Source organism: Arvicanthis niloticus, chromosome 16 (assembly GCF_011762505.2).
Source record: "Arvicanthis niloticus isolate mArvNil1 chromosome 16, mArvNil1.pat.X, whole genome shotgun sequence".
Taxonomy (NCBI): domain Eukaryota; kingdom Metazoa; phylum Chordata; class Mammalia; order Rodentia; family Muridae; genus Arvicanthis; species Arvicanthis niloticus.
In genome coordinates, this window is record NC_047673.1 from 38,226,777 (window position 1) to 38,298,410 (window position 71,634).

The following is a 71,634-nucleotide window of genomic DNA, read 5'->3' on the forward strand; positions in this document are numbered from 1 at the left end:
GAGGTGGCACAGAGTCAACAATACAGTCTCTGGGAGCAGTTGAGAAGCACTGCTGCAGGCTCCTTTAATACCCTCCACCTATGGCCCATTGAAAGAAAGCCTGTCTTCTAAACAGCAGTTCCTGATTGGCTGACATTTCCTGCGCCAGCAATCCTTGGTCTCTCAGGCAGTCCTCAATTAGATCCTCCTACAGGAGAAGCTTTTGAGGCTGAGAGCACTCCCCCCCCCCACATTTACATAAAGGTGGCCCCCATCTTTCCTGCTACACTGCTCTCTTAATTACCTTTCTATTTCTGTAATTAGAGACTATAATGTGATGGTTTGTATATGCTTAGCCCAGGGAGTGGCACTATTAGGAGGTGTGGCCTTGTTGGAGTAGATATGTCACTGTGGATGTGAGCTTTAAGATCCTTATCCTAGCTGCCCGGAAACCAGTCTTCTGTTTGTCTTCCGAACAAGATATAGAAGTCTCAGCTCCTCCTGCACCATGCCTGCCAGGACACTGCCATGCTCCTGCCTTGATGACAATGAACTGAACCTCTGAACCTGTAAGCCAGCCCAATTAAATGTTGTCATTTATAAGACTTGTCTTGGTCATGATGTCTGTTCACAGCAGTAAAAGCCTAACTAAGACACATGACTAAGGCAACTTATAGAACAAAAAGATAATTGAGGGCTTACAGTTTCAGAGAATTAGAGTCCATGACTGTCATGGCAGGGGCATGATGCTGAAGCAGTAGCTGAGATCTTACGTCTTGATCTACAAGCAGGAGGCAGAGGGAGCTAATGGAGCCGGCTTTAGAAACCTCTAACAAGGCCACACCTCCTCATTCTTCCCAAACAATTCCACCAACCTGGGACCAAGCATTCAAACGGATGATCCTCTGGGGTCATTCTCATTCAAGCCACCACACCTGCTGAAGGGAATTCACCTGGTCTGTTTTTGTCACCCAATGCCTGCCAGATGCTGTGTGGTTATCAGGTATTTAGTAGGCATCATTAGAATGTTATTGAGGAAAATGTAATTTCTCCAACAGTCTTCCTGTCCCCACTTATATATGAACACCCCTCTGGGTGTGGGGAAAATCACATTTTTTTTTCACAGATAAATCTAGATCTGGGGACTTTGGACAATCAGGAGAAAAGCCCAGAGAATCAAGGAGAAAGCAGGTCTTTAGCTTTAAAAGTTAAGATCTTAGCTTGAATGACAAACAACGAAGAAAACACAAAAGTAAACTAATGTGTTATCACTCTGTTGAAAACAAAACAGAAACACAAGTGGGCAAGAACTTTATGTCAAGGGAGAAATTGAGAAACAGGGAACAGGAAACAATTGTTCTGTGAGTTTGTTCTTTATGTTTATGCCCAGATAAGCAAGAAATGAGGACAGGAAGCTAGATTGTTGTGCTTAGAGCCAACACAGGGGCCATATAGCAGCAGAGCTCAGGAGCTGCTTACTGTAGCTACACTGAGGGCTGAGCCACTGAGTGGCAGGACCAGACAACAGGGACATCCAGTAGCTCAAAGGAGGGAAGTTCCTGGTGGCTAGAGGTCCCATTCCATCTTAGTAGGTCTTGATGTCTTCAACTGGAGAGACAAAGAGGCCATGTACCTGTGTGGAGGACCAAACCTCTTTGAGAATACTCTTTCCACTCTGAAACTCTCTCTCTCTCTCTCTCTCTCTCTCTCTCTCTCTCTCTCTCTCTCTCTCTCTCTCTGTGTGTGTGTGTTTCTTTTTCTGGATAGAACTAATTTCAACCCAAAGGACATTTTTTCCCCTTTAAATTGCCGAAGAACTCCAAGGAGAAGTTAGTGTAAGTTCTAGAAAAGTAAGAGAATTTACTTTCTTGTCCACTTACCTGCATTCTGTGGCTTACCACTTCTGCCCAGACCGCAAAGGAATGAGTGCCTGACACTTCTAAAAGCAAGAGCCCTGGCTTCTTAGAGGTCCAGCTCCAACAAGCAACTCCTAGTACATGGATTCTCCCACTGTTAAAGGTGATTGGATGAATACCTGTGAGGGAGATGTGTATGTGTATGTATGTGTGTATATGTGTATGTGTATGTGTATTTTTCCCATGAATTTCTAATATGTTCACCATATGGCATTGAGCCCCTGTCTCCTTCATAAACATTGCAGTCTTACACTGTGCTTTTCCTAGAACCCTCACTGGACATAGTTTCAATGGCTTTTCTCGTCCCTTTCTGTCACTGACTTACTTTCCTACAGAATGTTCTTTCTTGCTATCTTCCTTTTCCGTTTGGCTTTTTGAGACAGAGTCGCATGTCATCCACATGGCCTCAAACACAGTATGCAGCTCTGGATAACCTGGAAGTCTGCTTCCCCCCGCAGCCACCTCTTGAGTGTTTATATCATAGGTACTATTATTTTACATTATTGATAATTATGTTGTATGTATGTGTATATATAAGTGGGGCATGCATGTGTCATGATGCATGCATAGAGGTCAGGAGATAACTTTATTCAATCAGCATTTTCTTTCCACTTTACACATGTTTGTGTAATTCAAATGGTGATTTCTGTGCCCCCCCCCCCCCCCGTGTCTGGTTGCAGCCCTTATTCTAAGTATCTCTGGCCTCCATGTTGTATAAGCATTGCTTCCCATTTAGTTTCTGATTTGTCAGTAAAAGCTGAGCAGCCAATGACTGCAGGGGAGAGAATAGGGCAGGACTTCCGGCAGCCAGGGGAGGGGGCAGGAGGGAGAGGAAGTAGGAATTAGCCAAGGGAATTAGCCATGGTGGGGGCAGAAGGGGTGTCCTGGACAGCATGAGAAAAATAGTTCTAGCAGATGAAGCCATAGAATGCAAGCATCTGAGGGATTTTTGCTGGGAGGGAGCCAGATTAGCACAGAGGATTAAAATAGAGTAATAACTGCTCAGTTACTGTGCCTTTAAAACATGCTAAGTAAATATAATGGTCCAGTCTCAATTATTTGGGAGCTAGCTGGGTAAGAGGAAAACTGTAACACACGTATTTAAAAGCCACTAACATTCAACCTTTCTGTGAGTCTCAGGAATCTGTTGCACACTGTCAAGATAACATGATAAACACTTTTAACTCACTGAGCTGTTGCAGCGATTCAAGGATTATAGATTAAGCCTGGTCTGTCTGTCTGTCTGTCTTCCTTCCTTTCTTTCTCTTTCTCTCTCTCTCTCCCTTCCTTTCTTTCTTTCTCTCTCTCTCTCTTTCTTTCTTTCTCTCTCTCTCTCTTTCTTTTCTGTTCACAAAAAAATAATTAATGTAGCTGGCAGTTTCAGATCTGTTGCCCCTAATGGCGTATCAGTCACGGGTAGACAGGTTGCACTGTCTCTGTCTTTGTGTTTGTCACTGTACAGTCAGATGGAGTCATTTATGATAAATTAAAGTTCTTTGGCTTATGGTTATGAAGCTGGGAAGCTCAGGATTGAATGGGTGCATGTGGTGAGGTCATTCCCATTAGTGGAGCTCTACAGCATATCGAGGGAGCTCAGGGGATTTCATGGTGATACAGGAAGCCTGTGTCTCTTCCCATTTCATAAAGTTATTCATGCCCCACACTCATGGCCTCATCCAATGGAGATTTAATTACCTCCCTAAGGCCACACCTCCAAATGCCATTGACAAAACTTTGAGGACTAAACTTTGTTTCTTTATTTCCTTTCTGGTTTAGTGCTGGGGATTGAGCTTGGGTTTCATCCATCTTAGGTCAGTACTTTATTGCTGAACTGTCTCCCCAGCCCTCTCTCTTATTCTGGGGCAAGGTTTTACTAAATTACTAGAGATCCTCCTGCATCAACTTCCTCCACAGAGATTGTAGAGCTGTGCCATAGAGACATGTTTGAGGATGAAATTTCAACATACATTTTGGAGGGAACAAATACCTGGGCCAAAGCAGTTACCCAGGTCACCACTTATGGGCTTTGGGGCTCAGATTTGCTTTGCTTACCATAGGATTTTAGCAAACTATGGCTTATGGCCAGCAAAGCCACTTTAAAAAACGACTGGCTGGATGGTGGTGGCACACACCTTTAATTCCAGCACTCTGAAGGCAGAGGCAGGAGGATCCAGGCCAGCCTAGTCTACAAAGAGAGTTCAGGATAGCCAGAGCTAGTTACACTGTGAAACTTTGTCTCAAAAAAAAAACAAAAACAAAAACAAAAAACAAATATAGATAGATAGATAGATAGAATAGATGATAGACAGATAGATGATAGATAGATAGATAGATAGATAGATAGGGAACATGTCTCAGTGGCCAAGAGCACTTGCTCTTCCAACATGAGCCCCATTACCAGTGTAAGAAGCTGGGCATGCCCGTGTGCACCTATAACCTCAGCACTGGGGGTGGGAGGGCGCAGGTGGATCCTGGGAACTCACCAGCTAGTCGTCCTAGCAAAAGACCCTGCTTTACTTAAAGATGCTGTGTCCAGGCAATAAGGTAGAGAGAACAATAGAGAAAAACATTTTATTCCCTGCTATGGCCTCTGCGAGTACTTGCACGGGCACCCACGAGTTCCCCCCTCCCCCACCACCACACACACTGACCAAAATGTGAGCCTCATATAGAATTTGTATCCATGAATAAGTTCTCCTGGGCAGATCGTTTGTTTCCCTTTACTGCTTTTCTGTGACACTGGCAGGACTGACACACACCTGACGTTTATTTGGCTCTCCACCTGTTACCTTCTGGGATGTCTCCCTGGCCCTCCACCTGCAGTTTATCAACTCTTGCCTTAAGGTGGGAGTTGTAGGTTCTGGAAACGATTCCTACAACAGGGTTTCTATAAGGGTTAAATAAAACACTAGAAAAAGAGTGTGGAACACTGCCTGGAACATAACTGGTGCTGTGGGCCGTGAACTTTCTCACATTTCCTAGAGGCATTTCAGAGCACAGCACCAAGAGATGACAAAGCTAAATGGACGGACTTCGTGCTCTACGAGGATTGCCTTGCGCCAATGAGCCTTCCGGCAACGTCCCTGATATGCAGTACGGAACAGCTGAGTCTGGTAACTGATGGATGGCATCCACATCCTCGGAAACCCCCGAGTTTACTCATCAATGAATCCCACGGATCCGGACGGAGGAAAGAACAACTAGAATTCCGAAGCCTCCCCTGAAGTGACTCCTGTACCTAAGATCATTCTGTGTTCATCTGGCCGCTAGAGAGCACTTTGAGACTAACAAAGCTTAGGCTGTGTGCCCAGGCCTCCTTTTGAACCCTGCTGTCCTTGTGATGGGGGCGGGAGGGGGGGGGGCGGTGTGGAAGCGTGGGGGCGTATTTCCTCGCTGCGCTGCGCCACCTAGCTACCAGCAGTGGCTCACAAATGGCCATCAAGGCTGATGGATGCATTTTGTGAAGCTTAGGGGCCCCGTGGTAGATGATAATGAAGTATTCTGATGTTCAGATACATTTTATTCTGTCACTGTGGCTTTCTGCTTCTGGTGACATCACGTAATTTGTCCTGCTTTACGGTGTCTTTGGAAGGCAAGCATTTTCACCAGGGTCCCAGTTTCCTTATTGCTCCGATTCTTTTCTGTCAGATTGAATTTCTCTCAAAGAGAAAATATTGCTTGATATTGATTCCAGCGCACGAGATAATTTCAGGTTCTCGCTCGGCAGTTCAGCCAAAGCCCTGTTTAAAATCTCGAAGAGGTTTTCGAAGGCTAAGAGGCACAGTTCAAAAGAACAGTTCTTAAATGTGTTTAAAAGACCCTTGGCTACATTCTCTGATGGTTTCATCAGCAGTTTGCACTGATACGCTCTCCATTGTTATCACAAGTGAACCGTATCACAGGGAGTTGTACCAGCAAGACCATCAAGTTTTCTCAAAAAGCTATAAAGCTTTGATGTTTTCTGGCCTATTTCTTACTGTGCTCTTAAAATGTTTAGCTTCTGCTGAGCCAAATGTGTACTTGCAAAGGCAAACGCAGTGAAAAACTCTTGAAGCATCCTGGGTACTGCTGTAATATCAAGATGTACAGGGGGAGGATGAGCCTCTGCTAGCATGAGGCCAGGGGGGCAGCTCTTTGTGCTATGCATTGGGAATGACTAATATTGACCTTCAGCTGGGCTTTGGCTCATCAGTGCTGGAGTCTAGCTGTGGACGCACATGAAGAATCTGCTTTGCTGACAGTGTTTATGTACATATATATCCCAAAGTCATTCCGTCATGGCGTCTGTGTTTGAATCAAAGAGAAATCAAAGACATCAGTTCTAACCACTACTCCTCCACAGATGGAGGCATTTAGAAGGATGGGTTTTCAAGGGGTTTCTTTGACTTTCAGAAAATAAAAAAATAAAAAAAATAAAAAATTTTTTCCTTTTTTTGAAAGACACTTGACTCTCAAAGAAAAGAATATTTCTGCATGTGAAATGTCAGCTCTGTCTAATAATAACCCACTTAAAATATGCCACCAAAAATCACTCATAGAATTTCCCACCATTTTACAAAATGAAATTCTTCCCTCTGTACTGCTGCCTGGCTCATAGAAGCTTCTAGAATGGCAGCTATCGCAAACACAATGGTTTCTTCAAAATGAAATTGCACTCGAAGGTGTGAACTTGCTATCTCACCTGTTACCAGCGTGTGCCATTTGTGTTGTGACTGGAGACCAGCCAGGGGGTGAATAGGCAGATAGGTGACTAACTAAAGCTTTTGAGAAAAAAAAAAAAACAAAAAACACTCCACTGCATTCCTCTGGGAGCCACTAATATGAAAACATAGAGGGAGTGGAAGCTAAGATAACAGTTATTCCCTTATTGTAAAGACGTTCTTGGCTTGCAGCAGCCAGACTTAATTTTTAGCTACCAGTCTCTCAGCAAAAACAGCCACGTTCTTCTCCAATCCTGGAGGGTGGACTACTGTGTGTTCTTATTTCTTTAGTTCACCGGGTGTTTTTATGTGAGTGACAAGATAGTAGTCATTTATCTAAACATGATGTTAGCTCTGGCAGTTCAACATGGCTATATTGAGACAACACATGTGTATGTGTGTACCTGCATGCATGGATGCCAGGATTTCTGTGGCTCTTAGAAGCTGTGATTGTGTTGGACGATTATGGAAGTTTCCTCTTTAGAGAATGCAGGTCCTCATCTGAGTTTTGTTCCAGAAACAAAAACAGAAACCTTTTTTCCTGAGTCGTGCAGGAATACAGTAGGACAACTTTCTCTTTCAATTATTTTTATGTATCCTTTTTGCTTCTGAGACAAGAGCCTTTCTGTGTAACCTAGGCTGCCTTTAAATGAACTAAATAACCCAGGGTGGCTTTGAACTCATGATTCTCCTATCTCAGGCCAAATTATAGGTGTGTGCCATTACAGTTACAATGTATGTGGTCCTATACATCTTATTCTCTGTGTCTGATTTATTTTATGTCCTGTCCAGCAGGACATTAAACAGGGGTCCAGGGAGGTCACCTGGAAGAAAAGATGGGGGACAGGTGAACGCAAAGAATGAGAGGCTTGTAGGCTGATCAAACCGCAATTTTTACTTTTTCACACACGGGTTATATTCACAAAAGGCAGAATGTAGGGAAGGGGATGACGCAGGAGCATAGGTGTTCAGGGGTAGTACAGATGTCTTCCAGAACAGTGTGTCAGCTGGGCAAAGGTTCAGGGGACAGGCCACTATGACTCCGCCTATGATTCACTTGTCCTAATCTAAGTTGGTACTATCTACCAAGGCTACCCAAGGTCTATGACTAGAGCCTGGCAACTATCTACCAAAGCTGTTTGTTTACAATAGCTTCTAGTCATCTGTTCTAGTGTTTTTCCACAGAGACACAAAGCTTTGTTCTAGCAGGCATGCATGTTAGGCCTACCGATGTCTTCAGGCCTATGGCTGATTCCAGGCCTTCAGTGTATAGACAGAGATGCCCCTGATAATTTTATACATACTCCCTCCCCTCCAGTGAAGCTGGCCTATAAATTGGCTAGGAGAAGCAAGAATAAATGGAATACAGAGAGCCCTGCGCTCATAGCCTACTGATTGGATAGGCCTGAGGGGCGGGCTTGCTTGCTTTTTTTTTTTTTTTTTTTTTTTGACAGGGTTTCTCTGTATAGCCTTGGCTGTCCTGGAACTCACCTTGTAGACCAGGCTGGGCTCGAACTCAGAAATCTGCCTGCCTCTGCCTCCTAAGTGCTGGGATTAAGGGCTTGTGCCACCACTGCCCAGCGGGGCTTTCTTTTTTAAAGCAGCAGACACTCCAATCTCTTTGTAATCCTGGTCTTTTGGGGGAGAGCGCTTTCATTGTTGTTTTACATTGCTACTTAATCATTAATATTTTACACTCATAGTTTTCTCTTAGGCAAAGAGGGCAAAGGCTGATTTGACTTCCTGTTCCTGCCTCATGGTGCCTAACATAGAGGGCGTTTCCAGTGAAGGCCTGTGGTTTGTTAATTCATAGATTGATTCTATAAGAGTGTGGTAGGAGAAAAAAAAAATCTCACCAGGTCAGTTGTGTGGACCCGAGCAAGCCAAGGAGTCTTCCAGGGCCAGTATTTCCTCATCTGTAAAAGAAGGGGCTGGACTCAATGATTGCCAAGGTCACTTCCAGCTCTGTAAATTCTATGCTTTTAAAAAATGCTCAGCTTCTGAACGGAGACCATGGTCGGTTTCCGGACAATGGAGCCCAGGGTGTATTTATGTTTGACCTCCTACCACATTCTGACTTTCTCCTCTAATGAATCTGGGTTTATTCTTCACTGAAATGGCTCAGCTCCAGGAGCCCTTGGTGTGATTCTAACACTGTGTAGATATTGATTTTTCTTGCAGGATAGTGGTTACTGTAACCACCAAACTATTAAATTTCACTCGTTTTCTCGGGGATGATCCCACAAGTGCCTTGCCACTGCCTTAGGTTGATATTTAACTCTCAAATCTAGGGCTCATTTGGAGGCAGCGTTCCTGGGATGATAATTCCTTAAAGAGCTTCGTGGCTGACAGCTTTTCGCCTTCCATCTTCTTAGGGTTGTCTGTCAGACACTGCAGCAGTCAGAGGTGACCACACATAAGACCTGGTCTTTGTTGGCTATGCTCTCCCTCCTCTCCTGTGTCAAAGCATAACACCTCTTAACTATAAATAGGTTAAGCGGTTATTGAAATAGGACAGGCTCCCTTTATTATTTTGTTTGTGTATTAACACACACACACACACACACACACACACACAGGTTACCGACTGCCAGGGCAAAATCACAAATGTCCCCCTCAACACACACCTCTATGAGGAGCTATGACATTAAAATAAAATATTGATTTGACTCCTGCCTTTTTATTTGAGCCGTTTACCCCCAGTGTGGTCTCTCCAGTGACTTAAGAAAAGGCACACTGTGGCAAGAGGCGACCCTAGCCATGAACTTCTGTATACAGTTTAACAGGGCTTTCATTTAGAACAATTTTTAGGCACTCGCCTTGTTATTTCAGCGAAAACGTATATACAACAGTCACCTTGGCCTGTGGTGAGTGCCTTGTTTATAAGGAGTTTTATAACCAGGACCCTAACACCTCAGGCACTTCCATGGTGACCCCAGAGCTGAGGGTGTGTTTAATGAGATTGTTACTATTTCTATAAAACCAGCCATCTGAGCAATTCTCTTCAGGTAGGCACTTCCACAGACCCCGGCATAAGAGACTGTTCCACCGGAAGCATTATCTTCCCTTGTACAACAGTGAAAGCTTACATGCCGCTTGACAAATCTGAATTTTAAAAAGTGGAGTGATTGGCACTTGGATAACTTACACAGAAGTAGAAAGTGCTACAAGAAAATTGCCCATTTCTTTTAGATTTACATTTTCTGTAATTTTTTTTTCTTTTAAGAAGTGATAAGACATGTAATTTCCAGCAGCTTCAACCGGTTATGTATGAAAGAGGCTACAAGTTCAAGTCTACGGAGGAAAAGCAAGCCACAGGCAGAATCAGTATAATACACAAAAGCAGATGGCTGGCCCTGCTACCTTCAGTTCTGGGGTACAAATGGCCAGTTTGGGGCCAAGAGCAAAACTTCAGAGTTGAATGATTTTTTTTTTTGTCTTAAAAATAATTCTGTTTCCCCCTTGTTGCTTGACCCACCAGCCCAGAATCTTGCCTGTTTAATGTCCCTCCAGATGCCAAACTGTTTAAACTCAGAAAAAGGAGGGGGGAATGAATAACACTTGCAAAGTTTTCCTTTCTGTGTTGGAAACTACAAATGATCTGACATAAAGTGATTCTTTCCTACTGGTTATTTAGTTGGCCAATATTTAATGATTGATACATTTACACACACACACACACACACACACATACATGAAGGCAAACGCCTAAAAATTGTTGTAAATAGAAGCCCCTATTAAATTGTATTTAGAAGCTAATGGCTAGGGTCGCCTCTTGCCACATTGTGCCTTTCCTTAACTTACTAGTGACTTCACTAGGGTATATCATGTCATGTGTGTGTGTGTGCATGTATGTATGTATGTATGTATGTATGTATGTTATTGTCTTAGGGTTTTATTACTGTGAGCAGACACCATGACCAAGGCAACTCTTATAAAGAACAACATTTAATTGGGGCTGGCGTACAGGTTCAGAGGTTCAGTCCATTAACATCAAGGTGGGAGCATGGCAGCATCCAGGCAGGCATGATGCAGGCAGAGCTGAGAGTTCTACATCTTCATTTGAAGGCTCTATCAGAATACTGGCTTCCAGGCAGCTAGGATAAGGGTCTTATAGCCCACACCCACAGTGACACACCTACTCCAACAGGGCCACACCTTCTAATAGTACCACTTCCCTGGGCTAAGCATATAGAAACCATCACATGTATATATTTATATGTACCAAGAACAAAGCATCTGCACTTTAATATGCCAAGTTAACCTTTCTCTACTGATCTTCATTATAATTATGAAATAATAAAGGTTATTGACAATCTTTGAACTCATAACAATTTAAGAGTCCTGATTTTTATTTCTGATAGAAATATTCTGTTGTGCGAGTCTGTATTTTGTATAACTCTCATTGAACACATACATACAACAAACCTCATTCTTGAAAACATATTTTATATGTATGAGATCATATACTGAATTTCTTTTCTATATTATCATCAGCTTTTTTGTCATGCAGGAGATAATATAGTATAGTCTTCCCTTACTTAGGGTTTAAATGAGCTATTCTAATTTGGAGTTCAGCATAGAGACATAAAATAACCAGTCCTTTAAAAACAGCAACACTGGTGTTTCTAGGCACAACTGTTGAGTTATAAGAATAAACACTACTGTGGAACTGGAAATGTAAGTCAGTTGGTTGATTGCTTTCATGGTTACATACCTGTACTCCCAGCACCGGGAAGGGAGAGGCAGGAAGATCAGAGTTCAAAGTCATCTCAGCTATACAGTGAGTTATAGGCCTGGATACCCAAGACCCTAACCCTAAACCTAACCCTAACCCTAACCCTAACCCTAACCCTCTGAATAAATAGATACATGGTTGGATAGAGGTAGGTAGGTAGGTAGACAGACATACATGCAGATTCAAGTAAAATCAAGGTTATTTCAACAGGCTACTTAGAAACAGCATTTATATGTTAAATGGGCCAGCAGTAAAGTTCATTTATTCTTCATTTACTGGGTAGGAACAAGAACTGGTTTGCTCATTATGATTTTAAAGCACTAGTATATAGTAGAAAATTATTTTTAAAAGATCAATTAAATACATGTTGGTAATTTAACAGCTCCAAGTAGGTATTTTCTGAAGGTCACTAGGTTACTATAAAGTAACTCACAGTCTGTCCTGACTAAGTCTCTTTGTTCTGCCTTTCCTAACAAACTTATTAATTAAATCTTGGCCCAAGACTTCCCATCCTCTCACTGGGATACTATGCAGAACTGGAGGGCCCACCTGTGAGAGTGTGCTCTTCTCTACTTGGCTTGAAGTGGGTGACTCCACTTATAGTCTGGACCTTTGAGGTAGCAGGACACACCCCTGATCGGGATCTTGAGGTGTGAAGACACACCTTTAATCTGGGCCACAGCTTCTGCTAGAAGCCTACATAAGGACATGGAAGAAGGAATATGTTCTTTACCTGCTTGCCCTTGCCTTGCTAGCACATTCATTTCTTCACTGGCTTTGGAGTCTACTTCGAGATTCCAGCAGACACAGAAGACCAGCTGAGACACTCAGACGTGCGGAACTGAGCAAGTCCTAGATTCCTAGACTTTCTGTTCAGTTAGCCATTGTTGGATTAGCTGGACTGAAGCCTGTAAGTCAGTAAGCTCCCTTTATATGTGTGTATGTGTATAGTATATACTTATACTGTGTATTATATATGTGTGTATACATACATACAATGTATATTATATATCTCTATACATACATATGGTTATACATATATATATATATATAAGAGAGGGAAATTCATTACAGAATTTCTATAACTCTAGAGAACCCTGACTAGTATACTTCTGTTTCTTTGGTTAAAAATTTCCCTTCTTGGCAAACAAGAGAGGTGGGAGAATTATTAGGTGGTATCTTGGTAGGCGAAATATCAATGAATCCACCCAAATCCCCTCCTGGATAGCCTCAGAGGAATTTTACCTTGACTGGCCCTTTTAATCTGCCCCACCTGAATGTACTGAAATACATCCTAAGTAATGTAACAGTCGTAGATAAACCAAAGTTCTGTAAGCAGGGGAGTGGGCCCAAGTCTGAGTAGAACCCTTGCAAACTTGTTAATGCTGCCTGTCCCTTGAGACATCCCCTCACCTTGCCTAGGGCGGTAAAATCTAGCTATGGCTGCAAGTACAGCAACCCCCTGTCTCTGTTGTAGGTGAAGCCAAGAGCCTCCATTACAAGCCAAAATGAAAGGTATTAGCAGGAGATTTAACACGTACACTCACACTTGGAGTTACAAGGTGTTAATGAGCAAGACATGGGAAGGCATGCATTTTTCTCACTTGGCTGTCTGGTTTTACTGTTGGTGCAGAAAATCTGAAACCTCTGGTTGTGAAACCATGAATCAGGAGAGTTTCCTGTCTTGTGAACGATGCCATCTTTAAGGCAAGGAACTTTCAGTGAAATTCAGGGACAGTGAGGGCGACTGTTTGCAGCAAGCAGGGTCCTGGATTTACTGCAGAGGGGAATGTGTGAGCTGACCAAAATGGAGAACAATGAGAAGTAACTAAATTATGTTTGACAGTCTTTCCAAGGCAAAGGATGGAAGAGAGCTTAATGATGTTGTGGTTGAAGGACCAGCAGCAATTGGTGATATATTAGTTGGAGGTTGGTGAGCAGAGAAATGAATCCAACAAGACCCAAGGACTATAGATGAGGGTGACAAAGACCAAGCAGAGGGTGGGGGAGAGAAACTACTTGCTCAGGACATAATGAATTTTGGTGGTGACAAGATAGTCAACTAAAGTGACTAACTTGACATTAAAAATCATCACTTTAATCTATGTGGTTCTTTGAAGCCTGAGTTTTATCTAGGCAAAAAAAAAAAAAAAATCTATAGTTAACAATGAAATATTTCCCCTTTTGCTTTCCTGGCATCCACCAAGAGCAGTACATAATTTAATTACAGAATCTACAGTCCAGACCATGGACATGAAGAATGATGTGTCCACGCTAGTGAGAAATTAGGTAGAACCAACTGTTTATTTTCAACATTCTTCCTCCGTGGGGCTAAATTAATACAGTTAACAAGCCTTTGTTTGGATTAGCCGTTGAGACTGGGGATGTGTGGATTCGAAGTCATGACCATCACAGTAGCTTTTATTTATGGGGCAATGGCATGCAGTATGGGGGAGTAGCTGCAAGTGTACATAAGACAAACAGGGACACTTGTCATTTTGTGCTGGAATTTCCTCCAGATTTAGGGGTCAAACATCTGCGCCCAGTAAACGATGTTGAAGAAAATCAGATGTAGCTCCTTTGGGCATATGACCTCTATAAACTTTACCAGGGGACTGTCAAGTGAGCAAGTGTCCACCTTGAGTGGCCGGAGAAGGCATTGGCTTGCATCTCGGGTTCTTTCACAGGCTTGGAGAGTTAACTCTAAACCTGGTCAACCAAAAAACCAATGCAAATAAAGTTTCGAGGTACGGGCCCTCTGGGCACAGCTGCTCCAGCCAAACCCTTCTAGTATGAAGCTAAGAAGCAAATGCTGGCTAGATGATTCTAGAGATAGCTAGAGCACAGTCTGCAGAGCTTATTATAGAGGCCAGTCCCTTCATTCCCTGTCCTTTTCAGGTCCGCAGCAATTGGAGTCTTTGGGTCTTTTAAGTCACCTTTATGTATAAGGAAGTTGGTGATGGTTTCAGAGGATTGGGAGGGGCAACTAAAAAGCTCGAACTCTTAGGCCAAGCTCGGCCCCTCCTGGAGCCCACGCCTGCACCACTAGTGAAAAAAAAAATGTCCAGGAAAGGTCACCGCGACACTGAGGTCCCGCTGTGGGACAGACGCTGCCCCCCCCCCCCGACACCCCGCGTGCTGGGCAGACTGCAGATCCTCTCTACAATGGCCCGTGGCCACGAATGCCTGGGGTCGTGGCCACCCGGGGGTCGTAGCCAACCAGGGGTCGTGATCGCCTGGAGCTGCACGCCACGCTCGTCCCCACCGCCCCTTCCGCCGAGCGCCGGCCCCGCCTCCCTCCCGACTTCCTTCCCGCGCGCGGCAGCGGTGTGGGGAGGACGGTGCGAGCGTGGTCTGCACCCCGGCGGAGCGGACGGTGGGCGCATCCCCTCGCAGAGGACCCGGCTCGTGTGTGCTCAGCCTGCACGTTGGCTGCACCCGGCTCGCCTCGGTGGAGCGGGAGAGGGTGTTCCTGGAGTCTCTTCTGGCGCCCACGTGGTGGAGGGGAGAGAGAGACTTGAGAATCGGTTGCAGAGTTGGGGGAGCACTTGTTGGAGGTGGAGCAGTTTCTCCCTGCACTGGTGGCGCCCCTGCCTCAGTTTCCGGGTTCTGAAGTTGCTCGTGGGTGGGTACAGCGCCCCAGGGAGCTTTACAAAGGAAGCAACCGGTAGCCCCCGGGTGGAGAAATGTGTCCTCCCTCCTTAACCTCCCATCCCCCTCCAAACCTTAAAGCAGGCGGGAAGCCGGTCAAACCAGCGCGTCTCCCTGTTGAGCAGGGCTGCAGTGGTGACAGAGTCCTTGACTAATTGTGCTTCCTCATATCTGTTCACAATAGATGTTGCCCTGTACAGCAGCGTAAGTTTAATGTTTGTAGCCTGACGGGGAAGTTTGGAAAATCCCCACCTTAAGATTTCTCAGTAAATACGGTGACCCTGGTTAGCCTTCCTTCGATAGTTTATTTTTGAAAGGATTTTCTTACCTGAAGTTCTATAACTCTTCTACCACTTCTCAGCCACACACACACACACACACACACACACACACACACACACACACACACACACACACACACACTGTTGCAGAGACCATCATCTAAGGCCTGGCCTTGAAGCTCATTGTTACAGAACCTGGTTTTAAGTATAAGCGTTTCTCTCCCCCCCCCCCATTTGACTCATTCTTCATAGTTGATTCTTTGATTTATTTGGAGGAACGGAAGGAGGAAGGAAAAGGAGAAAAAGAAATCACCCGATTAGTTACTAAACTGGCCTGTTTGCAAATGTTGTTTGTTTGTTTGTTTATAGTACAGTACATTGGACTTGGAAGGCCAATTTCCTGAGTCCTCTGAGTTTGCGATGCTAATGCCTACTTTTGCTAAAAATGAAACTTGAAATATATATAAATATATATCTACATATATAAATTATATATCTACATATATAAAATATATATGCATATATATATATATATATATATATATATATATATATATATATGGAGAGAGAGAGATTGATTTAAGCAGTCTGGAATCCATTAGATGTTACACATTTTTCCTCCTCCCATGTTTATAAGGCAGGAAGTAAAGGATGGGGTACTTGGTAGGCAGTATATGTATATTGGAACTTAAGTTCTATAGGAAAGCAAGCAGTACGTGAGTTATCTGGAAACTTATCAGTGCCAAATCCAGACTTTTCAAATTATTTCTTAATGTTCTCTTAGGACTGGGATGCTTTCTCTTTAAGTCCAGGACTCGTGTTTTGCGATTCTGCTTAGTAAGTCCCGCTGAAGGTGCCCAGAGTTTAGGGCCGCTTGATGCGTTGTCTGGAAAGCAGATTGACAACTGTTCTTCTCAATGTTTAGTGGCATATGACTTCTACACCCAACATGAGTGACATTTCCTGCAAAAAACGGGATGACTATCTGGAGTGGCCAGAGTATTTCATGGCGGTAGCCTTCTTGTCGGCGCAAAGAAGCAAGGACCCAAGTTCCCAGGTAAACCGGGTTTGTAGGAGGATGTTCAAATACTTCCTGAGATATGCACAGAGAGGAGGTGAGGACCATGGACAATTTGGCAACTCAGAAAAAGTAAAGTAAATCTGCTGCAAGGTGTGGAGTGTCCCTCCTATGCTGATTCGTCTTTTCCATCCCCAGGGGCACACCAGCTGTTCATAGTTTACAATGTTTCTGTTTCTCTCCAGGTGGGAGCCTGCATTGTCAATACGGAAAACAAGATCGTTGGCATCGGGTACAATGGAATGCCAAATGGGTGCAGCGATGATCTGTTGCCTTGGAGGAGAACAGCAGAGAATAAGCTGGATACTAAGTATCCATATGGTAAGGCGCCTTCAGATTCCATCCTGCTTCCTGTGGTAGCGTTGAGTGTTTGATTGAAAAGGTCTTTCCTTTTAGTCAACGATGGAAACGGAAAAAGATTGTAATGAACTACCCTGTCTTCCTCTACCCCCCTGTAAATAATGCTTTAATTAATTCTTTGATAATTTTATCTAAGATTTATATATTTTCATTTATAGACACGTGTGTGCCTGCATGAGTTTATCTTACATGCACTACGTAGGTTCAAGTGACTCGATGCTAGAGGAGTGTGTCAGATCACTTATAACTGAAGTTTACTGGCGTTTGTGGGCCTGCTGTGGGTGCTGGAAAGTAAGCCTGGGTCTACCTCAGGAGCAGTGAGTACTGTTTAACCACTGAGGCATCCCTCTAGCTCCTCCTGTCCCCAGTTTCAAGGAGTGCCACTGGTGGTGGCATGGAAACCATTATGCAGGCTTGCCCTGATTGTCCTGGACCTTATTCCCATTCTGACTCTGGTGTATTTCACAGTAGCCTGATAGCCTGTAGACACCAGAGCGTGCGTTGAAGGCCACAGCTGCAGCCCTTTGCTGAGAGAGCAGGGACGTGTGAGAGGGCTCTGGAGGTTGTTTCTGTATTTTGGGAAAGCAGAGTCAGTTTGCCAAGTGGCACTCACGCCAACCAAGCAGGGCTTGCCTGTGCTCTCCTGAGACACAGGATACAATATTGTTCAGCCTCCTTGCTCTTTGTGGACTCAGGTACATCTCTGGGAGGAAGTTACCAGACTGAGCTGGACATCAGGAGGTGGGTGGTGCATTTGCTCTTCCTGTTGCTTGAGTCTCTAGTCCCACAGTGGGCTGTATTCAGAACCAAAGGTGGACGTTTAGAAGTGAAGACCTGTGATGTGGCTCTTTCGCCGTTTACCTTGAGATTAGAAGAGGGTGCTGGAGTTACTTTTTGAGTTACTTTTGCTGTGACCAAACTGACAGAAATGACTTACGGGAGGAAGGGTTTATTTGGGCTCTCATTTTCAGAGGGACTTTAGTCCATCATGGTGGGATGCTGTGACATTGGGGGTGACTCTGACCTTGGCCTTAGAAGTGAGAGGTAGTTACTGTCTGTCAGTTCACATCCCGTGGACCAGAAGCCGACTTCTGCAGAGCTGTGGGGAGGTATAACCTTTACAGGCCCACCTCTCAGTGGCCCATTTTGCTAGTTAACCCATTTCTTTTATATTCCTTTTCTTTCTGTCTCTCTGTCATTATCGTCGTCATCAACATCATCACTTTTTTTGTTTTTTCTTTTCTTTTTTTTTTTTTGAATTGTGAGTTCTGTTTTTGTTTTTAAAGATTTATTTATTTTGTATATATGAGTATACCATTTGAGTATACCATTCATACACATACAGACACACCAGAAGAGGGCATTATATCCCATTCAATATGGTTGTGAGCCACCATGTGGTTGTTGGGAACTGAACTCAGGACCTCTGGGAAGAGCAGTCAGTGCTCTTAACCGCTGAGCCAGCTCTCCAGCCCTTGTTTTGTTTTTCAAGACAGCATTCCTTTATGTAGCTCTGGCTGTACTGTAACTAGCTCTGTAGATCAGGGTGATCTCAGACTCAGAGATCCTCCTGCCTCTGCCTCTTCCACTTGAGTACTGGGATTAAAGTATGAGCCATGCCTGGGGAAAAAAAAAACAAAAACAAAAACCCTCATTTCTTAAAAAAACTGTACACTGTTAAAAATAGCTTCACAAGCTGTGGACCCCAGGTATAAGCCTATGGGGACATTCTAGATTGGATCTGTGGCAGGTGCTTTCTGCAGTCTTCTCAGCCCCAACGGGACCCCTCCAGAGATGGCATGGAAGAGACAAGTTTTGCTTTTGATCCTCTGCCTACATAGATAATTCCAGAAAAGAGTCAAATTGGGTTGCATATGTTGGTTCCTTTGTAATGTTACACCTGGTATTTATGTCTTAGACTGAGCAGATTGTCTCTGTTGGAAGCAAAGTAGATTGAGGTCATCCAAAAAGGAAGAAATGCCTTCTGGAAATCAAGTTCCAGGTATTGATGTGAGACTTGTCTTGTTTGCTGACTCTTCCCTGGTAGGCTTTCCCTCTGTGTAAAGAGAATAAATATCTCGTGTGTTGTTTGGATGCGTCGTCACCTGTCAGTAATCAATCTGACAGCCTATGGCTTAGGCAGGAAAGAGGAGGTGGAACATCAAGGAACCATTCTGGATTCTGGAATAGTGTCAGGCGTGGGAGAGTCCCTTGGGAAGAGGTGACACAGACGTATGGTGCTTAAGCACAGGTAACCAGCCATGTGACATATTTTAAGTTATGAGGTAGTCAGAGAAGAGCCTAGCTATATGGCCAAGGTATTTGTAAATATAATTTGAGTCTGAGTCCTATTGCTAGGAACACGGGCCTGGGAGGAAAAACCAGACCAAAGTTCTCCACCTCTGGACGCTTCTCGTGAGCTATTACATGACTACGTTTAGTCTAATTTTTGTATTTTTTACTAATGTTCTTGGATCTTCATCTTCTTAAGCCCTGTAAGTTTCTTTATAAACCACCTGAGGACATCCTGGATGTTTGAATGGAGAAGGAGAAAGGTCCCCTAAGAAAAGAAGGAGTTACAGAGTAAGAGTCGAGACAACCACAAAGCACTTGGGATTTCAGGGTTAATAAAAAAGAATAGTTCTGTGACTAAGGGGCTCTAATAGACAGTCGGTTGAATTTCACCCCTGGTAGGAGCGTCAAGAACACAGAGAAAATTGGGAGAGTTTAAAACTGTCTTCCGGGGCCTAGCTACAGCTCAGCAGTCGTGAGTTGTGTGAGGGATGTGCTAGCATATCTTAGAAACCTTGTCATCCTGGCTTTGATTCTGTAAGCCTTTGATGGGAAGAAAGAGGGGAAATGATTAGTTGTTTGGAGGCCTATGCAAAAATAATTTTTCACAGCATGGTTCGATGTCCTGTATAAAGACGGTGAAAGCGGAAGGGTCGATATGTTAAAGGTCTACATTGAAATGTATGACTTACTCAGTCCATATTTCACTGAGTTGGGACAGTGACGTATGAGTCTTTCCAGCGAGCTCCTGTAAGGAGGAGTTCTCATAGTCTGTTGTACTCAGGCTGGTTGCTAAAGATACCAGTGCACAGAGGGCAGCGTTGAGGGTCCCCACTGGTCACTGGGCACTTTTCAAAGTGGGACTTGCGCCATCTTCAAGCATTGAGAGCCCAACCCCAGGTATGTTTGTAATAGGACCCTAGAAACCAAAGACTGAATTCCATTCATGCACACATACACATACCACACACTCACACACACCACACGCACACTCAAACACATACATCCACATACATGTACACACCATATCACACACACACATCACACCACACATACACATACCACACACACCACACCCACACACACCCACACCACATGCACACTCAAACACGTACATACACATACATATACGCACCATACCACACACATACACATCACACCACCCACACACACGTATACACACCACACCATTACACACACACACACACACACACACACACCCTCCCTCCCTCCCTCCCTATCGCCTGGTACTCTGTAACCTCCAGAGTGACTGGCTTTGTTCTGAGGCTGTCACCTTTTGTCCAGTGTGGAGAAAGTGCCTTTCAGAGCAGCTTCCCAGGAGGAATTAAACCCACAACGGCATTTGACCAGCCTCGCTGATTGTTTTTTATTGAAGAGCCGCTGCGTGGTGAGCACTGGATGTCTGTCTCCATCACTCCTCATCATCCATCCATACGATACCTCTAGGTTTTCAGAGCTCTTTGCCCTGGCTTATCAATTATTCATTTTATGTGTAGCTGTGTTAGAATGTAGACAATTTTCTTCCACGAGGAGAAGCTTGTAATTTGATGTACCATAAAAATTGTAGAAGGTATTAAATGGTTTTTAAAAGGCATTTAGCATTACTGCCGTCGTAATACACGTAACGATGGGCCTTAAGTCTAAATAATGATGGCTGTGTGTACATTGCACACTCATTCTTGCCTTTCCTGGGCTTTTCGGGCCACTGAGAGGTGAGCACTCGGTTTGCCTGGGATCCGGAAGAAATGCCTGCTCACGCTGAGGCGTTTTTAAAACTTCTGTTTTAAGATTACAGATGCTAATTTAAAAGAGTAAGGGGATGGCCAGATAGTGTAACTCTTTTCCTCCCTCACGTAAGATATTGGTCACCAAGCACCTCCACACGGATCCCTTAAAGATTTCCCAGGGCTCTTGCCCCGTGGTTCCTAACTGCTGAATAAGCAGGTCAGTGGGGACAGATTTGTCTTGTTACCGTGTTGGAGTAAAGAAGGCCAGGCACAGTGGTGAAGCACACCTGGCCTGCAGATGGCACATTCATGGCTGAGGCCCTGGCCTGAAGGAATGAGGGACAAGGAGAAAGCAGGCTGAGTGAGCCCCAGCACTTCCATTTTGTACTTCCGATCTGCTGTGATGTAAGCAAGAGGTTGGAGCCTCCACGGGCAGGAGCTGGTCCTGCCCCCATGCCTCTCCCTGTGTGATGGAGCCTTCTTCCTGTAGATGATTCTCTAGGCTGTGGGGAAAGTACCCAGTACAAAGACCCTCATGGAAAACGGGAAAGCCTCAGACCTTTAACAACATGCACGGTGACACTGCATGTCATCAGGGCTTACGTTAATAGCTCTTGTTTGTTTGTCTTTTCAAGACAGGGTTTCTCTGTGTAGCCCTGGCTCTCCTGGAATTCACTCTATTATAGACCATGCTGGCCTAGAACTCAAAGAGACCCACTGGCCTCTGCTTCCCAAGTGCTGGCACTAAAGACATGTGACACCACTGTCTGTCTTAGGTTAATATCTCATTTATCAGATGGCATCCATATGTGCTTGGGAAGAGTTCTTGGTAGTATGTCCTTAGTACCCCATCCATACTTTCCATCTATAACATGTACTTCTATCCCTTTTGAAGTAACTTCTGTTTGTTACAATGGTAGAGTGGCATCAGATGCCTGTGTAGGGTCTCTCTTTTAGTTGTTGATTTTAAATCTATCTGTCTGTGTCTGTCTGTCTGTCTGTCTGTCTGTCTGTCTGTCTATCTTTCTATCCATCCATCCATCCATCCATCCATCCATCCATCCATCTATCCATCTATCATCTGTCTGTCTGTCTGTCTATCTCTATCATAGTTAATGGAGTATCATTTATTTGATCTTGGACAATTTTATACATGTAAATAATGTATCTTGATCTTACATACCTCAGCTCCTCCCCCCAGAAACCCCCAAATGTCTGCCTCCCTTCTTCATTTCCTCCGTCTTTTACATTTGGTAACCCACTGAGTACAGCTAGTGCTGCCTGTTGCAATGCTGACTGCGCTTGTTGGTTTGATCCCGTGAAGGTAATCACAGCTGGTTGTGTGCAGGAGCACAGCAATCATGTCCAGAAGACAGCATTTTACAGCATACCTCCCTGTCTTCTACTTCTTACATTCCTTCTGCCTCCTCTTCTGGGACAAGTACTGATGTAGCTGCCACAGTTAGGGCCAAGCACCCAGTAGCCACTTACTGTCAGTTCTTTGATTTGGCTGTAAGTCTCTGCAGTAACTGCTGGCTACCGCAGAGAGAAGTTTCTGCTGCCAAGGTTAAGGGTAGCGATATTCTATATGTATAAACACGAATATTTAGAAGATGATAATATTATGATATGATAATATGGTAAGAGTAGCGGGTCCCCTCTGGGGCCATCACCTCCCTCTCCTTGAGCTTTTGACCAGTATCAGTCATTGACGGTGTCGGGCATGAATTCTCTCTGGTGGGGCTGGCCTCAAATCCAATCCAAGAGTGACTGTTATCCCAATAACTTCATGCCACTGCCTTACCAGTGGCCATTTGGCCTGGTGGGTTGGTACTATATAGCATGAAGGGTTTATTGTTGGGTAATAGCACTGGTGGCTTTTCTCCCTCAGTGTCGTTCTGCTGAGTCCTGCATGGCCATGCAAGAGACAGAGTGACATGGTTCCTGCCCTTGGAACAGGCAGCAGGGTGTGGACCTCCATGAGTATTGACAGTTGCTGGGTGTGAGGCGTGTGTGTGTGTGTGTGTGTGTGTGTGTGTATACATATACATAACTTCATGTTCCTCCTTTGGGAAATGTTCTCCCTGCCAAGGTTAATGACTCCTAGATAGAGACAGTACAAGTCCTGGGGTCTAGGGTGTGTTTATATCCTTAGCAAAAATGCTAAACACTGTGACCTTAAGGCTATGGGGAATAACTAAAAACTATATATATATATATATATATATATATATATATATATATATATATTCTCTACTATGCAAAATATAAGGATGCAATATGAATTATATGAGTGGCTTCCTGGACCTAAAAGAAATGTTAACCTAAGTCATATGCAAGTGGCTTTCAGTTTTAAACTAGGCCAGCCACTACTATGAACAAAGAACTACACTATGAGCCAGCTTGTCGAGAAGATATTAAGGAAGGAGATAGGGAGATAGAGAGATTTGGGGAGTGGTTATCACAGGGCAGGATCCCACCCAGCTAAGTTTATTGTCTACTTACAAAGGCAGGCTGGTTCCTGAGTTCAAGGTCAGCCTGGGGCCAATTGAGTTTTTAGGTCCAGGCCCAGGAATAGGAGGAATGGTAATCTGAAGACGAGATCTCACCCAGCTAAACTTACTTCTATGCTTACAAAGGCAGGCAGATCTTTGAATTCATATGCAATGTTAAGAAAGATTAAAACTGATTTTCTAAAAATCAGTTGGCTGGGGTCAGGGATGCTCATTCATGGGATAATCAAAAGGTGACCTGGGGTAATGACTGAACTGATGTGTAAAAAAGATTGGGCTTCTGGTCTGCATGAGATGAGAGCAGAACACAGGCCGGTAGCTTGAACACATGATGGACTTTGAGCCATCTTTTCGCTGTTTTCAAGCACCCCTTCTCTCAAAAACCCCTTTCTGAGCTGAGGGTGATCCTTGGCAGGTCCTTCATAGAACCTTCTGGTACTGTGAGAGCCTGTTAGTGGGGAGGAAGTTTTTAGGTCAGCTCCAGTTTGATTTCTCTGTAACCAAAGTGTGTTGTGTCGTCAGCACTAGGGTTTTTATTGTCTAATTCTGGTAGATACCTAACAGGTACAGTTACTTCTTGGAGATCAAGTATCTCCAAGGTAGGGGTGGTGGCTGGCGTAGTGTAAAACTGAAAGCCACTTGCTTATGACTTAGGTTAACCTTTCTTCAAAGGAGTGGAGTAGATGGCTTGTCTCTTCTAGAACTTATGAGTTGACAGCCTAATTCCAAAGTGATGGTATTTGGAGGTGGGGCTCTTGGGAGGTGGTTAAACCTTGAAGGTTGAGTTCTCATAACTGCCACCAAGGGCAATTGTACCCTTATAAAGGGACCCCAAAGAGGGTTTGTGTGCTGGCTGGTCAACCTGACACAAACTAGAGTCTTCAGAGAGGAAGGAGCTTCAGTTGAGGAAATGCCTCCATGAGATCCAGCTGTAAGGCATTTTCTCAATTAGTAATCTATGAGGGAATGGCCCAGCTCATGGTGGGTGCTACCATCCCTGGGCTGGTGGTCCTGGGTTCTATAAGAAAGTAGACTGATCAAGCCAGTAAGAGCATCCCTCTATGGCCTCTACATCAGCTCCTGCCTCCAGGTTCCTGCCCGGTTTGAGTTCCTTTCCTGACTTCCTTTGATGATGAACAGCAGTGTGGAAGTGCAAGCTGAATAAACCCTTTTCTCCCCATCTTGTTTTTTGACCAAGAAAATGGTGTTTTGTTGCAACCCTAACTAAGACAGCTCGATTTCCACCATTCAAGAAGATAGTAGTTTACAAACCTGGACTAGAGCCCTCCCTGGAAGTCAACCTGTTGTTGATCTTGGACTCCCCACCATCAGAATGATAAGAATTAAATATGAGATTTCATCATAGCAACCCAACGTGACTAAGCCAGGGAGCCTGAAAAATCATGTAAATCTGAGTTTACATGATTTTATTAATTAGTAATGCAACTGAATTCTTTATTCATTCCGTAAGCTTGAAGTCATTAGCCTTGATTGACAGCTTGTGGGGAGAAAGGAAACCCAGAATGCTTGTAGCTGAGTAGAATGGCAGCCTTTCCTGGGCTGTCTCTCCTGAGAGACATTTTTTTAAAGGGTGTTTTTGTTCTCCCAGCCTTAGGATCAAAACTTTATGAAACTGTTTGATCATAATGAAATTTTAATATGGAAAAATGAAAATCCCCTGCTAAAGAAACTGTTCTTCAGCTCATTTCCCCCCCATCCCAGCCCCCTAAAATCCAAAAACTAGCGTGATGTCTCCACCAGTCAGTAGCAGGGAGGAGGCGGGATCGTTCAAGTGAGCTCGTTCCAGTGAGCAACAATTAAGAGACCGGGAAGCAACAAATTCATCTAATTTGCCATAATAAAAGACTTGGGAAGATCTTTTCTTTTCTATGAGGAAGAGATGGGTTGCTAAACTCTCGATGAAGTATTTAGCTGGCATTTTTAGTTCCTCTTTGTGAAATCCATTTCAGTGAAATGCGTTTCATCAAAATACCAATTTTATAAAATGGAGGTTAAAGTGCTCTTGGTAATTCAGGAACTGCTTGTTCCTTGTCCTTTTTTTTTTTTTTTTTTTTTTTTGGAACAGTTGGATGCTACAGTTTATAGACTTCATGGCTGTAGTAGAGTCAAGTTCTTTGCCTGGTTGAGCTTCAGGGAATTTTATACGGTGGTGTTTATCTTCCCATGGATCCCCCACATTTGTAATCTCGTTTGTTTTTGTTTTTCACGACAGGGTTTCTCTCTGTAGCCCTGGCTTCACTGGAACTCACTCTGTAGACCAGGGTGGCCTCGAACTCACAGAGATACACCTGCCTCTGCTTCCCAAGTGCTGGGATTAAAGGTGTGCGCCACCACCACCACCACCACCTGGCATTTGTAATCTCAGTGTTTATTATTGGTAAAGGATTTGGTGTGTGAGCACACTTCTTACTCAACTCTTGCATTCCACATCAGTCAGGAAACAGGATTGCTATGCTGACCATAGGACGTGTTATGTTGTCCTATTAGGGACCCCAGTCCTGATGTCCCACTCACTGCATCAGGTGGAGATGGAGTTGTGGACTCCTACCAGAATTAGTTCCCTTTTTCCACAGGAACACTCTAGAAAGAATGTGGTGCTGCTGAGTCTTGGGGTGGCCATAGCAGGCAAGGGTGTTTGCTGCACAGGCATGAGGCTCTGAGTTATGCTGAGGCTCTGGGTAAATGCTGTTACCCACATAAAAGAAGCAGGGTATAGCTGCGTACCCACTCCTGCAGCCCCAGTGCTGTGAGGGCTAAAACCAGGAAGATTAGTGGGGTTTGCCAGCCACCAACCTAGCTCCAGGTGACATAAGACACCGAGTGTCTTTCTCTGGCCTTTGTGTATGCACAGGCATGCACACCCACACAAACATGTGCAAAATGGTACTGAGAAAGAAACCAGGAAAAACCAGGAATTAATTAAGGTGACAGCCACATGCCAATTTCCACCGCTTTTGCCAGCGTGTGGCAAAGCTTCTTTAAATTCTCTATTTAAATTTAATCTTTTTTTCCCTACTTAGCATATTGTTAAGCATGCAGAGATGTCATTTTAGTGACTACGTAGCCGTTTGCCTTACCCCTTGAACACTGACATTTCCCTGACTGCCATGCTTGTGATGTATTTCTTTGGCATCCAAAAGGTTAGTGTTGAGAAACTAATTTATCAAGAAGTTAGGAGGCTGATCCTTCTTAAGTTGTGACTTCCTCCTAGTCACTTGTAAAAGCCCTCTTAGTAATTAAGATCAAGTTTGTTCTTACGGCGGAAGCTGAATGCCCTCCGGTTTTGTTAAGCAGATCCGTGGATTTGATGATTCGATGTTTCTCTTGGTGCAGAATTTAATTTTGTGTGTCGCTTCCTGCCATTTCCTCCTTGCCTGGTCGGCCCAGACTTGCAGCCTGACAACAGGTCTAATTGGAGACTTTTGTGCAGATAAGGAAGGTAACCAATGGAGAGACCTTTGAGCCCTTGTGAAGGAAGGAAATCAGGTAGATTCTTTTCATGATCAACAGGCAGGTCACTGCAGTGTGTTGGAACGTTTTCCTAGTCGCCTATATTATCCAGTATAATTGTTTGTAAGACAGGAATAAATAGCCAGGCAGTGGTGGCGCATGCCTTTAATCCCAGCACTTGGGAGGCAGAGGCAGGCAGACTTCTGAGTTCGAGGCCAGCCTGGTCTACAGAGTGAGTTCCAGGACAGCCAGGGCTACACAGAGAAACCCTGTCTCGAAAAACAAAACACAAAAAACAAAAACAAAAAAAGAGAAAGGAATAAATACATTTTTTTTTTTTTTTTGTTAAGAATGTTAAGGCTTTGTTCTCTACCTCCAAATCAGAGGTTTATAGAAGAGTTGGTGTGTTCAAGAGAGTTGGTTAAGGCCTACCATGCGTGCTGCTGGTGTACCAGTGGGCATATCTTGTCAGGTTGCTTGTTGTTATAGCCCACAAGGTTCATAGCTGGGTGAAGTTGTTGGTGACCTGACAACCTCCACCTCCAGTGGCCTTCGAAGCACCTTCCAGCGTTATAACAACGAAACCGGCAGGAAGTACCTACTGGGTTCTCCATGTCCTGTGACAGAGTGTGGTGGCTTCAGCACTGTCATCACCACCAAGTAACTAAGAGCGGTAGCACCAGCCTGTGTTACTTCCAGGGTGTAATGAAGGGAATGTCCTAAACCTGGCCCTGGGCTTTTTAATAACCTGGAGGAAGTATTATCCCTTCTCCTCTCCTGAATAGTTCAAATCTCGTGTGTGTGTGTGTGTGTGTGTGTGTGTGTGTGTGTGTGTGTGTTATAAAATAGTAGGTTTCCATATTTTTTAAAAATATATTTTGGTGTTATCCCTTCCCCCAATGTCTCCTCTGCCCTCCCTTTCCCCCCTCCCCCATTCTTCTCCTTCCCCACCCACCCCCCCAAAATACCACCTGTGTTCTATCCCCTCTTTGACACTCCTCTCTCAGTAACTCCCTTGTAATGTCCTGTCTTCTACAGGTATTCTCCCAATTAGAAAGGACATGTGGCATTTGTCTCCTGGTTCTGGATTACCTTGCTCAGTGTAATTCTTTTTTCCAGTTCCATCATAAATAGATATTTCTGATGATAATAATCATAGCTCCCCCTCCAGGAGAGAGGATCATGCTGTGTAGCCAGTGTTAGCCTAGAACTTCTGGCAACTCTCCCTTCTTGCCTAAATGTTGGGATTATAGCTTGTTTAGTCTGCTCTCCTGTAGAACCCAGGACCACCAGCCCAGGGATGGCCCCACCCACAATGGGCTGGGCCCTATCCCATCTAATTAAGAAAATGCCCTGCAGGCTTGCCTACAGCCTGATCTTATATCAAATTGACATAAAACCAGTCAGCACACAGCATTGATTCTCAGAATAGGGAGAAAACCCTGGTTCCCCGGGGGTTTGTATTTATACTGCCCTTTTCTCTTACTGGATGGATGGGTTGTGCATGTCTTTAATATCAGCTCAGTAAACCCTGCTGCGCTGAAAACAGCCTTGAGCATGTTCTCCTGAAGAGGCCCTGGGCCAGCCATCAGGGGCCCTGGGTTCCTCATCTGCTTTGTTTATTCTCGGTGGTTGTGGGGTGTTTAGACACAGCCCTTGGCATGTACTTCTTAGTCTCTCTCTGTTTGTCTGTCTGTCTGTCTGTCTGTCTGCTTGTCTGCTTGACATGGGTGTACTGCCTCTGTGTGCTCTGTATGCTTTTGTGGGACAGTGCACTGACAGATCACAGAACAACATTGGAGCGTGGTTCCCTTCTTCCAGTTTGTCATGCAGGATTTCTCTTGTTTTGCGCCAGTGCATGCTCCAGGCTAGCTGGCCGGAGTGCTGCTGCGAGATCCTCCTCTCTCCGCCACCAGTCAAGCGTTTGCCAGAAGAATGCTGGGATTGCAGAGGTCTGCGACTGCATCTAGGCTTTTGCATCTTCTTGGCATTTTTCTATGTGGATTCTGGGGTTGAACTCAGGCTGACCGGCTTACATGGCAGGTGCTCTTACCTGCTGGGTTATATTATTATTTTATTTTTTATTATTATTTTACCCCACCTTCCCAACCTTTCGGTCTCTTTATAAAATAGATCATTGCTGAAGACCCTACCAGTTCTGTATCTTCAAGGAAAAAATACAGACAATGTAACCAATTGTACATAATTAGCGTTGCTCTGTTTACTGAGTTCTGAAGGCATTCTCAGTCCGAGGCTGCAAGCTGTGAAAGGCTGTTTGTGAGTGACAGGGAGACATCAGATGACCTAAGGATGGATTTGTGGATGGAAGCAGGCATCCTCCCTCCCTCCCTTCTTCCCTCCCTCCCTCCCTCCCTCCCTCCCTCCTTCCCTTTTTTCCTGTAGTTTTGATTCTGTTATTACTATGCTGGGGATAGAACCCAGGGCCTTATGCATAGTAGGTAAACTCTCTGTCACTGAGCCCATCTCCAGCTCCATAGTTCTGAGATAAATATAAACCAGTTAGAGACAGCATTCACTGTAGGAAGGAGGAGCTAAGGAGTAGGGCTACCTCCTAACTATGAAGATTTAAAAGGCACAAAGTAAGAAAAGGCTTAGGAAACACTGAGGTAGAGGAAGACATTTGTATAGAAGTGAGAGGATGTATTTGTCTATCTGAGATCTGCTTGGAGTTGTGTGGAGAAGAGAGGTTGGTCCTTGAAGACCTTTTGTGAATCCAGCAGCAGTGCCTCATTGGATGCAAACGCCAACAGTGACAGCTGACTGTTGGTGAGAGCAGAGGCTAGCCCACTGCCACCCTGCCTTCTCAAGGGCTGGGGCCAGCTACTTAACAGAGGTGCACATTTTATCTCTGTGCCTCTTTCCAATGATAGATGCCATAGTAAATTTAAAATATTGAATATGATAACTGAGTATGAATTTTTAAATTCTGCAATTAAAACGCGTTGTTAGAACGCCATTAATTTTGAGTTTAGGTGAGCAGAGGGAAGCAGAATTCTCTGCCGAGTCTCCCTCTGCGGACGAATTACCACTTTTTAGGAATTAAAGTAAATACAAACGAGTCATCTATTCTTCAGCCAGCTTGAGATGTCCGCTAATGATGAGACTGTCCCCTCTCAAGTCGTGTTGAGTCCCTTTTAGAAATATAATGTATTTTAGCAGTCGCTGGCTTCTGGCAGAGATTTTCCCAGTTGTTTGTTTACACGTGTGTTCCGGGGACCCTCTCTAGATATTGTATCTGTATTTCTCAGCATATAGATCTGTCATACGTATCTGTTGTTTAGAATTTAGCAGTTTGTTAGAGCAGCCCAGATAGACTGAACCAGATTTTGTGTGTGTGGAATAGGGCTTTGGGGGCAAGAGTGACCTCAGAGCCCAGCTGTGCGGCAGTTGCAGGAGGAGCAGGCGAAGACACAATATGGACAGGTTGGAGACAGCATTGAGCAGATGGGTCGGTACGGAGTTGGGAGAGGGAGACTCACTCCTCCCATACCCTTCCAAGTAGTAGCATACTGGAGTGAGCAGACAGGAGGCAGAGCAAGGTCTGGGGGAGAGGAGGAAAGGCTGGGGTTGTGCAAGCTCCCAGCAAATGCATGCACACTGGGGATTGGTGCAAGAGGTCCAGGTTGGTGCTGCCCTCGCTGCTGGGTTGGGCTTTTTGCGTATCTCCCTGGGTGTGGTGAGAAGTGAAGTGTCTGTACAGAGACAGGAGGTGGTTCTGACCCATGAGAACTCCAGCACCCGGAGGTGGGGTACACAAGGAACGGCCTGCACAGTGACTTCAGGGAGGGCCACAGAGCTGCGTTTAAGAAAGAAAGCAGGTGTCTTCCAACGAGTCCAGGTCTGCCAGGAACTCTGTAGATGAAGTGTGTATGGGTTTATCAAAGAGTCGGTGTTGCCAACAGCACTTTGAACAGGGCTAGGCTCCAGAGCCAAAGTGGAGCAAGTGGAGGAAGAGGGTGCTACGTAGACAGGGTTCTGAAGGAAGTGGTCCTGAGCACAGCACTAGGACAATGTGGGGCTGAGACAGGGCTGGGTAGTTTGTGAGGTGTAGACTTTTATTTTTAGTTTCTTGGTTTTGTTTATCGGGCATTTGTTGATAAAATCATTGAGTGGAGCAAGAGAAAACCAAGGAAAGGAAAAAGAAGTGAAGCGTTTTGGGAAAGGGGCAGGGATGGCTTCCCAAGTAAACGTAAGCACAAGGAAGAGGGGAACGCCTAAGGCGGAGAGGGGCCAGTTGACAGTGGCCACAAAGTTCCTGCCGCTGCACTGGGGTGAGACTTAGCAGGGCTGGAGCAGGGGCCAGCTTGAGGGGCAGGCGGAATGCTGAGGGTGGGAGGATCTGCTGGAGGACTGTCCTAGGAATGTAGGGCATGGTCCTCAGGAACTGCATGCATTGCAGACTCCCGAGTTAGGTCAGCTCATCCCACTTTTCCCCCACGCTGAGGCAGGATCAGCCAGTTGCCTGGAGCAGGCCTTGTGGAGCCAGAGTTAATGAGGCCCAGAGCTTGGATCCTGACTCTTGGTCCACACTCCAACTTACCCTTTAAAAGCCAGGAACCCAAGAGGGAAGTTTGGAAGCCTTTGTTGTGTATATTTACGTGACAGGCTGTCAGAGGGTGACGGTGACGGCACTTTGTCCCTCCTGGTACCTTTTCAGTACCTTCTAGGCGTTGTGTGTGTGTTTCATGTGAACAGTAGGAAGGGACTTGGCCTGGCTTAGCCATGGATGAAATGCAGTTTCTACAGCCTCCTCCTTCTGACCTGATTGTGTGCCCTTAGCACATAGGGAAGCAATGTAATTAGAGTTCTGGGGGCTTTATTATCAATAATGGAAACACCACAGTCAGAAATGTCTTTAGCCCTAAGCACTACCATTGGGGCTAAGTGGCTCCCCTGGGTGCCCTGAGTTGTTACCAGCAGCTCTATTGAGAGGCAGAAGAAGGGGGCAGAGAAGGGAGCGGGAACAGAGCGGCAGAGAGGGAAAAAGGAACATGGACTCCTGTGGTCCGTCTGAAGTGCACCACCCAGGGCCACCCGCTTACTCCTGCCCCTTAACCCCCGTCCCCTCACACACACAGCATAGAAAGCATTAATCTTAGTTATCAAGTGGATCTTGTGTTCTGTGCCCTTACCAGAGTCTCAGGGGCAGGGAAGGATTTTTCTCTCCATCTCCCTGGTCAGGAGGCTGAAGCTCATACATACTGAAGGTCCATCAGAGTCCTGAACTGACAAAGTGGTGGGTGATGGCCAAGCAAAGTGGGCACCGCAGGATGAAAGGCAAAGCCAGCAGCAGCTTTGAGAACTGGGGGATGGTGTTCCAAAAGTCAGGGCAGCAGCCAGTGTGGGCTTGGACCAGTAGTTCATGGATTAAGAGAAGTTTGTGTTCGGAGCCTTGGCTGCTTTTGAGTGAGTAGCGTGTGCCTTCTGTTCTAAACCTGGACTCCTTTCCATTGTCATTTCTAGCAGAGACCTCGTCTACGGGTGCAAGGTGGAAATAGAAAATGATGGGCGTTTTTCAGGCCCCTGGCTTGGTTTTTTATGAATTGTCTTAGTTTCGTGTTTTCATTTTTACATACAAGCTACACTACTGTGACTCAAGCAGAACTGTGTGTGTGTGTCCTTGATGCCAGAAGGTAATGAGATTGTGTTCCTTGATCGCCTGAGGAGAAAGGTCAATGGAGAAAGATCACTGGCTCAATGTGAGGCTGGGCGTTCGTGTGCACACATAGTCCATTGGTTGACCAGGCAGAAGTGCTGCGCTCAGGAAGCCCCCAATACCCATCTCTAGGAGTCATTATCTTGGGGACCTCCTAGGGTTGAAACCATCCTTTATCTAGAAAGTGCTAGATACTGCTAGCAAAGACTTCATTAGCTTAGATCTTTTTCATTACAAGTCTTTTTCCTCCACTTTTCTCAGTTACCCTTCATGTAACTGCACAAAGAAAGGCAGAATATGATTATTCTAAGAGGCTAGGGGCTTGATGAAGGCTTCACCTTCCTGTAGTCAAACCCAGGGTCGAGTAGTCTCAGTTCAAAAAGGCATTTATAATCTAGATACATGTTTCTGCAGAAACAACATGTCTTACAGATCCAGTTTCCCATCCGCCTGTGCAGAGTGCATGTAACCCCGTGTTCTGCATTTTCTCAACACCACACACATGTAGTCCTTTTCTTGAAGGACTTGTAGTGTTGGCTTCACTCTCCAGTGGGTTCTGAGCTCTGGGGGACAGGATTCAACTTATTCCTGAAGCCATGGCATCCATTTCAGACCCCATTGGATCAGATAGCATGTGGAGCCAGAGTTTATCAAAACATACAGGGAAAAGTTGAGAGTTTTAAAGTCTCCTCTCTGAGCCGGGCATGGTGGGGCACGCCTTTAATCCCTGGCGCTGACGAGGCTAATGGGAAAAAACTGAAAGTTTCTAGTCTGCTGTAGCCCAGTACCCAGGGATTACATCTAAGCTGTGACTGAAAGGCTAAGGAGGCAGAGAGGAAAGGGGCTGGGATGGAGGCTGCAAAGGACAGAGGAGTGAGAGGTGGGCGGCCCCCAGTGAGGCCTATTGGGTGGAATTGTCTCGTAGAACTGATGTAACTCTTAGCTTCCTATTCATTTCTTCTTCCTGATTGCCCATCTGTTCTTCAGACCCTTGGAAAACCCCGCTGATTAATCAGCCTGCTTCTTTAAGGCTATAAACCCTTGCTCTAGGAGAAGATGAAGTACAAGTGTGTGGAGGGTCCCTGCAAGTGTCACAGCTGGCAAGGAAATGATCCCAGCGAGGTCAAAATGAACTCAGATCAGCAGGAATGGTGCCGGGTCAAACACTTCCGGAATCTGACACCAGGCGGTTCATTGCAAGCGTATTGAAGTCTGTATGGTTTGTAAGAATAGTTGCCTGGTCTAATGCAGTCCCCAATGCCAGGAGGATTAGGGTGTGTCTGTATCAAAACTCATTTGCAAAATAGATTTGACTGAAGACTGGCTTCTCTAGCTCAGAGGCCTAGAATCTGGTGTGGTCTCTGGCCGAGATAGCACAGACATCAGAAGGCTGACAAATACATGTGACATGTCTCCCCTGTTGACTGAGAAACAGAAGCAAAGGTTAAGGTAAAGGTCTAGAGAGGGGAAGTCTGGGGTAAGCATTCTGGGGGATTTGAGTGAGGTCTCACTCTGCAGATTGCAAAGGTCACGAACAACAGCCACGCCCAGCCTTCTGGGTGGACACAGGTTTTCGTTGCTTCTTTGAGGTACCCTTCGGTGATTAACACTCCTGGCGTCTCTACTGATCTCCGAGTATTCTAGTAGTGGCATTGTTCATTCTAGAAATGCTGGTTTCTGATTTGGGGGAGCCATAAAAGGTGGACCTTTGGGGTCGGGCGGTGTCTTGGGTAGTGGCAGGTTCAGAGGCGAGGCTGTTGTTAATTATTGACTTGGAGGAGAAGGACTTGAAAGGCTGGCAGTGACATATGAGGCCTTGTCAGGGTATCTTTCAATAATTAAGAAAATAAGTAGTTGAGACTCCATTTTCGTTGTCGACACCGAAGCAGTTCCTTAAATGGATCTCAAAGGTGTGCGTGCCTATCCTTTTGGCAGGTGTTTCCGTCGGGCATCTGGACATTAATGAGAGTGGAGGCGGAGGTGACCGTGCTCCCGGAGATGTTCCCAGACTTAGTGACTCTGACACCCTGGCACCCAGGAGTAAACTCACTTTGATTCTTATTTGGGGAATAATCACAGAAAGTGTTGTTATCAGAACAGGCGGGATAGCTTGTTAGTAATAACAATAAATTAGCTTTAAGTTGGGGTGTCCCATCTCATGTTGGTTATTAATTGCAAGGTCATGTAAGAAATGAGAGACCTTTCCTGGATTAGAAACAGGCTCCCCCCCCCCCACCCCCAGCCAGTCCAGATTCTATGGAACTTCAGTGTTTCTCCTCATGGCTCAGCAGGAGACTAAGATCATCAGGGTGGCACCAGCTGCCGGGTTCTATGTGCAACCCTTAGAATTTGTTTAGTATCATTCATTCAAAAGGTTTTTTTTTTTCCTTTCTGTTTTCTTCTCGTTCTCGTTGAGTGAATGTACTATTACCGATGTCTAAAATAGATATTGTATGAGTCTTAACATCGAATGAGATGGAAGTCAGATCTATAAAATGTGGAATCTCTTAAATCTAACAAGGATGGAGTACATCCTGTTAATTTGTCAAACTTCCTGAGAACCGCCTACACCAGACAGTGAGGATTAATCAAGCCCCAGCGAGAGAGAATTTGAAAAATACAGTTTTCTAATTATACAGTCTTTTCAGTGGGCCAAGGTTAATGTGGTTCTGAATTCTGACAGTTAGTAATAAAAAAAAAAGTAAGACAAGACCAAAGTGTATGAATCGTTTTATAATCGCCTGAAACAGGCACTGCGCTGGCCGTGGTACTTCATACACATTAATCTGGTATTTTAAGCAGTTATTCTTTTTACACGATGTTGGGGATAATTAAAGGGTTTGTGTCACTCTCTATGCTTATCGGACATTTGCATTATTTGGGGATGTCTTTTATTTTTTTTTTTTTTTTTTTTTTTTTTTTTTTTGCTTAGCCGTAGACATGGGTGTTTAATTAATAGTGGAAAAATTCATCTTTTTGACAACATGGACTGCCTATGACTAGTTCCTAAGCATTGTGCATCCTAAGCTCTTTGTCCTGTTCTTGTGTGGGTCTAAAGATCTCATGAGACGCTGTCAGGCTAAACCAGTTATGGTAGGTTTTGAGACCCAGGCAGGCTGTGAGAGTTTGCTTCAGATGTTAGGTATCCCCATACCTCCAAGGAAGCAAGCAAATCCTGGTTATATTTTATTTAACTGATTCTGTGACTTGCTGGGTTGGTAGTGCATGCCTGTAATCCCAGGACTCCAGCTGAAGAAAGGATTGAGTTGAAGACAAGCTTGGACTCTGTAGTGAGTGCTAGTCCAGCTAGGGCTGTATAGCAAAACAGTGTTTGAAAAACCAGAATACCAGAGAGAGAGAGAGAGAGAGAGAGAGAGAGAGAGAGAGCGAGCGAGCGCGCTAAAGAGAGACAGACAAACACAGTCGGGGGGGTGGGGGGAAGGGGCACTAGGACTCAGATCAGGTAGAGGGGAGGAGAGGGGAAGGGCCAGGGAGGGTAATAGAGGAGTAGGTATGACTGAGGAATGCGCTATGCATGTATGAAAAGGGCACAGTAAAACCTATTATTCTGTATAATTAATATGCCCTAACCCGCCCAAAAAATTGGATAGAAGAAAACCAGAGGTTATATCTGCATTACAATGAGACAGCTATTTTTAAAATTAGAGTAGCAGTTATTGAAATGATTTCTTCTTGAGAAGAAAGTTAACGTGCGGAGTGTCTGACCTCTGCTGCGTACGTGTTTAAGGGAGAAAGGACTGGAGTTAAGGGAGGCCACCACTCAGCACCGAGAGAGCGAGGGCTGCAGCCTTGTGCTTGGGCAGTCAGAACACCAGGAAAGAGCCGGAAGGCACTGTGTACTAGATAGATTTGCTTTTAGCATTTGTCTTTCCGTCTGTCTCTCTCTGTGTGTGTGCTCACAGGTGTGAGTTATGGCTTGTGTGAAGGTCAGAGGACAGCCTCGGGTATTTACAGGTAGGAAGGCACCTTCCACCTGAGCTGTATAGGCCAGTCCAGCTGTCCAGGGGCCTTCTAGAAGTCCACTTGTCTTCTCTGCCACTGTCCTTGAGATGACAGACATACACCACTGTATTCAGCTTTTATGTGGGTGCTGGGGATCTGAACTCACACCCTCACTCTATCAACTGAACTGTCTCCCAGCCTGTGTTTATTTTATTAAGTTGGAAATACACTTTCCCAGAGCTGGTATCAGTCATGTAAACAGAACACTCACCCCATCGAAAGCTCATAGGCCTTCTAATGGCAAGCTGTACTTCAAGCACTGGTGCTGGCCCTTGTTGACGGTCCCTTCTCCATTCTGCCTGCTCTAGGGAAGACTTCAAAGGTTCGAGGAGAGATCTCTAAGGCCCCAGGACAAGATAGGCCCAGGCCAGGCATGTGATCCTGAGCAAGTTTATGGCTTGAAGCAGCTTTGGGGGTTACCTGCTGGTGATGTGTGTGGATAGCTAAGAAATAATCCCCAAGCATTCCACTCTGGTGTGCACTAAGCAGATTGGATGCACGATTATCACATTGGTCTGTTGTCTGTCCCTAGTTAGGGTTTTATTGTTGTGAAGGGGTACCATGACCCTGGCAGTTCTTATATAAAAGAAGATATCTAGGCCGGGTGGTGGTGGCGCACGCCTTTAATCCCAGCACTTGGGAGGCAGAGGCAGGCGGATTTCTGAGTTTGAGGCCAGCCTGGTCTACAGAGTGAGTTCCAGGACAGCCAGAGCTACACAGAGAAACCCTGTCTCGAAAAACCAAAAAAAAAAAAAAAAAAAAAAAAAGAAGAAGAAGAAGAAGACATCTAATTGAGGCTGGCCTACAGGTCAGAGGTTTAGTCCATTCACATGGTGGGACACATGGTGGCATGCAGGCAGATGTGGTGATACAGCGGTAGCTGAGAATTCTACATCTGGGTCATCAGGCAGCAGGAAGAGACTGAGATACATTGGGCCTGGCTTGAGATTCTGAAACCTCAAAGCTCACCCGCCCCCCCCACTCCCACCCCCCCCCACCCCCCCCCACCCTACCCCCGTGACACACCACACTTCCTCTCATAAAACCACACCGGCTCCAACAATAAAGCCACTTCTCTTAGTAGTGCAGTCCCTGTGAGCTTATGGGGACCATTTTCATTCAAACCATCACTGACCTTTGAGGCTTCGGGCCTGAGGCCCAAGTGAGTGGTTCTCCACAGATGTAAAAAGCTTGAAGGAGTGTCAGTGATGTGGAGACATCCCCTTTTCCCCCACCTGAGAGTCAGACGTTAGGCTGGAAAGGCACAAGGGCAGATTTGATACCCTGAACAGAAGGGATGTGGGAGCTTCAAGGTGGGACTGAGATGGGGAGGTCCAGGGTGAGGGGTTCCACGTGTTCCCCCCACCTCCGGGTTAGGGAGTCTCTGAACCTGCATATGTGAGCCCAGGAGGCTCCTAGTATTCAGATAGGCCTCGGTAGGGAAGGTGTTCTGGGGAACAATGTGTTATGGTTTCTGAAGTTAAAGGGGTGCAGGACTGGGCGGGAGCACCTGGAGTCGGGTCTTCATCCCCTCTTCAGATCATGTGGTCTCTTCTGTTGCCACGTTACTGTGAATGTGTAGGCTTCTGGGCTGTGAACTGGCCTGTCTGACAGCCGCTCCTGTTACCCAGCAGACCTCATTCTCTTCATCCACAGGAGATTTCGTTGCTCATCCGTGACTTGATGAGATAAAGGACGTCTGTTTAGAACTCCTGTGTCTTACTTCTGTAAACCGCCCATTTCCTGTCGTGTTACCCAAGATGATGATGTAGCTTACGTTGGTTTTTACTAACAGGCCTCAACTTCTAATGATAAACTTTGCTCCAAACTAGACAAAGGTAGCTGTAGTCGCTGTGACAGTTTTTACAGAGGAGGGCCCCATAACGCTGTGTAGTAACAGATCGGAGTCTTCATGGTTCCAGTGTTAACTCCGGCCCCAGCACGGAACGCGTCTTACTTGGGAGAGCCCCATTTCTGATATCTGAGTGAAGAGATTTTCTGATATCTGAATGGAAGAGAACTTTTGCACTTTCCTAACGTTACCATCGATAATTGGGATCTGCATTTTCTCCTTTATTCATCCAATAAATACTTAGCACCATTATGTCCCTGGCACTGCATTAGACTCTGGGGGAAGCTACAAAGAACTTAGAGGGTTAGGCTCTGCCCCCAAGGGGGACATAAAGGAAACAATTACATCTAATTGTTTTTAACTCTGAACAGTGTTAATGCTAGCATCCTGTCATCTTGGTCACCAGTGGAGAAGGGGCTGTGGATACACCTCGTGAAGGCCATGTGGCCACTCCAACCCTTTCTGAGCTTTCCTTACTTCTTGTCTTCATGGCTTTTTCTCATCTGGCAGTGAGACTGAGGGGACAGAACTCAAGTCTGGCCAGCTGATGTCCTCTGATGGTCTGTGATTTAACGAATCACAGATCGTTTCTTTAGCTCCTTGGATTGCCAGCTCATTCTCGCTCATGGCTGAGAACACTTGATACATGGAATTGATTCCTAGTTTGAAGATGTAACTATGCACAGACATTTCCTGAGAGAGTGCTTGCCTACATCTCCCTGATAAAACCCCAACCGGCTCCTGCGCAGGTTGTCCGTATCCCATGGGACACCAGGAAGCTGGTCCTTCATCCCTTGAACAGATTCTCAGTAAATGTGCCTGACTACATGAGCAAGTCGTGGTTGGAATGTGCATGGTTGTTACCTTCAACCAATCAGTGTTGAGTGTGGAAGCTGGTGACTGGAGATGGAGACCAGAGGATGTTTTTGAGGGGACCCACATTTGTTTGCTAGGAGTTATATACGATTTTGGACCATGGCCAGAGACTTGATTCACTCTCCAGTTGCTTGTGTTAAGTATTTGTGTGCCTAGTATATGTTGGGGATCTCAGGGAATCTCATAAAGCAGGGCTTTCCAATTTGTTTGCATACCTGAATCATTCTAGGATTCTTGTTGAATTAAATATTTAATAAATCCCTCTGGCGGATTCGCTACCTGCCTCAGTGGTTTGTGGTCCCAAATCAAAAACACACTCCCCTGGGTCGGCTTGGGTGTGTCCTAGCCTTAAGCCATGACCCCCAGAATCATAAGTGTCAAACTAACACAAACTTCTAACACAGTTCTGAATCTCTGCAGCCTGGGGAGGAACCACGTGGCTTGTGAGAAACCCATTCTCCCCCATCTCTTAATCTTAAAGGGAAGACATGCATATTCCACTTGGGAATCTCCAATTAATTTTTAAAAGTGAGTTCTTGCCAGACACATGAGCGCCATCTGTAGAATTAAATATATATATAAATTCCGATAGTGGTTTTGCTACCTGCCTCAATGGTTTGTTCCCGATTGAAGGACACTCACACAGCCTTTATTTTTTGATATGCTTTAAGAGTTGGGCCACTTCCTAACCTCCGCAAGGTTTATCCAGCTCTGCCAATAATCCTGAGTTATTAGTTACTAAACTCTTCACCTTGGCTGCCCTGGACCCAGTTTGGGCAGCTCTCTTAAGCTGAGCTCTCCCGGCTCCTTCACACATGGTGACTCTGCCTCCCTGTCCTCCACTCTTCTTAGGCATGGAGTCTTTACTGGCATGGTGGATCACCCTTTCCTCCTCCTCTCTCCCAGTCCCAGTCCCAGTCCCAATCCCAGTCCCAGTCCCAGTCCCAATCCCAGTCCCAGGACATTCCAAAAACCTGCCACGGTCCTTCCCAGCTATTGGCACTTGGCATTTTTATTTACTAATCAGAACCAACTAAGGACAGGTTCCCAGAAGCTACAAGCAGAGGCTACAGGCAGTTTGGGGGGACCCAAGTTAACAATAGAGTATAAGCAGCATTAGCCCAAACCCACTACAGATTCTCTTAAAAAATCCCAAGGCTAGACCATCACTCTGCATTACGGAACAGTGGAACCTCTCTGGGATAAATGTCCTTGTTCTAAGGAGTGTGCAAGAAAGTTGCAGATAACACACCTGAACCTTCCATAGTGATACACAACGGCGTGGGAAGCCTACAGGGCAGGCTGAAGGTTTCAGAACTATTTCTGTCCTGGTGTTTTCTTTATTTCACTTCCTGTGGCTAGGGAGTAGCAGCAGCTAGCTAAAAGGACTGAGAACCAGGTCAGCTTTGGTAGGTGTGGGAGAGAAAGGAAGGCTCTTCCTTTGACCTTGAACTTGGGCAGGGATGCCTGCACGATCCTCTGGAATCGCTGACCGGATGAATTTGTGTTTTGAGAACTTGACCCTGCGTTGCCATTAAGTGGATGCGCGTGTTTTTAAAATAGAGAAGTAGCTGGTTGTCTGCCAACTGTTTTTCTTTCTCTTGTGGGCTGAATATGACCAGGGGAAGCAGATCCCTCAGGATAGAATCTCTCAGCTTCACCTCTTGTTCTTATGCCCGGTGCCCTCGTAACAGCCATGCCGAATATCCCTGTGTGTGCAGATCAACGCACAAATGAGCCATTTTATGTGGGCAATTTAATACCCCGGGGTCTTGTGGAGCAGCGAGGTATTGCTTTGCTTAGGGTGGGTGAAGGTGCTTGACCTCAGCCCTTCCTGGCTGCTCTAGGTGCTAACAAACCAAGGCCAGCTGTCGGAGCAGCTTCCCCTTCCCTGGCTGTCACCACTCAGACAGAGCACGTGGCCCTTGTTGTAGTTGCTGTTTCTGATCGATTTATTTTTATTGAGTCTGTTCTATGCTGTTTCCAAGGTGGTGACAGAAATACGTAGTAAACCTTTCGTGAGCTACAGCCCAAGCAAGCCCTTCTTCTCTTTCACAGTGTGCCATGCCGAGCTGAACGCCATCATGAACAAGAATTCGGCTGACGTCAAGGGCTGCAGTATGTATGTTGCCTTGTTCCCGTGTAATGAATGTGCTAAACTCATCATCCAGGCAGGTAGGAGCCAAGCCTTCCCATTTGTCACCTCTGCATTGGAGCCTGCTCATCTGCGGCTCCGGTGCAGGTGTGTGTGATCTTACGTTGTTATTGTTGAGATCTAAATTAATTGCACTATCAACTTTGCAAGATATTTCTCGTGTTTTGCTTCTGAATGGTGCCAGGTATTCCAAGACTAATTGCATCCTCTGTGATTCTTAGCGTGTTTTTAATTTAGTTTGCAACTTCTTAAACTGCAAGCTGCCAAAAAAACAACACAGGCATTGAATATAATTACTGTCAATTTACCATTCTCTGACATATTGTGCATAGATTAGGGGGGAGGGAGGGGGATGAACTTCTGTCAGAAACAAGGTCAGCTGGGAGTCTGTATATCAAATTTTAATTTGTATCTAATACATGGTAGATACGTGAGGATCTAAGCATACCTTTGCATATAAATATCATGAAGCTCAAACGTGATTCTGAGCATCTCTTTGTATGTTACATCTGCCATAACCTACCATGCTGTAGTCTGTCTATGGCACCTGTTTTTGAACTGTCACATCTAAGAATGAGCCGTGCTTTATCTCCATAAAGCTCTCGGTTTGAGATTTAAAGACTTAGCCTGTTTAGCCAGATGTATAGGTTTGAAGGGACTGTGTATCACGAGCCCCTGGGTGTCGGATCAGAAGTCAGCTGCTAGGGGACCACAGGCACCGTTAAGGACACCGTGGGCGTCCATGCAGCTGCTGCCGTTAACCTGTCCTTTTGGGGTGCTTCCTTTGCTGGTCACAGACAGGTAGAGAGGTTCACCACGGATGCAGGTACTGAGTAGTGTGTGGCCTGTGTGGTCAGCCGGCTCATCCCCTCTGAAGGGAATACAGAGTAGGCCTCAGGGTAAGACCCTCGGAACTCCTGCCTCTCGGGTTCATGCTCCCTAGGGACGTCATGAAGCAGATCTGCCCTTCAGGGAGCTGGGCTAAAGTGATGGCAGAGCCATCTAAACCCGTAGGTTTAGTGCTACTGATCTCTGGATTAGCCAGCACTCTCCGCTCCCCACGTTAGCCTCTTAAGTTAAGGAGTTCCTTTGTGAGTAAAGAATACTTCCTTACCTGAAGTAAAGAAAACTTGTTAATTAGATCAAGGCTTGAGTGTTTGACATGTTTTCCCTTTGCATTTGTATTTTTAAAAAAATCCATTAAGATTGGAAGGTGGCTTAAATACAGTCCCCTCTGCTGTCCTGGGAAAACGCAGATGAGTATTTTAGTGACTGGACATTGTCTTCAAGCTCACTGGAAAGGGTAATTAATCATAGGCACAGGGCTCTGTCTCTCTGCCTGTCTTCTGCGGTTTCTGTCTGTGCTTATCTCCCACGGTTACCTTTTCAGGTATAAAAGAGGTTATTTTCATGTCGGATAAATACCACGACAGCGAGGAGACGACAGCCGCCAGGCTCCTGTTTAAATTGGCTGGGGTTACGTTCAGGTAGGTCAGGGGACCTGGTGTAGAAACACATGTGGCCCAGCCTGAAGTTTAGCGTCTCCCATGAGGTTTGCCTCCCACACGGGGCAGTGTCTTCGGAAATGTGACGGCACAAGCCTCTGAAGATTATTTTAGGTACGGAGTAACGCCAGAAGTATCTGGAGACAGCCTGCTTAATGATTATATTTTAATATTAGTGACTTTCCGAGGCTTAGACTAATTATGCAAGTAGCAAGAAATTTAAAAATTTACCACTTTTGGGCTGGCACTGCTGAGGCTTTATGAATTTTGAATACGTAAGGGCTCTAGCAGGGAGAGTTTAGGATAAAAGCAGCCCGCCAGGGCGAGACACCAGGAATTCTTTTCTGAGCAACATTTTGAATTAAGAGCAGAAGCCCTTTAGATTTCTACGATTGTCTTTGCAGAGTAGAGATTATGTTTTACCTGTGAGCTTTGCCATCTTTTATGAGTGGCCAGAAATCGTTTTTAGAATGTGAAGCTTTGCAAATCACCACTGTTTCTGGCCAGCGGTGACAAGACTTGTGCAATGGGCAACTTACCGCCTTCCTTGTACTCTTAGAGACAGGATATATATATATATATATATATATATTTTTTTTTCCCTGAGACAGGGTCTCTGAGTGAACAAGCTTTCCCTGAGTTTGTTATGTAGCCTCCTGCCTCAGTTTCCCAATGACGTCACCCGCCATGCTCAGCTAGAAACAGGATTTTTGCAAGATTCATATCCTGAATTATTGTGCCTTGTGTACCCTGGCTTGCTTTCTGTTTCTTTGATAAAACACTGACTGAAACTGACTCTGGGAGGAAAGGCTTTCTTTGACTTTCGGGATACAGTCTCACATCATGGAAGCCAGAGCAGGAAGTCAGGCAAAACCCGCAGGCAGGAGCTGAGGCAGAGACCACGGAGGCTGCTGCTGACATGTTCTTTTATTTCCTTGTTTTAGAAAGTCCCCAAGTGTCTTCCATTATTTTAGACATGTTGAAAACCGAGATCTAGAGAACTTCTTATTTGCATTTTGTAGAACTGGATTTTAGAAAATCTGCCTTCATTTCAATGAGTTGTCTTTCTGTGTATCCGGTGGAAGAAAAAAAAAAAAATCTACTTTGTTTGCTTTAGAGCAACTCAAGTTGGCTGCAGGAATTTCCTAGAAAATAAGATAAATACGATGTGGAAACTGTAATCGGGTATCATGTTGCGCTGCTAACTTGTTAGGAATCCTTTGACTCCCGGATAATTCATGAACTCCGATAGTTGAAGCAATGCACAAGCCAGGCCGCCCCGTGCCTCGTTCTTGTCTCAGTGTCTTCTGCTCCGTGTTCCGCTCGGTATGGTGCGCTCTAATTGGCTCCTATAGAGATAAAATATCAAGAGAATCCCAGGGCATTTTTTTTTTCCTTCTTCACTGGAAATACAGTTTAAGCTGAAATAAACAAATTGCTCTAACTACTCACTGGATAATTCAATTCCTTTACATATTTTGTTTTTCACCTTTAGAAAATTCACACCGAAGTACAGCAAGATTGTCATTGACTTTGATTCAATTAATAACAGACCGAGTCAGAAGCCTCAATGAGTTTCGTCCCACTAAAGCCCCAGAAGAAGGTGACACCCCCCCACCCACCCACCACCCACACACACACGAGGGGCTTCCCCAGCCTTTCATCTTGAAGTCCTATGTAACTTTTTAATATCACAGCACACAGACATCTAAAGAATATAGAACTTTGAATCTTGTCTACTGCCAAGTGGATCTGCATCTGTTTCAGCTGTTGGTGTAGTTTGATTTGGAAACTGAGGGACTGCCCACGGGAGCTGGAGTGAAGGTCTCTCCACTTCCTCGGAGCCTGTCTGCCTGGGATGAGGATGGTTGTACCGGAGAGTGTCAGCTCTGGCATCCAACGAATTTTGACAGCCACTCCTTGCTGCCACACGGGCTAGAAGGACATACAAATAATTGCTTCTCGTTCTTAGCAGGGATGAGCAGGCACACTGATGTGAACATCTGGCCCAAATGAAGCATACCCTGTCACGCCCTTGGAAAAACAAATAGGACCAAACGAAGCTATCATGAACATATCTGCTGCAGAGTTAAGGGGACCTCTCACCTGGTCACATGAGGTTGAGGAGGGTACGTGTCCTGGCAGATGATCAGTACAATGTCCCCTCAGTTCGTACTTTCCTGCCTCACACAGAACAGTAGCACACTATTCCTCTGGAGGGTAGGGGACCCCTGCCGTTGCAGCTTCTTATCCTTGGGTTGTTGGCCACATAGCACTGTTAAATTTATCCGAGGAATAAGTAGTTCCTAGAGGAGACAGCTTATCACTCCCCCTAGACCAGGCACTGTGCAGTGACAGCTGGAGCTGTATGGATGGGTGGTGTGGGACGTCCCCCATCCCGTGTTTCCTGCTGTGTGGACACATGTCACTCCTATTCCACTCGCCAGGGTGGTTCATTTCCAAGGGTGCCCTACAATCAGGGAGTACATTAATTCCTGTCCTATAAGAGGATTGTGGGAAACTGGGTACCTGGAGGTGGTCCATGCCAGCCCCGCTGGGATGCCCCTCATTTGTGCCTTCAGCCACACAGGCAGCATCCTCCTGCTGCCCCATTGTGGGGTGCCCCACTGTGTACTGTTTTTAATTTCATGTAACTTCTAGCAAACATACTCAGTATCTTTGATAAAATAGTTTCTTTATCTTAAAGATTGTTCCCATTTGTATGGTGCTTGTTTTTTTCATGGGTTTTTATTTCGTCTCTAAGGTTTGTTTGGTTTTTTTTCCCCCACTCTGTATTCTGAAGCTTTTTTTTTTGTAATTTGGATCTTTGCCAATATTATTAAAATTTTATTAAAATCTACCAGCACCAAAACGTGTTCATTTTTACATTATTATATATGCTCAGCTCTGCTTGTGTAATTTCTGTATTGTCTGCAAAAGCACATTACACAGGTTTGTGCTCAGAGAATACCAGAAATATTAATACCCTGTTCTCTTCAGGATTGGGGGTTGGGGTTTTCATTGTAGTCTTTTAAAATTATGGTGTGGGGGTCACATGTAGGGGTCAGAGAACAACTTCCTAGCTGTGAGTTCTCTCCATTCACCCTGTCATGAAGCAGGCGTTTCTCCTGTGAGTTCTCTCTGTCCACCTTGCTCTGAAGCAGGTGTTTCTCCTATATTCACCCCTGTTCTGCAGACTCACGCATGCTGTTACATCTGGCTTTTGGGTGAGTTTCAGGGATTGAACTCAGCCTTGAGCAGCAAGTGTTTTTACCAACTGAGCCATTTCCATGTCCTGTGCTGCTCCTTTGAGGCCAGATTTCAGTGATGGGAAAAGGCCCTGTTGCCACCCAGATTGCATGTCTATTTCTAGTTGGCCCAGAGGAATGATAGGTCTCTGGTTAGTCTATCTGAGAGGGCTCAGACTTTTTTTTTCTTTTTTCCTCCTCAATTTCTCTTCTCCAAACCACTTGCTCTAAAATAGGGCAAAAGTAACATAGAAGAACGAAATCAGAAGAGACAAAGATTGTAATTGTCTGTTACTACATGTTAGAAGTTAGTTGTAAGCCTCCTTTACACAGGTAATCTTTGTGTCAGGTTCGCAGATAGGACTAGGGGCTAGTAAGTCAGTACATTTACTTTATTTTGATACTGTGTTACATTTTGGTCTCACCTTGTTAGGTTGAATAGTAGTGAAAGGCCACATTTTTTTTTTTCCACTTTTGGAGAGAAGATAGTGACAGGCCACGGTTGTTTGTGAGGTGCTGATACCGTGGATGTAAGGGCAAGAGCATGCATCTCTGAACCCTTGCTGAGCCTGGATGCCTGGTGACTGGATTGTAGGTAATTATGTCGTCTTTCCTCCCTTCGCTCCAAGAGGAATGAAAGTGTCCTGTCCAGAGGATTCTGCGGATGTCAAGGCTCCAGCTAATAGAGGGCTGCTTTGAACTGTTGCCTTTGGGGAAAGCGTCCCAGAAGGAGGGTGTTCTGAGTACTCTCTTTGCCTTGCAGGCATTTCTGGATAATTGTGGGGAAGAGAGACTGTATCTGAGAGCCGCTGTGGCCGCCTGTCATGGCTAATAAACGACAATGAGGAAACCATGTCTCACTGAACTGCTAGCAGAACTACATTAAAAGGCAAAAGGTAGAGTGAAACAATGGGAGCTGTTTGCCTGACATTTTATACACCCCCTCCCCCACATTTGCCCATAGCCTTAAAGACTGAGACCTGGCGATGAAAATGATCTAACTTATTAACCACGTTTCCTAATTGCACATGGAGCAATAGAAGAAAAGCAAAACCACAGGAAAATCTCATTAATAATAATAATAAAACCTCCAGAGGCCAGTGATCTGAAGTTCTTATGTGCCAGGGATAACTGTCTCCCAATGTCTATTTCTACCTAGAGGATTAAAAATATTTAGGATGATGCCAAACGCAGAGGCAGATCTATAATCCCAACACTTGAGAGGTGGAGGCAGCGATATGACAAATTCAGGTCCACCCTGAGCTACATAGGGAGGCTTAAAAGCTTTCTGGTGGCACGTGCATGCCTTTAATCCCCAAACTTGGGAGGAAGTAGGGGGTAGGCACATTTCGGTCTTCAGAGTGAGTTCCAATACAGCCAGGGCTGCACAGAGATACCCTGTCTAAGGGGAGTGGAGTTGGGGGTGTGGGATGATAAATCCTTATAAATGAGTCTGAGGGACTCAGGGAAAAAGATTTTCTTGTTCTTAGTACTAGACAAGTTTTATTATTTGTAGTTGATGTTTTTAAAATCAGGCTTCCAGGCAGTGGTGGCGCACGCCTTTAATCCCAGCACTTGGGAGGCAGAGGCAGGCGGATTTCTGAGTTCCAGGCCAGTCTAGTCTAGAGAGTGAGTTCCAGGACAGCCAGGGTTACACAGAGAAACCCTGTCTTGAAAAACCAAAACAAACAACAACAAACCAAACAGCAAGGCCACTCTAAAAAGGGTAGTTTTCTAAGTAATCAGTGGGATAGCCTGCTCAGGCTCAGTGGAAGAACAGAACTCAAGTGAAGAGTGCTGTGCAAGCCCACGTCATCAGGCAACTGCGGTGATTAGCTGTGTGGATGACTACGTACAGAGGTATGGGCAAAAATGTTCCCAGGCCCAGGACTTGGGCCCTGATGACATTAACAGGAAAGATATCACATTGGCCTTCACGAGAGCTGCTCTAGGATTCTAGCTAGCGCTCTTTCAGGTAGCTGAATCTCCAAGCGTTTACCTTGTGCTGACCATGCTGATGGCCAGATACCAGACTGAGACTGCTGAAGCTCTCCCTTTCCCACCAGACTAGCAAACTGAATGATGGGCATCAGGCTCCTGAGCCGTGATGCACACATGACCTACAACTTGATATTGTTTGCTGTTGATATTGCCGTCACTCAGAGCCAGCGTCACTTTGTAGAAGCCTAGCCCTTATGAAGGTCAAAAACTTAAAGGTTCTTGTCTTTGATTAAATGTGACTATTTGAGTTAAATATTTCCATAGGAAATTGGGAAGGAGGTCCTTTGTTAGTCAAGGAAAAAGGCTCATGACTGAGGGAATGTCTTGGGGTTTCATTGCTGTGAAGAGACACATGACCGTGGCAACTCTTACAAAGGAAAACATGTGACTGGGGCTGGCTTACAGTTCAGAGGTTTAGTTCATTATCATGGTGGGAAGCATGGCGGACATCATGCTGGAGAAAGAGCTGAGAGTTCTACATCTCGATCCGAAGGCTGCAAAAGGAGACTGCCATGCTGGGCATGGCTTGAGCATAGGAGACCTCTAGGCCCGCCCCCACAGTGACACACTTCCTCCATCTAGGCCACACCTTCTAACAGTGCCACTCCCTATAGGCCAAGTATTCAGACACATGACTCTATAGGGGCTACTTCTTCTATTCAGACCTCAGTAGGGAGGGGATGACTTTGTGAAGCCCAAGGAGCTCCGGCCCTAGAGCCTTACCATTGCCTTTACTGTTTTGCTCATCAGCTGCCAAATCTCCACTCTTGAGTGCTATGTTCCATCTTAACCCAGGTCCACATCTTGCCTGCGGTCGTTTCTTCTACTTGTAAAACGACTATAACAAAACCCCTCTGGAATATGAGACGCATAGAGCTTGTTGTCTCCACCATCTTTGAGCTCGGTGGTAACCAGCCTCTATTCTCCTGTGCAGCCAGTGCTTCGTCCACTTCCAGAGTGAAATGAGTGGTTTCCAAGCTGCAATGCCACATCCCTTAGGAACTCCCTCTCACTCCCCCCAGGTCCCTGGTAACCACCACAATCATTTCTGTATGAGTTGACTACTCCGGACACCACCCATTATGTCGATGGAATCACCTAAGCGTCTTGTGACGGGCTGTTCTACTTAGCATGATGCCGTCAGGATGGTCTGTGTTGTAGCCTGTGTTGGAATGCTCTCTTCTGCAGGCTGAAGAACATCCTGTAGCTAACGTGACACGCTTGGTTTCTGGATTCACCACCAAAATAGACACTTGGGGTTGTTGCTTTTTTAGCTGCTGTTCTCTTGTGTTCCTTTTACCTGAGCTATCTCCCTCAGCCCTGAGAACCTGTGTACACCCTTTCTCCCCCTCCCTCCTTCCCTCCCTCTCTCCCTCCCTCCCTCCCTCCCTCCCTCCCTCCCTCCCTCCCTCCCCCTGTCTTTTATTCTCCCCACCTCTGTAATCTTTGCTAAAGACTATCTTTAAGCCAGCAGTTTTTCCTTGTGTTTTGAGACAGGGTTTCATGTGGAAATTGCTCTGTGGCCCAGGCTGGCCTCCAACTCCAAATCCTGCTGCCACAGGTTCCCAACTACTAGGATTATAGAGATGTACCACCACACCGGGCTCTTTGTATCTGTGTGTGTTGTGTGGGGCCTACATGTGTGAGCACATGTATACAGTCATGGTTGCCTGTGCATGTGTGTGGAAGCCACAAGCAATGTTACATGTCTTCCTTTACCACTCTGCACCTTATTCTTCGTGTGAGTGGCTCTTGCTGAAGCCGGAGCGCAGCCATTTCAGCCAGATTAGCGGGCCAGTGGGCCTCCTAGATCCCCCTGTCTCCACGCCCCTGCCCGTGCCCCTGCCAGGGGTTACAAGCATGTCCCACCACACCTAGATTTTTTAGAGTAGGTTGCAGACTCGGGTCCTCATGCTCACATTGAAGGTATTTTCTTCACTAGCCTTCTCCCGAGCCACGCCTGGCCCTTAAACCAGCATTCCTTAGACCCTCAGTGCCGGTCCTTTGAGCATGCGCACATCTCTGTACAGCTTTCAGGACTGACCCGGGGCCCTGCCTTCTCTATACATTCCTCCAGCCTCCCGTTCTAGCTGACCCGTTCCTCTTTGAAACCGTGCCACAGAGAGTGCCACCAGCTGTTTTCCTGGCGAAGGACCCCCACTTGGGTTTATGCCATCTCTTCCATGGTCTGGAAATGTTATTGAGACATTTCATTTCCTGTGTCTCTTCCTGCTCTAACCAGATGAAGAGGCCACGAGAAGCCTCGCCATACCCATCTTGCCTCTCCTTAACACATACTGCGCAGTTTAATCTATGTTTTTAATATTTCTACTTAAAAGTTACGGACCCAATCCCACTTCCATTCAGCGAAGCAGCTGTTTTGGAGCCAACCTCCTGATTTTTTTTTTTTTATGTGATTTTTTTTTTTTTTGATTTTTTGTTTGTGTGTGTGTGTGTGTGTGTGTGTGTGAACATCTAAGGGGGGTGGAGAGAAAACAATTGTCTTTTAGAATATAAGAGAAACAAATCTCCCTGTTAGCATCTGGGGTTAATGGGCACATTTATCTTAGCAAGAAGGAAGATAACTATTTAAATGTCTTATTTTTTTTTAACTTCTGTGTTTGAGTTAAAGTGTTCTTATATATGGTTTTGAATTAGGAATTTGGCAATAATAGATGTTCTTGGCAAAGCACCCAGAATGCTGTCTATGCAGAAACCCATCTGATTGGAAGCTGCTGTGACCATTTAGTCTTAAATCACCGCAGAATACTTACTGCCGTGTGGTTCTTTATTTTAACTTTTGTTAATGAAAGTGATTGCATCTTGGCATGGCTTAAGAATTTAAGGGTGCCATTTGGTCCAGACTTTAAGTAGGCATTTTTGTTTTGGAGTCACTTCCTCCACACCGTGCTGTGTGGCCTGATTCTTGCTGTATTTCGTGTGCCTTTTCCTGAATGAGCAGGCATCGGTAATGGGTTACGCAGCAGACACCCGACTCGGTGGCTTGAACAGCAGGATACTCTTCCTTCACATGGTACGAAGTAGTTCAGCTCTATGTGTTTATTGAGAAGTGTGTCAGCTGCCCCGTGATACTATCAAGAGTCAGACTTTTCTCCTCTATTTTGTCTTCACTGCCATTTACTTGGTGTCAAGCTTGCTTTTCAGAGTCTGGGTATCTCAGTTACATTAAATTTATTGAAAGAATGTGAGCTCTCTCTCTCTCTCTCTCTCTCTCTCTCTCTCTCTCTCTCTCTCTGTGTGTGTGTGTGTGTGTGTGTGTGTGTGTGACAGAGACAGAGAAAGAGACAGGAAAAGAGAGACAGAGAAAGACGCAGAGACAGAGACAAAGAGAGACAGACTGGGAAAGACAGAGACACACACACACAAAGACAGAAAGAGAGAGAGAGAGAGAGAGACAGAGAGAGAGAGAGAGAGAGAGAGAAGGTAGCAGTTAGATGCTTGTCTATCTCTTTGGTCAGGAGAGCAAAAGCTCCCCAGGACCCTTGAGCAAATATTCCCTTCCTTCTCATTGGTCACAGCTAGTTTACATGACCACTCCTAGATCCAAGGCAAGCTGAGAGGCTGCCGGGTTCTACCATGGAGGCTGTGGAGAAAGCATAGGAGCTCTAGGGCATGGTAGTGCCACTTCGTGCCCTTTCATGGAGAATTGCATAGCAGTTAATTTTTACTCGGCTTCTCCTCACATCTTAAAATCCTTAAAATATTTGTTGAGATGAAAAATGATACCCAGTCTATAAGGATTTTGTGTAATTTACATTAGCTTTCAAACTCTTTTGTGGAATACCTTATATTTTTAGATTATCATGAGAATTTTATATATACAGAGACACATTTTTTGTCTTACACCACAGCCTTTGGTCCCCAGATATTTAGTGTATATTTCCTAAGAACAAGGGTGTTTTCATATATCATCTCAATGTATTTATTGACTTTATAAATTTGATCAAATAATTTTCCTTGTAGTGTTTCCAAAGTACAGTCTCATTTAGAGCTTGGTGCTGCCTTTATTGTTGTGTCTCTTTAGCCTCTTTAATATAGGACATTCCCACGGGGGTGTTGATTCTTAAGAGAACTACTTCTCCTATTCCCTACTGTTCAAATCCCTTGGAATCAGCAGTTTTCAAACTTTTAGTCTCTTGGTCCCTTTACAGTCTTAAAAATTATTGAAAATACCAGTGGACTATTGTTTACATAGATTAGAGATATTGGTGTGCGGTACATTAAAAATTTAAATTTTAAGTGCTTTAATTCATTTCACATAACAATGGCAACCCTTTTTCCTGCTAACACAAATAGTCTGTTTTTATGAAAAAGGACTGTTGAATCCTCCAGAAGAACCAAAGATGTTTGGTACAAAGAGTAGCATTGCCTTACATTTCTGTAGCTTTAAAAAATGTCTGTGTTGTATGGCTGTTTCCTCTGGATTGAAATAGTCACTCTTGGAGGGAGGAGAAAAGCTCATACACCTTACAAGGTAGAGGAAGTTCAGGAAATTACAAGACTCACATCACCATACCCCCTTGCCCCAGTGCTACATAAGCAATAACAACTGTTAGGGAGAGAGAGTCTCTCCAGCCTTTGGAGTTGCCTATAAGTTGTATGAGGAGCTCCAGGGACACACCCTTATGAGTTGGGGTAGGCTTCACAACGATGCCTCTGCCTTTGAGTCACCCATACTCTTGTGAGTTACTCCTCTCCTATAAGCCCGTAAGTCACCCAAATAAACTCATGGGGTCACCAAACTAGACTTAGGTGAATTCTTTTCTGTAATCTTCCATTGGTGCCCTATCTGAGGTAAACAGATATTTGTTTACATCTTATCAGGAAAAGTCACCTGATAGTCTGGCTTAATAGAAACCAGTTAGACCTCTAACATGACTTGTTGTTTGGGCTAAAAATAAAGGATATGGTTTATATCGAAAAAGTCCATATGCTAGAAGCTTGGTCTTCATTGTGATCTGTTCAGGTGGTAGACCCCCATGAAGTGTGGTCTGGTGGGAAATAACAAGATTTGAGTATCACCATGTGTCCTAACCCGAGCTGCTGCTCCGGTCCATGGGTCAGGGTCTAGCAAGAGAGAGAGTGGGGATGGAGGGGAAAAAGATGTGAAGAATGGAGACAAGACAGAGGGTCTGATCAAGTCTCATTTATTGAAAGGAAATCCTGGGTATTTATATGCTTTACCACGTGCCTTGCAGCTGGGGGCACTAAACAGCAAAACAAGATATGTGGGAAAAACAAGATGTATATCAGAGTGTGCTCAGCTGTTGTAGGCTGTTGAAAAAAAAGCCTCTTGTCAGGGTATGTGGCCTGAGATGGCTGCAAAGATGATAGCCGCTTTCTGCTAGGAGTCGGCTCCCAACAACCATCCTTGCAAATAATGAATCCTGGACTCAGGGGAGTGTGAATGAATTACTTCTCGAGCGAGACATTACAGAGCAAGCTTGTCTCTGAGCTTCTACAAGTCACTGGTTTCCTTTTTCTTCTTATGCAACGTTGGGGCACTTACTAGATGTAGGTGCTATACTGTTTGAACTTTACAGCTATCAGAATTGAGCTATCTCCTTTATAAATCACCCAGCTTTCAATTATAGTAACACAGTATTAGAGTAGTACAAGTCACATTCTGTCTGTAGTTTTGAAAAGTGTGGGTATTCTTTGATACCACATTACAAATGTGTAAGCATTTTCATAGTGATCGGAAGCAACATGAAATCTGAAAGTAATCAGTGAACATTTTATACTGCCTTACATTGAAATATAGAAATTCATTACACACACACACACACTTTTAAAAAATGTTTTATTTCTGTGCCATGGTACATGTTGTACATGGTACAACTTGTTAGAGTTAGTTCTCTTCTGCAATGTGGATCCTGGAGATTGAACTCAGGCTTGGCGGTAAGTAGCTTTGTCTGCTGAGCCATTTCACCATCCCTGTATTTAAACTGGTGCTTTTCATATGAATAGCATTATAAAGTGTGTTGATGGTTCAAGCTACATATATTATTCAAGTATTAACACATCCCATTGTTTGTTGTTTTAAAACGAATCACTTTTGCACATGTCACCAGTGATCTCATCAGAACAGAGTGGCTAGTTTAGCTTGTAACTCAAGCAGCCCCTCAATGCTTTTCTTGAAGACAGCTTTTGTACTTGGCACCCAGCAGAAGAGCTTTATGCATGTTTCCCATTTCATCCCAGAAAGTTGTCAAAAGCCAATGACATCACAACCGAGATTTAGCACCTTAGAGAGATTCTTTCCTTCCCTGATGGCAACAATTAAGAATTGATACCACGGCTTTTGATTTCGTGTGTTGATGTGCAGTGCCTATTCAAGAGCTCCAAAAGACCACCAAGAAGCCGATTCCAATGCAGTCATACTAGGGTCTTTTTATTTAAGCTTGAGCTTGGGCTCCCCACTGATGAGAGCCCAGTTTCAAACAAGCATTTATACTTCACTAAATAAACAAGCAAGTGGGTTTCTAGCCTGACACACATCTGATTGGGGGTCTATTCATAGAATTTTGTTGTCCTTTAAAATTGTTGGCCGGTGCTGGTAGCCAAACCATAAACTTAACTTCTGCTTTCCTCCTGATTGGTGTTTGCTAGGAAGTGAAGTGCTAGGGGTCAGGCTTGTTAGAGAAAGTAACCTAGAGGCACAGGTTTGTTTGGGAGTAACCTGGAAACTGGTGCTAGATACTGTCCTGTTGGGGAATAACCTGGCGATGTAGGCTTGTTTAACTCGAGTTTAACTTTAGGCCAGGTTCTCTAAGATGGAGGCTGACTGGTCTCTCAGATGCACTCAGCAGCATTTTCTTTTACTGTTTTTGTTGCATCAGTGCCAATGGCAGGATAGCGAAAAAGGCCAACAACATATGATACTGGAAGTAGTTCTGCTAATGTAGATGCCCAGAAGAGTCTGTAGAGCCGTGCACTGCAGTGTTTCCAGCCCGAAAGGCATGTTGGAAATCCATTCACTGTCGATGTCACCCCTTTCTATTTGGGCATATCTGTAGTTAGGATAGATTTCTTTACCCACAGTGCTCTTAGGAGGTAGAGGTGGGACCTCATGGGAGGAAGTTAGGGCTTTAGCCCTTTCTTCCTCTCATTGTTTCCTGGTGACCATGAAGTAAGCTGCTTCCTCTCCCACCAGGAAGTACTGGTTTGCCTTGGGACCAGCTAACCCTAGACTAAAAAATAGCTAGTGAGCAAAATAAAATTTCCTCTTAAAAAAATAAAATCTGCCGGGCATTAGTAGCACACTCCTTTAATCCCAGCACACAGGAGGCAGAGGCAGGAGAATCTTCTGAGTTTGAGGCCAGCCCTTTCTACAGAGTGAGTTCCAGAAGTCATTTCTTGAGGAAAAAAAACAAAACAAAACTCTGTGTGTGTGTGTTTGTGTGTGTGTGCATGCAGGTGTGTGAGTGTGTGTGTGTCTGTAAATGTACAGGTGTGCATATGACACGATGGCCTGCCTGTGTGTGGGAACAGGCTCTGGAGGGGATCCCACGAGAATCTTTGGCTTGGCTGAGGACAGGGTGTGAACTGCCTCTGCCGTTGCCTCCTACGCAGCAGAGAGGGGAGAATCCTGAAGGCGTTTTGAGAGACCTGGTGTCTTCAGAAGTGTTACAGCTCTTTGTTGAGCCAGGAGGTGCAGGCCAGCTAACAGAGAAAAGATCGGATCTTTTCTCAAGTGAAGTGTTACAGCTCTAGCTGGCAAAGGGGGAAGGGTCCACGACAGAAGCTCTCGGACAACAGGATGATTCTCGCACATCTTTACTTCTGAGTTAGGCTAAATATATATAGTTTGGAGTGGGTTAAAGTTAGGCAGCAAGTAACCCCTATTGGCTTGGTTTGAGAGCTTGGGGGATGCCTCATCTGCATGTGGGGAGAGCCTGGGGCACTCTTCCTACATGACCAAGGGCCATAGACCTCTCTCTGTGGGAGGGGCTGTGGAGGGCTGAAGCTGAGAGAGCCAGGGGCCCAGGAACAAAGCTGAACACCTTCCATCCCAGGGGGTTCTCCGTGGTTCAAAGCTCATTCAACCAGGTACCCGGGCTGTCTCTCATAGCTCACCACCCCACACCTGTGGAGGTCAGAGGACAACCTAGATTAGTCAAAGCCTTTTCCCTAGAAACAGAATTTCTTATTAGTCAACACTGTGAACTCCAGACAAGCTGGCCTAAGGGCTTCCAGGGCTTCTCCTGTCTCCACCTCCCATCTCCCTGGACTTTCAGAGGGGGCCTGCTCCGTCCTGCCTCAGGTGGGTTTCAGGGATCTGAACCCAAGTCGTCATACCTGCTTGGCAAGCTGTGGAGCCGTCACCAACAGACCAGCTTTGTTCTTTTTAGGTTGACTCTTACCCTTGCAGCGATGGTGGTACAATGAAGAAAATCTGACTAGCACAGTTTATTCTCCCCTGTAGTTCTATCTCCTTCCTGTATTATGGTCAATACACAAAGTGTGATTAATATCACCACTTTAGAAAAGGGGAAAAAAAATAGAGCAACTTGATATATACCAGGCTGTCGTAGTTTGCTGCAGCCGAATAAATGAAACAGTCTATTACTGATTCACAAATTAGAGTGGCATAGGCCCTTCTTGTCAGTGCTCCTGGGTTCCAGTGTGCATAAGAAGCGATGCCATATGTCAAGTTACAGACTGTATCTCAAGAGCATGAAACAGTCAGCAGTCCCAGGCAAACTGCTGCAATGCTGGGCTCCGAGTTCAAATTAAAGCTGGAAGACATGTCTCTTTCCCCCTTGAAAGGAGACAACAGTTGTTCTTCTTAAGCCCCGTCATGGTGGAGCTTTTAATTACCAGTGACAATCCTGGAAGAGGGTGTAAGAGACAGGGCGATTAACACTTGAGCAGCACATGTCTGTGCTGATTAACTCAGCTGGTTAGAGTGAGGACCAATGAGTCTGAGGTCATAGACTGCAGGCATCTCGCCATCCTCCAGACTGCAGCCCAGGCATCCCTGCCATCCTTCACTCTGCAGCCCAGGCTTCCCCACCATCCTCCACTCTACAGCCTAGGCTTCCCCACCACCCTCCACTCTGCAGCCCAGGCTTCCCCACCACCCTCCACTCTGCAGCCCAGGCTTCCCCACCACCCTCCACTCTGCAGCCCAGGCTTCCCCACCACCCTCCACTCTGCAGCCCAGGCTTCCCCACCATCCTCCACTCTGCAGCCCAGGCTTCCCCACCACCCTCCACTCTGCAGCCCAGGCTTCCCCACCATCCTCCACTCTGCAGCCCAGGCTTCCCCACCACCCTCCACTCTGCAGCCCAGGCTTCCCCACCATCCTCCAGACTGCAGCCCAGGCTTCCCCACCATCCTCCAGTCTGCAGCCCAGGCTTCCCCACCATCCTCCAGTCTGCAGCCCAGGCTTCCCCACCATCCTCCACTCTGCAGCCCAGGCTTCCCCACCACCCTCCACTCTGCAGCCCAGGCTTCCCCACCATCCTCCACTCTGCAGCCCAGGCTTCCCCACCATCCTCCAGTCTGCAGCCCAGGCTTCCCCACCATCCTCCACTCTGCAGCCCAGGCTTCCCCTGCCATCCTCCAGTCTGCAGCCCAGGCATCCCTGCCATTCCTCCAGACTGCAGCCCCTGCCCTGTCAGCTGCTCCGCAGATGCTCACTGCCATCTGGAAAGGAGCCAGGGAGGCACTAGCCAGGAGTCAGCACGGGCTCTTTGTGTTTAAAACCAAACAAAATAAAAACAGGTTCTCTAATGTACCACCCCCTGTGATCCCTCTCCAGGAATATCAGACTTAATGATTTAAATTTAATTTGTTAGCCATTTGGTGGTTAGCTTAAAAAACAGTGCTAACAACAAAAAAGTAATGATTTATTAGCGTTTTTATAACAAGCAACATTTAATATCTATTAATGAGAGTTCAAATGGATCAGCGATTTAATTTCTTAATAAAATGAATCAGAAAAGTGTTACTTAGAAGAAACTCCATACTGTGAGCATGTTGCCTGTGTGTTTTGTGACCTTGATTCTCGTGCGTTATTAAAAGAGACAGAAATGGAGGAGGAACAGTTCCGGGAGTCCAGACCTTCCGCCAGTGACACCTTCCAAGGAGGAGGATTGGGGGTGTGCCCTTGAGTTTTCAGTAGCTCCTATAGATAGCAGGGCTAATACCACTAGCTAAGTGTGTTTCTTCCTCTGTCTTCCGGGGTGGTGACTAAAGCAGCCCCCTGTCACATCCAGGACAAGCAAGATTGGAGAAATGCAATGTGGCATTAAAACATTGTCACCTGTGATCCCAGCACTCCGGATGCTGAGCTCCAGGCCAGTCTGAATGACGTAGTGAGACCCTTTCTCAAAAAACACTGGATCCAACCAGTCAACAGCAATCCAGCCCCTTCACTGCCTATTGGAACATCACTTATTTGATTAAGTAACTACGCATATTTCAAATAGGGGAGGGGAGAGCAGGAGGCAGAAGATTCAGAAATGTTTCCTCTCCCCGCCCCACCCCTACCCCAGACTCTTGGTGAATGGTGTGTGCATGCAGAAAGGATTAATGTGGAACGAGCATTTCCGAGCATTTCCTGTCATCAGACTCCTTGGTCAAGCATCAACCGTCAGGGTCTAAGTGGAAAGGAGCAAAATGGACTGTGAGCAGAAGCTGCTGGGTTTTTAGTAAGAATACAGGCAGGCTCTGACCTACCTGGGGTCACAGCCTTGAATGCGGGTCTCAAAGCTACTACTGATCACAAGAGTAAGTCCCGTGGCTTCAGGGAAGGATGGGATGCTGCCTTGGCAACATGGTTTAATTGATTCAAGGATTAGTGTTTTAGCCACTGGTGCTGATGCCGGTGGACTCCAGAACACTGGAGGAGCTTTGGCCCAATTAGGAAGTCAGCTGGAGCCTCCCTGCGCAGGCAGCCATGTTACCTGCTGTCTGATGTTTTGCCAATGCGCTTCAGTGCAATCACTCCGCGGCACTGGGATGATGTTTCAATTTAGCTGCTGCTCAGTCAGGACTCTTAAGAGCCTCATTGTCCCCGGAGTGGGCTTCCTGCCTATTACCCCGCTCCTCCTGCCTCTCCTCTCTTGGACACAGCTGTGACGTTGTTCACTGGCCGAGTGAGTTGTCAGTGTCCCTGGGCTGTGGGTTGGCAGGTTTCCACTTTCGGAGGAGCACCGGCCAGCTAGCCGGGGAGGATTGCAGGCTCTAGAAATGCAAGTCTTGTTATGTAGACTTCCAGAGTTCTCTGTGTTGACGGTGGCCAGCATTCCACAGTTGTTACTAGAGAACTTAGAATCTTGTCTTGAACATGTGGACAAGCAGTTAAAAAAATTCAGCCAGGGTTAATGCTGACCCAATTGTAGGAGGTTGGTGCTGAAGGGTAGCAGTTGGTGAGAAAGAACTTAGGAGGTTGGCCCAGGGAGTGGCACTGTTAGAAGGTGTGGCCCTGTTGGAGTAGGTGTGGCCTTGTTGGAGTAGGTGTGTCACTGTGGGTGTGGGCTTTAAGACTCTCATCCTAGCTGCCTGGAAGTTACTCTTTCACTAGCAGCCTTCAGATGAAGATGTAGAACTCTCAGTTCCTCCTGTACCATGCCAGCCTGGATGTTGCCATTTTGATGATAATGGACTGAACCTCTGAACCTGTAAGGCAGCCCCAATTAAATGTTGTCCTTATGAGAGTTGCCTTGGCCATGATGTCTGCTCACAGCAGTAAGACCCTAACTAAGACAGGGTGCTAAATGGAGTGCAGACACAGAGAATAGATTTGCAGAATGTTATAATGCCTGGCATTTATAAACCCGCCACTTCATGCCCATGCTCACCACAGTATCTTTCAGGATAACAAAGAGTCAGAAGTCACCCAGGTATTCCTCCACGGATGGTTGGATAGGCAACCTGTGGTATATGCGCACAATGGAATGTTATTCAGTCTTAGAAAGAATCCCCACTGTCTGCAGTAATACAATGAATCTGCAGAACATCGTGCTGAGGGAAAGAAGCAGCTCCTGAAGGATAAATATTTCCTGGTTCCGTTTTAAGAGGTCTGTAAAGAAGGCAATTCGTGGAGGCGAAAGGAATGTGGGCTGGAAAGATCAGAGAAACCAAGAGTTACTTAATGGGCTGAGTTTGAGATTTACAGGATGAAAAAAGATAGGCCAGCCATGCACCAATGTACAGAGTCAGCGCCACTCAAGTGAACATGTATGTAGGAAGGCTCGGTGAATTTCATGTTATGTGTCTTGCCACAACTGAAAACCAAACACTAACCAAGCTGCCTTTCCCTGTAGAGTGGCTAAGGACCAGCAGTCTCAGTTCTGGATGACCTCACCCGATGTTGACCTCAGGACTTGCTCTTTGTCTATCATCTTAGTCAGCTTAAGCTGTTCTAACAGAACACCCCTATAGCAGGCTTTGCCCACGGGCATCTGTTCACAGTTCTGAAGGCTGGGAAGTCTCAGATCAGGGGGCTATCATAGCCAGGTCCTGGTGAGGAACCTCTGGACAACTCATAGGTGGCCAGTTTCTTGCTACTGTGCTTGTATGACAGGAAGAGATACATGGCAAACTCTCTAGTGACAGTACATAAATCACTTCTGCATTGCTGTGATTATATACAGTATCTGACAAATGAAATTGTAAGAGAGGAAAGATTTATTTGGGTTCATGGTTTTGGTGGGAAAGACCTCGGTGGCGGAGGAGGAAGCAGTGACGCAGGAGCTGAGCACATCTCAGTGGGTCAGGGAGCAGAGAGCTTAACAGGAAGCAGGGACCAAACTGTGCCTGTAGATCTTCATTGTTCACTTAATTGGATTCGGGATCAACAAAAAAAAAAAATGCACATCTGGGTGGTCTGTGAGCGTGTCATGTGGAAGGACTAACTAAAGGAGGGAGAGTGAACAGATAGGACCTTGCATCAGGAGGCAGAGGAGAGAGCAGTGTAGCTCTGCCTGTCTTTCTTTACTTTTTGCTGGTAAGCCTATCTACTCTGTTGCTGTCCCTGCTGCTACCATTCTCCACCGACATTGGTACCCAACCTCTTTAACCCTTCCATATGGACTGAGGCCCACTGCTTTTCTAGGAGTCCTCCAGGCCTTCAGTGCCAGCTTGGGATTGTTGAAGCATCCAGCCTCCTGAACTGAGAAGCTACATGTTCCTACTCTCTGCAGCAGGCCAATAGCTCTTGTTGGATTTCCCCGTCTATTGTGTTAGCTGATCAGATAAAACCTCATGGTAATGTCTGTTCATTCTGTCCAGCATGTTCCTCTGCAGAACCCTAACTAAGACATACATCAAAGGCCCAGCCCTAGCAACCTGATTCACCAACCAGATACAATTTCTAAAGATTCCCTAGTGTTTTAGTCAGGGTTTCTATTCCTGCACAAGCATCATGACCAAGAAGCAAGTTGGGGAGGAAAGGGTTAACTTCCGCATTGCTGTTTATCACCAAAGGAAGGTAGGACAGGAACTCAAGCAGGTCAGGAAGCAGGAGCTGATGCAGAGGTCATGGAGGGATGTTACTTACTGGCTTGCTTCCCCTGGCTTGCTCAGCTTGCTTTCTTATAGGTCCCGGGACTACCAGCTCAGGGATGGCACCACCCACAATGGGCTGGGCCCTCCCTCCTTGATCACTAATTGAGAAAATGCCTTACAGCTGGATCTCATGGAGGCATTTCCTCAAGGGAGGCTCCTTTCTCTTTGATAAGTCCAGCTTGTGTCAGGTAGACTCAGAACCAGCCAGTACACCTAGCCTCCCAAAGTAGCACCATGGACTGAGCCATAAGCATTCAACGCATGAACCTATGAGGGACATTTCAGATTCAAACATAATTGTCACTAATCCCATTATGATGACAATTCCCTTACGACTTCATTTAACCCCAATAACCTTTCATAAGATTTATCTCCAAATACCATCACTTTGGGGCTTCACCCGTATTGGTGGCAGGGGGTGGGGGGATGCAATTCAGTTTCTGGCATGTCCTTCCCCCAACCAAGTATCCAATGGACATATACCAGGCTTCCTTCTCTCTGCACCTCAGACTCTCAGGAACATCTTTCTCAAGAACCAGTTTCTACCTGCTTCTTTGGCCCCTGCAATGCAGCCGTGCTGTGAGGACCCCCTGCTCCCCTGGCCCTCGTGGATAGACATGAATGCTCATGGCTGTGCATAGGACGCAACCTGGTTTGGACCCTGTGTTCCCAAGAATCCGTGACAGAGCAGTCTTTCTATTATCACTTAGTGATTGCAGTTTTCAGGCTTTGGAATTACCACTAATGGGAAGCAAATGGGCTAAGAATCGAGAAATAATCACCAGAGCAGCCGGCACCACTCAGTAAGCAAAGAGGCTATTATACCACTTTCTGTGGATAGAGATCATCATTTGTAGAAAGAAATCTCACCAGCCTATGGGAACACCACCCTTCCAGGGCATCATCCTCCCCTTCCTGCCCAGTACAGCTAAGCAGCCACCCAGGTGGGAAGCCTTTCTGCAAGTTAGTTGTCACCTGGGACCAGCCTTGCCCCCGGGGTGGGAGAAAGTCCCTACTTTGCCTTTGCCGCCTGCTTCCTCTCTGCCGCGTAAAGCTCATTGAAGCTCCTGGACCCGAAGCAGAATTTCTGACCCCTTCTTACACCTCCTCAGGTTTCTCACTAACCAAAGCCCAGAAACCAAGTGGTGACAGATCTGGGATGGGACAGCTGTAGGCAAAGAGCCCAGAACGGTGGCTCTTGCCTCAAGGAGAGGGAAGCACAGAGTGACGTTTCCTGGGGTTTGCTGACCCCTGGTCTCTCCGTTAATCTTGCCCTTTCTTCTCAGTGGGGTCATGTCAGCCGTCAGGCATTTACATAAGGGGCCCTTTCTCCGCACATCACGCCACCCCCTTCCCAGTTGCTAAAAGGCGATTTAATATGCAGGAGCTCTGCAACACAGCATTAGGTTATGACACGAGAAGCTGGGAAAAAAAAAATCTAAGCCCCAACTCTGCCCTTCAGCTGTCCTCCTGCGAGAATGTGTCATGGCTGACCAAGGGCAGAGCAGGCAGGCTGGGGTGGTGGGATTCAGAAGGCATTTGGGAAACTGAGGCCACTTCAACTATTCTCAGAGGATTGTCAAGACAATGTGAGTTCTCATGTTCAAGTCGATCCATGGACTCAAGAATTCATGATTCCGCAGGTACAGGGACCTTTCCTAACAGTGAGCGGAAGAAGAAGGGGACATGAACTCTTTGCAGCTTAGCCCCTCGGAAGGACGCCTTCACTCACTGGTGACTTAGCCATTAAATGTCACTGCAGCCCGTTCACACAGGGGAAAGAGAGAATCTACATCTCATGGTAAAAAAAAAAAAAGTGATGAAATGAAAGAAGTTGTGAAATGACATTTTTTTTTCCAGTAGGTTTGTCATATCTCCTGCATGGAGGAAAATTGTATTCTGTAAATCTCGGCCCAACAGAACAAAACACCTATTTCTTTCCAGTTGGGGAGACAGCCATTCTCCTCGGCATAATGAAGGTATTGTAGGCTGTGACTTTTACAAAGTCGGAGGGAAAGCAATCTGCAATCTTGACAGATATGATCTTTCCAGAATGCACTGTTCGTTTACAGCGGCGAGAGACCTCAATTAATTTATGTGTGAGGACAGCAGGATGTGACCCCATGTGCGGAGTCTAGGTGGAGCTGTCCCTGTCTGAATTTATGTTCTGGTAATTTAAAAAGATTTATATTAAGCTTTTCTTTCATTTGGAGAGTAGATTAAAATTCTAATGGAAACCATTTGTATGCATTTGTTGAATTGAATAGTATTTATGGCCGTGTTAAAAAAAAATCGGCAAAATTCTGCCGATAATAAAGTCAGCGAAGCAAGAATAAGTGTAAAAACAGGAAGGAAACACTCAATAGAAACCATACTGTATTATACAAGCGTAATGAAGGGGAGAAGCGGAGCAGAACGGGGCAGGGATTAGGCCCCCCGGATGGGATCCTTTTCCTTATTTAGTGGAAGGTTTTTATTGCCCCTTTATGACTTAAAACCAAATTTAAATTTCAAAACAAGCCAGACCAGTCCTTACAGACACCATGGCCACACTGTCCTTTCCCATCATTCCTGAACTCTTACTGGTGTCCAGAACAAACAGGCAAGAGAGAAAATTCAAGCTGCATCTCCAAGAAAATGTGCTGATTAGGGTGGAGGAGTGGGGGGTATGTGTTTAGCAGGTCAGAGGTCAGTGAGGAAAGCCAAAGACAGTTTCAGGCTAGAGCAGGTAAATGGGAAGCAAGTGGGTCAGGCACCTAGAGGAGACCTGGGGAGTCATAGCACCTGGCCCCCACATTTGTTGCTATGGCTACCTGACTGGTGGCTCTACAGGAGCTGCCTCTGTCACCGCCACAAGCAAAGGGCAGCCCTATTAGTGGCCTCTCACTAGACCAGGGAGGAATGATAACAGCACCAGACACTACCATACATGCAGTATGTATGCTGTAGAAACCAGAAAAGGCTCTCTTATTGTTGAGGGACTGGCAGAAGTTGATATTGAGGACCTAACCTCGTAGAATGAGCAGGCAAATTTGACATAATGTCAACATAACACCCCATTCGTGGTTTGAATGGGAAATGTTCCTGTGAGATGCCTGAGTATCACGTGTTGGAGTATATGGTCTTCAGCTGGTGGAGGAAGTTGTGGAGCCTTTAAGATAAAGAGCTGCTCTGGAGGAAGGATGCTAGGCCTGGGCTTTGAGGCTTTGTTGCTAAGCCCCATTCCCTTCACACCCTGCTTCCTGAGTGTGGATACAGAGTAACCAACACCTCCCCTGCCTGTTACTGTGTCTTCCCTACAATGAAGGACCATATCCTTCCAAAACCGTGAGCTGAAATAAACCCTTTCTCCCTTCAGTCATGTCCATCAGAATATTTTATCACAGCAACAGAGAAATAAATAAGACACTGAGAGTTTTACTGGGCGTCTCGAATTTTCTCTGGGACATCAGATGGGATGGCATCTCCCAGTCTGCAGACACCATACAGGACAGTTGAGCAGGAATAAGTAACTATATAAGGCTAACAAATGGAAACTTCCCTAGAGGTCATTGCTGATCCTGTGAAGTCCTGCCTCTCTACACACGCGTGCATGTGTGTTCCTGGCTGGAGCTGCGCAGATGTCACAGAATGTCTTGCAGTACATGAGAACAGAATTAGGTATGTCAGAACATTCCACAGACATCAAGGGATACTGCTGCCTACAGAGCCTGCATGGAAAATAGGGGACATCTCGGGAAAGTACTATGCCCTCTTCAAATCCTGAAATGCAGTCATACTAGCTAAGGAGTTATCTGAAGCAAATGTGATCTGTGGACCCTGGTCCCCGGTGAGTTCTTGGGGTACAGTGAACCTGCCCTACATCTGTGTTGTATGAAACAAGTATGCTCTGGGTCCCAGAGGAACACAGAATGAGTGAGAGAAAGAACGCTGCCAACATGAGCCAAAGGCCTAAACTGGGACGGTAGCACTTGCATTGAGTATGTACCCTGCTCTAGGCCTCTGCTGGATTTTAAGTGACTAGGGGCAAATTTTCAGTTACATCTCTTCAGTGAACTGCTCTTCACCCCCAATATTATACAACACTGCTTTATGTGATTTAATGAAATTCCCACCATAAGCCAAGCACTAGACATTTTACATATTCTTATCCTTATTAGATTCCCAAATTAATCCTAGCAGGCAAGCGACATCACTGTCATCCCGTTCACAGATCAGAGAAGAGGCCGTGGAGGGATTTGAAACCTTGCCAATTACTCTATAACTGCTGAATGAGAGACTCAGAGTTTGACTTCATACTTGGTTCGAAAGACCAGGTCTCGTAACATACAATCAAGTGTTTCTCAGCTACTCCTTGGGCACTTACTGTGTCTGGCAGAGTGCAGGGTTGGGGTGAGAGATAACTCATTGCCTCTCCTGAAGAAACTCACATGCTAGAGGGAAAATCTGTACATAACCAAAACCTTATCGCTGGATAGGAGTGGGATATAAAGTCACAGTCTGGACTATAATAATTCGCCACGGCATAGAGTGAGCATAGCAGGGATTTTCAGAGATGAGACACTGTACTAGCTGTAGTGAATCATTTTGCCTGGACAACTTCATGAGTTCCAAGGGTATCGAGTCACTTTGTCACTGTGGCCTCCTCTGACTCACATGAATTTCACTTCCAAAATATCCCTGTGTGCCAATCTCAGGAACCTTTCAATGTATATGTATGGGTATATGTATATGATGTATATGTATATATTTCACCTTTTGTGGTAAACTAAATGTTGCTGATATGACTAAACACTGAAATTTTGGAGGAACTCATTCTGACTATTTAGGTGAGCATAATCACAAGAGACAAAGATTTCTTTTTTTTAAACATCAATCTCATTGCTGGAGTTGGCCATTGTTAATATTTTGTTGTGTGTGTGTAACATTTCTTCCTTTTAACTGGGCTTATATATCATATACTTACTGAAATTGTCTCCTTCATCCTCCCCCCCCCTTTTTTTTTTTTTTTTGTTTTTTTTTTTGTTTTTTTCAAGACAGGTTTTCTCTGTGTAGCCCTGGCTCTGGCTGTCCTGGAACTCACTCTGTAGACCAGGCTGGCCTCCAACTCAGAAATCCGCCTGCCTCTACCTCCCAAGTGCTGGGATAAAAGGTGTGCGCCACCACTGCTCGGCTCCCCTTCACCCCTTAATGTAAATTTCCCAGTACCATTAAATATTCTCCTAGTACCATTAAATATTTCTCTAATATGTGGCATTTAACGGCGACATAGACCCATACCATGCCACCAGAACTATTGATTGAATCTCTCCTCTCTAACCACATATTTATTTTGTACCCCCAATAATTTTGTTACTTTGAGTAGCAATCACAGTACTGGCACAGAGCAGTCATTCAATACTCACTGAGTGAATGATTAAGTGAATATTTCAGAGAACATTTTCAGTTATAAATCTTTGTGAGTCTGTTTCCTTCGTGGAAGAAAAACTCTTGCAAGCAAATGGTGTTGAGTCAAAGACGGTATTATGTTTGTAATGGTTCTTGACGCGGGTATTCAAGCTGCCTTTGAAAGTGATTGGAACAGATACAGTCCCAGCAGCAAATATGTGAGCACATAATTCCGCTGCACCGATGTTGCCATTGTAGTGCCTAAAACCTGTATTTTGCACTTTAGAAAAGTTTCTATAGGAACAGAGAAATGGTGTGAAGAAGATCTCTTGAAGTTCAGGCAGATAATGGCAAGAACCTGAGCTTTAGCAATGGAGTTATCCGAGAAAGGAGACAGATCTGAAAGCTGCCCAGGTTGTAGAGTCTATAGGACTTGAAGGTAGAAGATCAAAGGAGGTGTTAGAGGGATTCTCCGGTTCCTGCCTTAGGTAGAGTATTAGTTAGGATTCTTTGTTGCAAGTACAGGAGGCCAACACCGACTTAATTAAGCAGAGCTTTGGTGTAAGGATCTGGGGCAACTCACAGAGTCAAAGCTAAGGCCCCGGGCTCCAGAAAATGGGGACGGTAGCATTTTAAGATGTCAGATGCAGAAAGGACTGGACAATGTCTCTTCAGGACCCTGACCTCTGAGTGTGTCTATTTTTGTGTCACCTTACTTTGGGTTCAAATTCCAGGGAGAAGGGTCAATCTGATCTACTGTGGGACAAATGTCCATCCTGTGGTTAGAGGCAGGAGAGTCCTTTGATTCACAGTCCCACTGAGAAGAGGAAGGGACCTATATTGTTACTAGAGAAGACCAATTAAAGAACTTCCCAAATGCAAAGACCCACGGCTGGCCTCTCCGTAGGGGTGGTAGTTATAGTGTCAGGGAATATACAGATGGGGTATTTTAGACAAGAGGAATGATCCCGAACTCACACATGCACCCCATTTAACAGTTCCTGTGTGTATGTCAGCATTAACTTGAACACAGGGACAATTCCTTTGGTTTTTTGTTTGTTTGTTTGTTTGTTTTGTTTTTGTTTTTTGTTTTTTGTTTTTGTTTTGTTTTTTGAGACAGGGCTTCTCTGTATAGCCTTGGCTGTCCTGGAACTCACTCGGTAGACCAGGCTGGCCTCGAACTCAGAAATCCGCCTGCCTCTGCCTCCCAAGTGCTGGGATTAAAGGCGTGCTCCACCACTGCCTGGCAAGGACAATTCCTTTGTAAGCAGAAGACAAATGGAAAGATCAAAATCCCCCTTCCCACCTGCATTGGGCTCCTGGCATAGATCCTTTAGTCCTGTGCCTCGAGTTTCCAGCATAGGGCCTTTCCTGAACCTAATAACAATAACTCTAATGGGTGTGTAGTTTCCAGCTGACCAGTGACTGTTTTCAATTTGCTTTATCTTTATCGTGCTGTGGAGTTGCTTCTGGGAGTGACTGCTCATCCTGACACAGTCTGGGGTTCCAGTCCCTCTTGCATTGGAGTTGGAGGGATGAGATTGGCTTCTCACTCATGGGAAGACAATCTATGCCTGGGTGTTTGCAGAAGCAGATGCTCTGTCATCTCAAAATCACCACCTGGGAGAAGCCGAGTGCGAACCAGTCACTTCCTATTGGCAGGCAGGGGAGAAATAAACTTTGAACACATCGAATCACCAAAATATTGGGACTTAATTTGCTGCCACAGCTAAGCAATGACTTGCTACACCCTTCTTGATCCTTTCTTAATATCTTTATTATCTAGAAGAATTTCATGAGCAATGGATGAAATGACCCCGTAAGAATTCAGAGACGCATGATTCCCCAAAACATGAGAAATAGCCTAGCATATCCACTTGTGGATCTCTAAAAAAAGTTGCGCGTGAGTGCACACAGCAACATTATATATAGCGGCCCCAGTGAATACCCAAAAAGCTATCAATGAGTGGGTTCAGAAAGTGGGCTATATCTACAAAATGCTATTACACGGTGAAGAAGAATAAAAATGCTTATGTATACTACACAATGGATGAACTTAGAAAATATACCAAAGAAAAGAAATCAAAGCAAAATTCTACACGTTATATGTAATTCTGTTTTTACAAAATATTTAAGGTAAGTAAATCTCCAGGACACACAGGATTGGTGGTAAGCTGAAGGAGGTGGCAAGATGACGAGACTCATCTTGGAGGAGGGAAATTGAGAAAATGCCTCTATTAGCTTGGCCTGTAGACAAGTCTGGGGGTGTTTCCTTGATTAATGATTGATAAGGAAGAAATCAACCCACTGTGGGAAGTGTCATCTCCAGGTGGGCTGCTGAATTTAAACCTGTGAGCAATGTTCCTCCATGGCCTCGGCTTCAGTTCTGCCTTTGTGTTCCGGGCCTGCTTGAGTTGCTGGCTTCCTGTGCTGATGGGCTGTAAGCTGCTCTAACATAAATAAACCCGTTCCTCTCCAAGTTGCTTTAGTTCATGGTGTTCATCAACAGCAATAGAAATCGTACAGGGGACAGGTGGCTTCCCTAGGGTTATAAAAGAGGAAATTGAGAATAACAATAACTCTAATGGGTGTGTAGTTTCATTTTTAGAGCGATGACATTTTTCTAAAATTCGTGGTTGTCTAACTCTGGGAATATCCTAGAAGCATTGAATCATCGAATTTTATTCGATGTTTTATTATGTTATACTTAATAAAGCTTTTTCCCCCCAGAGAGAGGGAGAGAGAGAGAGAAACACAGAAAATAAAACCAAAATAAAACAATGGTAAGAAGAAACAGCAGAGCCTGGCAGATCTTCCTAGCAACCTGGTCTCTCGTAGGTCAAAGAAAATACAAAGCGTCAGGTTCTAAATGAAAATGGAGATGTGTTTCAGTTCTGCATTCATACACAAGTACTTATTTCACCAGGAGAGTGAAGACTCTGGATTCCACAGGCGACGACGAAGCTTAACTTCCACCTAAAGTAGAATATGAAGATTAAGGGGCAGGTGACCAAGGGCCAATACCAAAAACAAAGCAGCCATCCATCCTGTTTGGGAAACCTTGAATAAAGCCATCAAGTCAAAGATGCCCCACCAGAAACTGAAACATCAAGAAAAATGACCTTGTCAGTCTCAACAGAGCTGAAGGAAATTTGTGTTGGCTTGAAGACATCCATAACCTGGTTAGGAATGGCTGCGCTGATTCCCTCTCAGAGGCTGGGGTGGAATGCCATCCTGAAAAGCACAAATGTTCTCCATGGGGAGATGGGACCAGGATCTGTGGACAAATCATTTTCATTTGAATGGAGACAGAGAGAGAGAGAGAGAGAGAGAGAGAGAGAGAGAGAGAGAACTTTCAAATGCCTTGAATATAATCATACTCTGAAAGGACAATAGGTACATTCATAATGATTAATTAAAAATGCATCACAGGCAGGAGAGACAGCTCAGTGACTAAGGACATTTATTGTCAATCTTTTTTTTTTTCCTTAAAAAAAAAACCAAAAAACCACTCACACACACATTTTACTGGTTCTTTGTGAATTTCACATTATGTACCCCAAACCCACTCATCTCTCCCTCATACCTGCCCTCCACCCTGTAACCTTCCCCCCACCAAACAGAGAAAAAAATACCTCATTGTGGAAGCTGCAGTGCGTCATAGTTCATCCTCCTTTGTCCACACACCTTTGCTTGCGAGCTGACTGCCAAACTTGAGACCAGAGTATAATCCCTAAGAACTCTTGGTGGAAGAAGCCATAAGTTGCTTTCTGACTTTATGTGCACATATAAATAAACAAACAATACATAAATAAATATTTAATACATAGATTAAAAATGAAAATACATCCTTAGCCTGGCGAGGTGCACTTACCTGAATCCCAGTACTAGGGAAGGCTGAGGCAGGAGGATTGTAAGTTTGAAGCCTGTGTGAGTTCCTGACCAGCTTGGGCAGATATCAGTTCATGGTTAGCTTGGACCGTATACAAGCAAAGACACAGGTAAACAAACAATATACATTTTATTTGGCAGTGGAGGGGGAGAAAACGTTGAGAGGATGTTGACGCTTTACTTTTGAAGGAACAGGTTTGTCTGCACTCTTCTTCTTAAAGTGTGCAGACATCTGGGCCTCTGTCCTCTGCACTCTGGTTTCTGTTGCCCAGGCTAGAACCCCTGAATTCCAGCTTCTCCAATACATCCTGCTGTGGTGTTCAAAATACCACCACGTTCATCCAAGGGACCTATTCTGGACAGCACTGGGTGGCAGGTTTCTGTTCAGAAAGAGCACCAAGTAGCCTGTATATAGAGCTTCATGTTTGACAAGAGTCAGAGAGACAAAGGTAGCTTGTACCCCACAAGCACAGGATGTTATGAGTTTTGTAGGTGTGGCTTTTTAATTTTTTTTTTTCCTCTTCAGGAGCTATTGCCCACGGTGCTCCTTGAAGAATCTCTCCACTGTATCATCGAGGGAAGAAAGAGTCCAATACCAGGTGAACTCTGTTATCCCCCTGCTCTCTGCAAGGGCAGGCATTGCTTTATAGAGGAGGGCACATAGTTAGGGTGTTTCTTTTCTCTCCCAAGGGCTTCTGGAGTGACTAGTGTGTGCCAGGGCCTGACTTTCAAGTTCATCATCTTTCCAT

The 71,634-nt window shown here is 45.4% G+C and overlaps 1 protein-coding gene across 5 annotated transcripts; it reads left to right on the forward strand.

The window, feature by feature from the left end:
• The first annotated feature begins 14,642 nt into the window (after positions 1–14,642).
• Dctd (dCMP deaminase) lies at positions 14,643–45,672 on the forward strand. Of its 5 annotated transcripts, XM_076914134.1 has the most exons (7): positions 14,643–14,958; positions 16,191–16,322; positions 16,529–16,664; positions 41,214–41,330; positions 42,701–42,797; positions 44,311–44,418; positions 44,513–45,672. In XM_076914134.1, exons 2-6 carry the CDS (start codon positions 16,197–16,199, stop codon positions 44,387–44,389), a joined length of 555 nt encoding a protein of 184 aa, XP_076770249.1. In that variant the 5' UTR covers positions 14,643–14,958; positions 16,191–16,196; the 3' UTR covers positions 44,390–44,418; positions 44,513–45,672. The 5 variants fall into 5 exon arrangements, 4 of the variants coding, with proteins under 4 accessions (XP_076770249.1, XP_034376327.1, XP_034376328.1 ...); XR_013104405.1 differs by lacking the exon at positions 44,513–45,672 and having other exon boundaries at positions 41,214–41,397; XM_034520436.2 differs by lacking the exon at positions 44,513–45,672 and having other exon boundaries at positions 44,311–44,460.
• Positions 45,673–71,634: the final 25,962 nt, after the last annotated feature.

Excerpts from the sequence above, each read along its gene's own strand:
- Dctd (XM_076914134.1), top strand. The coding sequence starts at position 16,197 with ATGACTTCTACACCCAACATGAGTGACATTTCCTGCAAAAAACGGGAT. Across the intron at positions 16,665-41,213 it reads GGATACTAAGTATCCATATG|TGTGCCATGCCGAGCTGAAC; the intron begins GTAAGGCGCCTT and ends TCTCTTTCACAG. Across the intron at positions 42,798-44,310 it reads TTGGCTGGGGTTACGTTCAG|AAAATTCACACCGAAGTACA; the intron begins GTAGGTCAGGGG and ends TTTCACCTTTAG.